The 60,948-nt window shown below is 34.4% G+C and overlaps 7 protein-coding genes across 15 annotated transcripts; 2 read left to right on the top strand and 5 right to left on the bottom strand.

Annotated features, from left to right (window-relative positions):
• Positions 1–514: 514 nt before the first annotated feature.
• On the top strand, positions 515–5,671 carry LOC125876777 (uncharacterized). 5 transcript variants are annotated; one of them, XM_049558021.1, is made up of 9 exons: positions 536–731; positions 2,940–3,004; positions 3,075–3,293; positions 3,374–3,511; positions 3,650–3,728; positions 4,256–4,324; positions 4,431–4,506; positions 4,860–4,916; positions 5,008–5,671. In XM_049558021.1, exons 3-9 carry the CDS (start codon positions 3,132–3,134, stop codon positions 5,336–5,338), a joined length of 912 nt encoding a protein of 303 aa, XP_049413978.1. In that variant the 5' UTR covers positions 536–731; positions 2,940–3,004; positions 3,075–3,131; the 3' UTR covers positions 5,339–5,671. The 5 variants fall into 5 exon arrangements, with proteins under 5 accessions (XP_049413977.1, XP_049413978.1, XP_049413980.1 ...); XM_049558024.1 differs by lacking the exon at positions 536–731 and adding an exon at positions 2,343–2,481; XM_049558020.1 differs by lacking the exon at positions 2,940–3,004 and having other exon boundaries at positions 515–731.
• Positions 5,672–6,379: 708 nt separating this feature from the next.
• On the bottom strand, positions 6,380–19,917 carry LOC125876594 (citrate synthase 3, peroxisomal-like). Its single transcript, XM_049557814.1, has 13 exons — positions 19,615–19,917; positions 18,882–19,062; positions 18,566–18,651; positions 17,871–17,975; positions 8,389–8,451; positions 8,125–8,234; positions 7,802–7,921; positions 7,657–7,732; positions 7,451–7,524; positions 7,235–7,355; positions 7,054–7,151; positions 6,852–6,975; positions 6,380–6,786 (listed from the first exon to the last, which is right to left on the bottom strand). Exons 1-13 carry the CDS (start codon positions 19,861–19,863, stop codon positions 6,655–6,657), a joined length of 1,539 nt encoding a protein of 512 aa, XP_049413771.1. The 5' UTR covers positions 19,864–19,917; the 3' UTR covers positions 6,380–6,654.
• Positions 19,918–20,191: 274 nt separating this feature from the next.
• LOC125876596 (ubiquinone biosynthesis O-methyltransferase, mitochondrial) lies at positions 20,192–26,772 on the bottom strand. The gene is made up of 9 exons (XM_049557815.1): positions 26,467–26,772; positions 25,985–26,074; positions 25,377–25,455; positions 25,068–25,145; positions 23,626–23,674; positions 22,420–22,469; positions 21,578–21,727; positions 20,650–20,730; positions 20,192–20,545 (listed from the first exon to the last, which is right to left on the bottom strand). Exons 1-9 carry the CDS (start codon positions 26,730–26,732, stop codon positions 20,420–20,422), a joined length of 969 nt encoding a protein of 322 aa, XP_049413772.1. The 5' UTR covers positions 26,733–26,772; the 3' UTR covers positions 20,192–20,419.
• A 1,106-nt stretch (positions 26,773–27,878) lies between these two features.
• LOC125877969 (serine/threonine-protein phosphatase 5) lies at positions 27,879–38,390 on the bottom strand. 2 transcript variants are annotated; one of them, XM_049559260.1, is made up of 13 exons: positions 38,147–38,390; positions 37,905–38,074; positions 37,758–37,829; positions 36,419–36,569; positions 35,227–35,439; positions 33,571–33,679; positions 33,371–33,488; positions 31,360–31,507; positions 30,413–30,661; positions 29,742–29,867; positions 29,509–29,609; positions 28,392–28,466; positions 27,879–28,273 (listed from the first exon to the last, which is right to left on the bottom strand). In XM_049559260.1, the coding sequence occupies exons 1-13, from the start codon at positions 38,223–38,225 to the stop codon at positions 28,214–28,216; spliced, it is 1,671 nt and encodes a 556-aa protein (XP_049415217.1). In that variant the 5' UTR covers positions 38,226–38,390; the 3' UTR covers positions 27,879–28,213. The 2 variants fall into 2 exon arrangements, with proteins under 2 accessions (XP_049415217.1, XP_049415218.1); XM_049559261.1 differs by lacking the exon at positions 35,227–35,439.
• Positions 38,391–43,617: 5,227 nt separating this feature from the next.
• Positions 43,618–50,578, top strand: LOC125877971 (integrin-linked protein kinase 1). Of its 2 annotated transcripts, none has more exons than XM_049559264.1 (12): positions 43,618–44,051; positions 44,935–45,009; positions 45,100–45,195; positions 45,868–45,953; positions 46,064–46,184; positions 46,558–46,637; positions 47,037–47,099; positions 47,224–47,342; positions 48,193–48,278; positions 48,768–48,889; positions 48,954–49,065; positions 50,358–50,578. In XM_049559264.1, the coding sequence occupies exons 1-12, from the start codon at positions 43,725–43,727 to the stop codon at positions 50,448–50,450; spliced, it is 1,380 nt and encodes a 459-aa protein (XP_049415221.1). In that variant the 5' UTR covers positions 43,618–43,724; the 3' UTR covers positions 50,451–50,578. The 2 variants fall into 2 exon arrangements, with proteins under 2 accessions (XP_049415221.1, XP_049415222.1); XM_049559265.1 differs by lacking the exon at positions 50,358–50,578 and adding an exon at positions 49,458–49,499.
• A 210-nt stretch (positions 50,579–50,788) lies between these two features.
• LOC125877972 (uncharacterized) lies at positions 50,789–51,862 on the bottom strand. Its single transcript, XM_049559266.1, has one exon. The coding sequence runs from the start codon at positions 51,757–51,759 to the stop codon at positions 50,986–50,988; it is 774 nt and encodes a 257-aa protein (XP_049415223.1). The 5' UTR covers positions 51,760–51,862; the 3' UTR covers positions 50,789–50,985.
• Positions 51,863–52,910: 1,048 nt separating this feature from the next.
• LOC125877970 (ATP-dependent DNA helicase PIF1-like) lies at positions 52,911–55,711 on the bottom strand. Of its 3 annotated transcripts, none has more exons than XR_007447663.1 (2): positions 53,480–55,686; positions 52,911–53,374 (listed from the first exon to the last, which is right to left on the bottom strand). XR_007447663.1 is itself a non-coding variant. In XM_049559262.1 (2 exons), exon 2 carries the CDS (start codon positions 55,182–55,184, stop codon positions 53,673–53,675), a length of 1,512 nt encoding a protein of 503 aa, XP_049415219.1. In that variant the 5' UTR covers positions 55,185–55,454; positions 55,648–55,711; the 3' UTR covers positions 52,912–53,672. The 3 variants fall into 3 exon arrangements, 1 of the variants encoding a protein (XP_049415219.1); XR_007447662.1 differs by having other exon boundaries at positions 52,912–53,355; XM_049559262.1 differs by having other exon boundaries at positions 52,912–55,454; positions 55,648–55,711.
• Positions 55,712–60,948: the final 5,237 nt, after the last annotated feature.

Below are 60,948 nucleotides of genomic sequence, written 5' to 3'. Positions count from 1 at the left end.
TATATAATAGGTATATGTATATGTCTATTATTTTAGGTTTGTCAATTGTATATTTGTATAAAGCTTTAATTTGTATATAAGTATATATTAGGAATATGTATACCAATGTTGATTCACAACGACATGGGTGTTAGAGTGTATATCTAATCCGATTTCGATTAAAAAGATCGCGACTTTTTCCTTTAGAAATGAACCGGGAAGCTATATTTCCAGAAATCTCTGCGAGAATCATAGCGGCAGTTCCGCATGCAATACCAAAGGGCTTGAAATCGGAGAAGAAACAATTTAGCTAGTAAAGGCTTGTATTGAGATCAGGTGAAGGAGAAAAACCTATTAATAGCAAACTGATCGAGAGATTTGCTCCTCAATGAAAATAAATGAAACTGTAGCTATTTTATTTATTTTAAATTAATAGTTTGTCATTATGTACCATTTTCCCTAAATCCAAATTCTAAGGCCCAATGTTTGCCTGCCGACAACGGCGCGTACAAGCACGCGCTGAAACGCTTCCAATACTATTTTTGGGATATAACAAACCTTTGTTTGCCGTCTTCCATCAATCGATCAATTTTTTTTTTGGTGTTTCCGATGAATCTTCCGATGCGTTGCAGTTCTTAAACTCAATCGGAATTCAAGTTCCTTTCTCCCTTCCCCTACAAATTCAATTTTTATTTTTCAGATATTCGATCATCAAAGTCCGTCAGGCGAATTCCAGCTCCGATCACATTCCGGTGAGGTTCAATTCTCCTTGTGCTTCTATTTACAGTTTAATTTCTCATGTGGTCCATAATTCCATGTATGTGAATTTCTTATGTTTAATTCCCGTTATTTTTCATTGCCAATGCCTACAGTATTGTTGAATTCAACGATCCAATGGATTTGATTGTTAATTGTAATTGAATTCATATTTCTCTTTCCGATTTTTGTTGACCTAATCGATGCTATGCATAATCCATGAATTATAAATTTGTGAAATTTTATTCACTACTTATATTTTCTTAAAGCTATACCATTGTACAGTTGGATTTTTTTTGAAGTGTTATTACATTGTTGATAGTTGTAGAAGTTTGGACTTGCGTGGAATTATGTATTAAGCAACTAGTTATCGGATACGGACACGTGTGTTGCACGTGTATTTCGAGAGATTTAGTAATTTTGCATAATTACATAAGATTATTGAAACATGCTATGTCACAACATAAGTAAAGCAAAGATTTCATGAATGTGGTAGTTTGTTTAACAATTTGAGAATCCAGCTCGAAATAAGCCAATATGAATTCTCGAGTAATAAAACAAAAATAATTCAATGTTGTCACTATTGCAACTCTAATGGTTATATACCACAAAAGGAAAAAAAAAATTGGAAGTGAAAATTGTGTTGAAAGTGATAAACATTCTAGACTATTGATCATGATTAGATAGATGCACGAGCATCAAAATTAAATGTAGTCTGACACTAAATCGAAGCATTGCTCATGATAGGAGAGTGATGAAAAGAAGAGGAAATTAATAGTTACATTTGGTTCAAACCTAATTAAGCTATTTCTAGCTCAGCCGCCTCCAACTCTCTCTATGGGTCAGACAACTTCCTTAAGTTAGCAGATATCATACTGCTCCCGCAAATGGTGATGTCTCGATTCCCATTGGTCGGTCTGCTTTCCGGAACAAATCCTTGTTCAAGTAAATCTTGAATCAGATTCCTGAAATTTACACAATTTATTTATAGAGTGAGTCCATTTTCTAACGGCCTCTTAATTCAATAGGAAAGTAGCTTCTTGTTATTTTTATTAGAAATTTATAAATCAATCTTCATTTGAAGTTAAAGAAAATAAAAGATCAAACCTTTCTTTAAGGCAATCCAAAACAAAAATAAAAATTATTTCTTACAACTCGCACTTATTCAGAACCCGATAGTTATACTTCTTCTACACAAATGACATTCCTTTCTCTTCCCTTTACTTATATTCTTCCTGATCTTTGCAAATGGCAAGACTAATTACCAAAATACACCTAAACTCATTATATAATTATGAATTAGATTGGTTTTATTTAAAACAAAAATCACAAGAAAATAACCCCTGCGTTTTTGGAATTTTTCTATAGGTGTAAGAGGAACAAATTATTTAGAGGATATGACATTTTTTTATAGTTATGGAGCAAGGCTTTTGAACATCCTTATATACTATCGGAAGAGCATACATCACTTCAATTAAAAATTTAGTATTATTTATTGTCTTGACCCTTAACCTTTATATTCATCTGTTGCTTGAAAAATTCAATTATATGCTTTAAATAAGTTATTAATGTGTTAATTAAATTGTTGCCATTTGGGATTTGCTCAGGAAAACCAAATGGGCAGTTTCCTTTTTAATTTAACATGGAGATTGTGGGCTTTAAATATAGTGAATGGATGGAATGAATGAAAGGAGAAAATCAAGAAAATAAAACTTAATCAAATGACTACTGGACTTCATCTAAAAGGTAAGGAAATTTAGAATGTCATAACTTGTAAAGAATTAAATGTTGTGTGGCATCCCAGCTTAGGATAAGAAGTCCCACATCGGCAAAACAAAGGAGAGATGTTGGGTATATAAGTAAGCATGCCTTACACCCTAGTGGCACGTTCTAAAGTCATGCGGCCCTAGGCCCAAAACGGACAATATCACAAGCAGGTTGGGCCGTTACATGTTGGACTTCAGATTCTAACTTTGTGTAATTAAAATATTTATTGTTTTATTAGATATTTAGTCTGATTTTGTTTTAGTGGAGGGAAGAAATGGTAATCCAACTTGAGCTTCCTACTTTGAGTATGATATATGGTATATGATACTCTGATATGCTATACACAAGCATCAATTATAAATGTTCAAAAATGATAAATGTGAAAACAAGAAATTCAACTGTATCTGTTCAAGGAGTAATTTCTCGAAATTCAACAGGAAACATACAGAAGGTTAGCTGATAAACAGCAGGAAGCTATTGTTTATCTGGTTTAGTATTGAATGTACTAAATGCTTCTAAATTTGGATTTACGTTCTGGATTTTCTTTCTTCTGCTGATTTTTTCATATGAAGGTGTGAGCTGGCCAGAATAGATTGAAACACGTACCGAGACATAAAAGGCGTTTTACAATGAGGTGTAAGGTTCCTTCGCTGGTAGATTTATGTGTTCAGACAGCAGTAGATAATGTGAGATACCTTGGGGATGTTGGTGAAACAGACACTCATCTACTAGAGCGCATTTTGCCTCACTGTTCTCTTGAACAGTTAACACATGTGGAGAATTCGACAGAAGTAAGAAACTGTATGATTAGGTTATCCTCTTGCAGTGTTACATATCAAGTCCATTTTTAATGCTCAAATTCTTCTTTCAGGGAAGAGATCTCAGTCAAGTGACTGATAGACTTTGGAAGAGGTTTTACCAGATTGAGTTTGGTGACAAGAGCATCAATCAGGTGGTCGAGAGAATGAAGAAAGTGAAAGTAACATTTAAATGGAAACAGTTATATGAGGTGATTTATCATATCATATTTTGTTTTTACTCCCTTGTTATGATTTATGATATATGTTTAGTAGTGGATCACATCTTCCTCTTATTGTTGTTACCAAATCATTCTACATTACCAAAGGGTATATCAATATACTTGCAGGCGAAGACAGAGGAAATGGAGGAAACTCAACAAAGGTCATTCGAGAGAATCAAGGAATTGTACCAAAATGAAAATGCCAGTATGTGCTTTACTTCTGTTTCTTTGTTCTTTAATTTGTATTCCCAGTAAGTGGTACCATCCTCTAGTTTTAGTTGAGGCCATAATAAGCTGTCATATATTCAGATGCTGATCTAGACTAATTAGGCTGTTTCCTTTAATAACAATGGGAAATTTTCCAATTACCTCTTAAAGGACTATGTGGGACTTGTAAACTCGTATTACAGAATTCAGTATCAGCTAGGGAGTTCCAAAAATCCTGCCCAGAAATTTTTATTTGGTCTTTTATGGTGATAGGTTGTATAATATGTTTTTTCATGAGCCGAGGGTCTATCGTAACCTCACTACCTTCCAATGTAAAGGTAAGGTCTGTTTACGCACTACCCTCTCCACACCCCACTGGTGGATTACACTGGGGTATGTTGTTGTGTCGTCATGATCATATATGACTTTATCTAGTTCTTGAAACTTGTTTAGTTTCTCTTTTTATGGAGATATGTTGTGAGTTACTATTACTATTGAGATTGAATCTTTGTTATCTGTGTGTAGAACGGCAAAGCCGACAAGTTCGAGTCTGCACAAAGGTTCCCCCTTCTAGCAATAAAAGAAGCTTTTATGGTAGGCTGCATGTTTTCTTTAGATACCTTTTCCTATCAAACTAAACATGTTATGTTAATTTAGAATGCGTGATATTTTTGTTCCTGATTAAAGAGGTAACTTGTAGGTAGTGGACTTGGTAGCAATTTTGGCAACACAAAGAGTCCGTTGATGAAGAAGGCAAAAATAGAGTTTGTCAACAGGTAAGTTTGGCCTCCATTAGAACAATTACATGGCTTCAACATTATTTTATTCATGCAAATGCTCTCTCTTCCCCACTCCATACTGAATGGTCTTTCCCAGTTTTTGTGCTTGTGTTCTTAAACCTGTCCTCCACTGCCACTACCTTCATGGGTTACATCGAATGTGGATTCTTGGTATATGCCGTTTGATTGGAAAATTGTGCTATAAGATATTTTAACAATTCTAGTTCTAACTAAAGAAAACAACTGCTGTTTGTGTATTATTTTTTGTGTTATTTGTGCTATTTCATTTGCCTCTTTGATATAGCCTCTATTTTCATATTGATCACTCTCTCTTCCGCTGTTTCTTTCAGTCGAGAAGTAAAGAATTTAGCTGCTATGAAGAATAAGTCTGTGCAAAGAAATCATAGGTAAAGACATACTTGCAGTTGTTTATACTTGACCATAATCCATTTTATTCTTCTCTAATCTTCTTCTCTTTTTCCCCCCATTTATTCCCAGCCAAGTTTCTTCTATTAAGAAACCAGGTGATTTAGTTTCTTCTCAAGAAAGAGGCAGAGGATATGAGCCTGACACAGCAGCTAGGCGTGATTCCTCCACATATCCTGACACCGCAGCTAGGCGTGGTTCCTCCACATATTCTGACACCGCAGCTAGGCGTGGTTCCTCCACATATCCTGACACCGCAACTAGACTTGGTTCCTCCACATATCCTGACACTGCAGCTAGGCGTGGTTCCTCCACATATCCTGACACCACAACTAGGCTTGGTTCCTCCCCAATGGCTTTGTCAGCAAGATCGAAATTTACAAGCCGGTGGGAGAGAAGTTAGGCTGGCATTTTATGTATCAAAGTTGGCTGTTGAAAGAAAATGCTGAGTAGTGTGTTTTCTGCTACATGAAACCGCAGTTCTGTAATTTTTATAAAACGCCTGAAAGCGCAACTCTGTAATTTTCATAAAACGCTTGGCGTGCTCCGTATATCATACTTAACATCATGCTAAATCCATGATTCTGCAAATAGTGCTCTTGGATTTGTTGTTAAGGTGGATATTCGGTATTCGGTTTTGTAAACAACCCTTTGGATGTTAAACTCTATTTAAGGATCGAGTCCTCTCGGGTCCTCTTAGTTGAAAAATATATTGGGCTATTGCATGATATTGTGATATTGTCTGCGTTAAGCTTTTACGGTTGTTTTTCAAAAGGCCTCATGCCGTTGGAGAATCCTTTTCAGCTTCTGATGTGGGAATTAGTTTGCACATCCAACAATCTGTTCCTCGAATTAAGTTTCACAATCCATCACCATTTATGGGCTACTTTGGAGATTAATTATGTGTAACTCGCATCATTCTCCTACTACTTGTGGGCTGTGGCGAACAAAGTCTGTTGTTTTGCCTGCGTCTTCCATCTACAGGTAAAGGTACTGTATCGACCCAATAAACAACGGGCAAAGGTAAAAACAGCCACACCGTTACGCCATAACTCCACCATCTTCCATCTTCATTCGATATCAATTGTTGGAACAAAATAACCCATATTATATTAGTATATGTATATGATATAATATAATTCATTTTTGGACATTATGAATACAATAAACAATAGATTATATGTATCCATTACAAATATTATTTATACAATAACAATACATTATTTATACAATAACAATACATTATATATAAATGCGGTTATTTTAGTTGAATTCTATTTTCTTATCGCTAGTCCAGTTACATTAGAAGCCCCAACTTAAAAATGGCGTCATATAGTCCATGTTGTGTATACCATATTGATACTAATCTTTTAAACCTTTATAAATGTTTTACACATTTAATATGCGTAGAATTGAATATACGGTACAAAAATAAATTCCAAATTTTCAGATATTCGAAGATTCATTGTACTAACTGATACCCAACCAATCCAAAATTCATATATTTTATACAATCCATAATTCAAAAATTCAAACCAAATATCAGAAAGTTCAAATTTCGATTTGAATTGCCGAAACTATGCCCATCCGAGATTTATTTAACCCTCCACCTTAAGCCGGCCCTCGGACCAACTAATACATTATTACATGCAAAAAGAGCTTGATGTTCTGTTTATCTACAAAATTATCCTGATGTAACGTCTGAAACTGTGAACAAGTCTAGTCACCTGAACCAGCTAACCTCCGCCTGGTGGCGTTGGAGACTGATACCTGACCGAACTTATCCGTCTCGGTTGAAGGTGATCGATCTTGGAGGGGCATATAGTGACGCAACCATACACCAGTATACACCTGAAAAGAGAGAATTAATATCATCTAAACAGAATAAAAGGCAAAAAGGGACCAAGTTAAGTTACCTGTGCTGGTCTCATTATCTTGGTGTCAGGATCGTCAAGGGACTCGCGCCAATGAGCTAAGTAACCAGCCATGCGAGGGATTGCGAATAAAACCGGAAAGAACTCTGTGGGAAATCCTATTGCCCTGTTACACAACTATGTATTACAGTAGTCTACATCATTCTAGACTAAGTTACGTAAAGATTCATGTAACTATGCATACCTGTAGATTAAACCAGAGTAGAAATCGACATTCGGGTACAACTTCCTTTCTACAAAATACTCATCTGAGAGTGCAGCTTTTTCTAGAGCAACAGCAACCTGAAGATAATATATAAGATATATGAAATTGTGGATTGAACATTTTAAAGAATGACATCCACACAGAGACGAGTAAAGCTCACCTCAATTAAAGGATCGCGGCCAACAATGGAAAATACTTCTTCTGCTAGCTTCTTAATCACTTTTGCTCTAGGATCATAATTTTTGTAGACACGGTGCCCGAAACCGGACATCTTACGCTTCCTAGAGTAAAGGAAAAGCAAAAAGAAGTAAAAATGGTTAAGTATGAATAGAAAATTTTCTTTATAAAGAAAGATGACTACCAGAAAATGATGCACCTGTTTTTCACGCCCTCAATGAACTCTGGAATATTGTCAATACTTGCAATCTCGCTGAGCATCCTGAGCACGGCCTATAAACCATTTTAAAACAGCATGGTATGGTGCTACAACCAGCAAGTGATTTGTGACAGGGAGAGTGTGCCCATTATATTTGAAAGCTCGTGTAAAGGAAATTTCATCGTTTTAGTACACCGAAGTTGTACCTCATTTGCACCTCCATGAAGGGGCCCATACAAAGCACCAACCGCTCCAGCTATAGCTGTGTACACATCAACACCGCTGCACAAACATTGGGGTATCAGTAGGCTAAAACTTCTAAGCTTTTTGATAGTGCTAGAAAATGCCTACCTTGATGCAAGATGACGCGCAGCTGCTGTTGAGCAATTCATTTCATGCTCCGCATGTAAAATGAAGAGAATGTCCACTACACGAGCAAGTCGAGGGTTGGGTTTGTAAGACCTATTACCTCTGCATGTTCATGGAGCAAATTGTTAACTTGCCATCCAGATCTTACATCAATAAACAAGAATGTCACAGACCACTACAGTCATACTGTCTCACTGGGTAAAGAAGGAACAATAATTGCTTTTATCCAATTTAGGCATAGCTTAAATTTTCTTTCCAGCTGGAGCTTGATATCAGAGAGAATAAAGTTGAGAAATAGAACTTACAATGAATCTAGCATGTACAAGAAGTTCTCTGCATATGAGAGGTTGTTGGATGGAAGAACAGGTGGCCTTCCAGCCATCCTCAAGTAGGCAGCTGCAGCAATTACAGGTGCCTGCAAAAATTCAGTTAATAGGAGGATGGATTAGTGCAATAATGTAGACAACAGCCAAGGTCATACACATCAAAAGGAACATGAGTTCATGATTTGACTATTCAGCAGTTTAAGCAACCAAGACAAAGTTGAGGGAAAAGCAAATAGAAATAACCTTTCCAAGGATGCGAACTATTTGTTTATCCCTCACTTGTTTTGAATTGTATATATCTTGGCCCTGCATCAACATAAACACACATGATCAGAGCCGCAGAGGAAGAGGGGCATGGAACAACACAATTGAAATCACAAGCAGCGCACTTTCTAGTGTTTCCTTACCCCACTACTCCGACTAGGGACTAGACTTCCCATCCTTCAAGAGAAAAGTATTTAGCCAGCAATCATTTTGTCCGTCATGCTAAAAGATATACAAGCTCTAAGACAAAAGATCCCTAATTTCTAAGATATCTACCAACAATGGCTTGACCTCCTTTATGTAGGAGTAGGAAGCGTAATAGTTAATACAGAGAAGCCTAAGAATAAAAAACATAATCTTACATGGCCCACCATTCTAAAAATAGTAAAACCTTATCCTGTCTAAAAATAGTAAATCCTTAACCCGACACAATTCTATCAAATAAAACTAATGACACACTTCATTCAAACAGAGCCCCACTAACATGTGAAGGAGCCTAACAAAACAAAAGACACATAAAACTAAATATGTTGTTGGGATGAGTAAACATGTGCAAGTAGGTGGATGAGCAGCTTGTAGCCAACTTACAAGCAGGTAAGTACGCTCCCTGTAAGCATTTTGCAAGCACGTGCAAAAGCTACTTATTGTTGTTGACACCCAATTTTGACCCTCCCCAATATAAATTGATCATCGAGCTTCCTAAATTCTAAACGATTTGAAATAATTGGCTTTATAAAATTCAAAAATAGTTTGCAAGTTATTTTAAATAGTTTTGTCACTTATTTTATAATTTTTAGATAATATATATGTTTTACATGATTATGTATATAATTATTATATTTTATGAATATTCAAAAATCGTCTCAAAAAGAGTTTGTTTTATATTCAATTAAATTAATTTGGTTTAAAGTACAAGTTATTTTTTTTTATTTAGTTTAATTATTCTTATTTTATATTATTTTGTTTTATTTAATTTTGTTGATTTGAAAAGCACATTTTATTTAAGTTACGTTATTTTAGTTATGGCCATAGTTTTAAAATAATTAGTTTTATAAAAGTAAAAATAATAATATAGTTTGCAAGATTTTTTGTAATAGTTTTGTCACTTTTCATAAATTTTAGATGATGTACGTGTTTTACATAATTATGTATATAATTAGTATATTTTATGATTATCCGAAAGTTGTCAAAAAAAAAATAATAATAATTATTATTATTATATTTTAGATATATATTAGGAATGATTATAGTTTTGATTTAATAAATTTTATGAAATTCAAAATACTTTCAAGTTATTTTTTTTAAAATAATTTTATCACTTTTTAATAATAAGTATGTATATATTTTTGCAATCACGCCATTTTATAAACATTTGAAAATGATCACAAAAGATTTTACATTTTTAGTTAAATATTTTATTAATTTGCTTTAAGTTATAGTTGTAATTTCGAGTTAACTAGTTTTGTAATTGAATTAATTAGTTTATAATTAATTTAATTATTTTTGTTTTCGTTAAGATTAAGAAGCTCATTAATTAATTTATATTAATTCGTCTTATTTAATTTTTAGCCGATTTCACTAATTAATTCAAATTGGCTATATTTCTTAATCCCAATTGGCTATAGTTGAAATTCAAATGGCCATTTTCTTTTTACAATTCTAGCCCATTTCTACCCCAACCTTAAACTTATTAAGACCAAGTTTTGGGCCCCTTTTCTACCTTTATCCAATTCGTCCAGCCCATTTTTCCCATATATGTAACATTCCCAGCCCAATCTTAACACAAAGAAACCCAATTCAATCAACATACTGCAGCAGCAACAATACATACAACCCAATACGTACAAAACAGACCCCTATATCCCTGTGCATCTTCTTCTTCACACGCAAACGTAGCAAACCCAGAAGTTGCGTCCAACAGTATACGCGACCCCACTGCCCCAATACCGTCTTCTTCACGTGAAAATCCCACCAAATCGGGGATATCTGGCAACCTTATCTCTGGAGAAGAATTTGAATTTCGAATTGAAATCCATTCAAAATTGCATCAAATTTTCCGCCTAATCGACCCTAGTTTTTCTCCTATAAATGCCGGTTTCTTCACGGTTGATGGAGGGGTTTTTTTTAAAAAAAAAAAATTGGATTTTGACATGTTTTGGAGTTCGTTTTACACTTACAAATTATTATTTAGCTCTCTAATTCTAAGTTCCGAGAAGTTCGCAACTCAGATTCTCTTGGCTCGCTGTTCATATTGAGATTTTGTGGTAGAAGAGTCGCTATTCTCAACTCGTTTGTCCTCAGTTCGCTGCCCCGAAAAGGTAATATCCATTTCCCTTTGCTAAGTTCTTTTTCATCTCGTGTTATTGTTGTTTTGAAATTTTCAATTTTTGTGAGCATGTTGCCGCTACTTATTTTCGGATTTCCTTGATGAGGATACAAAGTTATGGTTTTAACACTTGAATATGGCTAAGTGTTACTCTCCTTGCTAATGAAATATGTTGTGTTATTGATCTCCTTTAAGCTATTTTTTATATCAAATTGATCCTGTGCTTTCTTGATCTACTGTTGACGTCCGCTAATTGGTCGTTTGGGTTTGGAGTCGACGCTTTAATTGTTAAGGCATGAAATGTGTCTTATGTGTTTGATTTATGCCTAGAACTGTTTGATTAAGCTTGATTTTTCTTCTAGATTTTAGTGTTTAATAGCATGTTTCCATGACCTATGCACTTCTAGGTGATACTTGTTAAAATGTCCTTTTTGTTATTAGTTTGATCGTGTGTTTACTCTTTTGGTATTCCAAGTCAAGTAGTTAGTAGCTTTAAGTTCGAAGTTTGAGGAAAACTTTAGTTTGGTTGGAATTGTTTGTTACTGTTAAAATAGTTATCCACATGTGTTTAAGATCTCTTTATTAATTAATACGGCAAATCATATGCAGTGTAAAATGGTGTTTGTATGCTGACGGTTTAGCTTTTCTCTGTTTTCTTGATCTCTTTGCTGTTGCACTGTTTTGAATAATATGTTAGAGACCTTCCATGAGTTGTTGCCTACTTCTTAAGGTTCAAATTTCCTTGACTACCTATATCGCGTTTCTTAATCCAACGATACTATTTTCAACTAGTAAAAGGCGTCTGTTCATCTGCCCATATATTTTTTTTTATTTTCTGTTGTGCTCTTCTGTAATGTGTTTTCTTTAATAGAATTTGGGAGTCATTTGTGGGGTCTTAATTGTTTCTCTTTGACTTGTTGCATTGTCCTCTCTAGTTTATAAATATGTTAGTAATATATGTAGGTTTCCATGTTGATCCTCCTTAGTTAAATTTCCACCAAAGACTTTGTTCATTATAACCATTTGTAATTAAGTTATGATTACTTATGATCACTGTAATGCATATTGCTAGTTGCCATACCAATTCATTATTTAAATGGTCATTGTGTTCTCTAATGTCATCACTTTAAAACTTCATGCTGTCCATAGCACTTGAAAAAAAAAAAAAGAGTTAATTTCATAGAATTGGTCTTATGTATTTTGCTTCACCAAAATTGATTTGGTTGCTTTGAATTTTAATGTTTAGCGACTAAATGCCAAGGTTACTCATGCCTCTTTAAGCTTTGCGTGAGTTGATGTTATTCCTCCATTTTGAGTGGGAGTTTAAGTGATATCGATCTTTTCTCATGTCTATTGCTTGATTCATGGTCAAATGCTCAAGTCCTTTTGTTAGTATACGTGTTTATTATTGCCTTTGCTTAGTTTCATGTGGCATTTTTTTTAAGGTTTTAATGACACTGATTCCAATAGCTTGGTCCATTTCTGATTGTAATAGTTGTTCCTTTATCAACCATCTTCATCTAGATCATTAGGCACAAGCTCATTATTCATTTGAACATTCCTAGCCTACTTGCTTATCTATAATTATTATCTAGTATCCTATTTTATCATGTGGGGGTCGGTTTAATTTCAAGTGAAGGTTCTTCCAATATTGTATGTTTTCTCTTTGTCATCTTTGCATATATTGGCATAGTGGGCTAATCACACGTTTTTTTTTTATTTCAATTTTTGATGCTTTAGTTATATTATAGAATTTTAAAATATGCTTCAATCTCTAATTTCTATCTTGTTTTTTTTTATTCTCTTCTATACATGAATGCCTCTTCCTGAGTCTTGGAAGACTCCCTCTCTTTGCATTTCGCGGATTGGGCCCTACAGGCCCAACTCCATATTTTTATCGAGTCCAAAATAGCCGATGAACAGTTCAAAGGCAATACAAGGGGGCTGGAAATTGAAAACAAGTCTCAGAAAGCTGAAAAGGGCTGAGATACAGCCTGTATACAGTGATATATATCGTTATACACTTGTATACAGGTCCAAAAGTGTGAAAATACAGGTCGGAGGCGAAACACAGGTGTTTGGAAGCAAGCGATACATGAAAAGAACTGATATACGCGCTCATATACACTGATATACAGTCAGTGTATACCAAAAACGGGATTGAGTAAATCCCCAGAAATTACAGCGAATTTGGCCCCAAAAGGAGGCCCAAATTCAATTTCTAACTTATTTAATTGTGTGATTATTTATTTATCTGTTTTTATATTTTATATTTTTTATTGCGACTTAATTTAATTAAATTCCCCAAAAGATAAACCATATTCTTTACGTCGGTTTTCTTTAAAAATAATTCATTTTATCAACTCTTATGCTTATTCAAATGTTTTAGTCAAAACTTTCACTCATCTTTAATTAGATTAAAATAATGTCTTGGTTTGTCTACCGAGTTGGGTTCGAATTATTATTTCTAAAAATGACGCAATAAATTTTAATTAACCTAGTTTTGTTAAAATCCTAATTGACCAAGTTGTCACAATTAAGTTCTAATTTTTTTAAAAAAATAAAAAAATTGCTCTTTGTTTAACTATTTTCTCAAAGTTAATCTAATAATGTAAATTATTATTAAATACTTACTTAGTCATTTTCTCAAAAAATGTTAGTTAAAACTTTTATTTTACAATTAATTCGAAATGATTTTCATGCTTTAATATATTAAATTGGTTTAAGTTATTTTAAAATGAATTAAATAAATTCTAATTAGCCTAGTTTTATTAATTTTCTAATCACTTGAACCTTGATTCAAATATTTTCATTTTTAGGTCTCTTCCTCTAAAAAGATAGAATAAAATAGTTCCTTTTTAGTTATTTTTCAAACTTAATCGATTAGTGTAAATTATTATATATTTTTTATGTTATTATTTTTACTAAAAATAGTCAAATATATTTTAAGTCAAGTCGCAGGTCAACCGCATGTTAGCGGACACTTCGAATGCTTAAACCCTTCTCGAAGTGTAAATTGAACCCCGAACCCTCTTTGGTATTTTCAAATGATTTTTTCTGTTTAAATCTTTGAAAATTATAAGTTTTCTTAATTTCTTTAAAAAATTAAGTGGCGACTCTTTCTAAGTATTTCTCAAATTGTTTTATACTTAGAACATTTCAAAAAGTGATTTTTCTAGAAATAGTTAAATTACGACACAACAGAAATGGCGACTCCGCTGGGGAATTTAATTAGGTTCTAACCATAATGACTTGACTCTCTTTGACTGTTTGCTAATATTTGTTGAATTGTTTTACCTCAAATGTGCCTTATTTGCTTAAATTGTGATATCAACTGTCATTGCATGCATATCATTTATTCCGTCAAATGACATTTTTTTCTTTTCACTTAAAGGACGATTATGCGGGCCGCAGTCGTTCGTTAACCAAATTGTTCTCGGGACACCCTAACGAATGTAGTTGGCTACTGGATAGTCAACGGTCGTTAATTGTCTCAGCCCAAGTAGTCCGCTTGGGTCACCAATCCACTTTAAAAAAAAACTCACTCTTAGTCAAACTAGGATAGAGCAAAACCAAATCTCTGAAATTTAGTGCATTGACCTAAGATGACCCAACACCCAAGGCGTGTTGGGCCCATTAGAAAGACCACCTTGAGTCCAAAGGGTTCATGGCCCGAACGGACGTTCATACTTATGTGTTAAATTTGAAAGATGTATACGTTATTTGAAAAGTCATTGTCCCTTAGGGTTATGAGAAGTTCTTAATAGTTTTTTTTCAATCGGAGGAAGATTTTCACAAGCTGCTACCTAGAAGGGATGGACATTCGGAGGCGGTAAGAAGCTCAAGAGCGAAGGACTTTTTATGGAAGTTTAGTTTAGGAATGTACCCCTGCGCGGGACTGATTATTTTGTATCCCTTTTCCCCTATTATGTATCCCCATTCGGTTTATTCGCAAAACTTGTATAAATATAGGTTTTGGGACAATGAAATGTTTCAGATGACGTATATATCTTTCAAATCGTTAGGCCTACCCTTGGCACAAAAGGGTCACATATCTGTTTAGAATGCGCAATATTTGTTTATGTGTTATAACTGCTTGTGTGAATATGTTGCTTCATTTGAAGATATTCTTGCTCACTCTTCTTAAAAAAAAATAAAAAAATATTTAGAACCCCTAAGCACAAATATCAAGTCATTATCGAAAATACGTCCAAATACTCTTCAAGTCTTTAGTTTCCCAATAAATTCGAATTTCATTTTTTAAATCCAACTCTCTCATACCAGAAAAGATTCACCGTCTTAAATCAAAAGAGATTCAAGATTCGAACTACGTTGGGCCTGAATTCTCCTTAGGAGATACGTAGGCAGCCTTTCAAGGCCCGGCCCCTATCTTTTAAAAATTTTCTTTTCCCCTTCATTCTACAAAGAAACATTGAGTTCAGATCAACGAATGCCCAGAGATGCAGCAAGAAGACCTTAGCTCAACGCAATTTAACCTTTTTGAGTCACCAACCCCAACATAAAAACGAGCAAATTCCTGCTTGTTCAAAGTCAGTCCCCATTATTCGTGGGTTAACATGTTCTCAAACAAAGCAACTTTTATATGTTTATCTGCTTTCTATATGATATTTTGCATTATTAGTGCCGAATCAAAACTAACATGTTTGCCTTTGAGTTGTTTTTCTCAACAGGTAGTTAGAACTGGTCTGTGTCGATAAGCTGGCTGATCATCCCTATTTCACTAGATCTAAAGGTCCTACAGATTCCTTCCCCAATCAAAGTTCACAAAAGGGAAAGGTAGCAATGAGTGATAACAACGAAGAAATCAGCCTTACTGATGTCGTGGTGGCTCAACCCGCCCTTGCTGATCAGAATGAACTGATCCTGCAGCTGATGCAACAAATTGCTGAGATGAGGGTCGAGATGCAGAGGAAACACAATTTGCCTCCTCCAANTACAGAATGCCTACATGTAATATGCCCAACTACTTGCAAAACAAGTAGCCTACTCACCTGCTTGCAAAATGCTTAAAAAAAGCTTATCCACCTGCTTGCAAATTGCCTACAAGTTGCCCACCCACCTACTTGCACATGCTGTCACATGCCAACAACATATTTAGTTTTACGCATTTTTTTTTGTTAGGCTCCCACTCGTGTTATTTCACTGGGTATGTTGTTAGGCTCCTTCACATGTTAGTCGGACCCAACTTAAATGAAGTGTGCCATGTTTCGTTTTTATTACAATAGATAGAATTGTGTGCTCGGATAGAGATTTACTATTTTTAGACAAAATAAGATTTTACTACTTTTAGAATGATGGGTCATGTACAATAATATTTTTTATTCTTAGGTTTGTCCATATTAGGCTCTCTACTAAAGGAGGCCAAGCCATAGTTGGTTGATATCTTAATTAAGGATCTTTTATCTTAGAGCTTGTACATCTTTTAGCTTTAATAAAATGGTTGTTTGCTAAACACTTCGCTCTTATTCTTCTCTCAGAATCTTCTCTCTTGAATGAATGAAAAGTACGATCTCTTAGTCGGAGCAAGGAAACACTAGGCAGGTGTGCTTGATGTGATTTCAATGGCTTTCTAAGTTTATCAAACTTAGCTTGTTGCAACTACAATAGTTTTCCGATCTTCTTACTTAACAAAGCATGTAAATCTATTAGTAGAGTAGGACTTGTTCCTAATTTTGAGGGCGTATAGGCCAGAGGGTGCAGCCAGAGCCCATGTTTGTCGGGAAAAGTTGTGCTTGATCCAATTTACTGCTTAGACCGACTTTGGCAAACCATCCTTCGGGTTGCGAAGCCGGGTTTGTAGCAAACTGTCCAATAGAGCACGCTAACCCCAGTCGTAAGAAAGCTATTGTAATTCCAATGTTTGATGTCTACCTATCAATGGTCACCAGCAAGACGAAGTGCTAAACCAAATTATCTATAGACTACTTCAAGATAAGTCCAACTCGTGCAGCAAAATTAGAGCAAGTGTTGAACCAGAGTCTAACTTGTTCTCCATCACACCCTTATTTGAGTGATGTAACAGTATTTTAGCACTCATTCAATTTGTCGCCCTCCATTATAGTTGAGAATCATAACCTCTTACCGACAAATTCAGTATTGAAACAGGACTTCAACACCCTGTCCCCTCCACCCTTTGTTCTATGAAGATGAATCCCTAAGAAGGCCAGGGGAAGCAATTAAAGCTATAGATAAGAGCTGGACAGAAGTAAGAAACTATGTTCCAGTCTCTTACTTGTAAAGAAGCTCAGGTGTCGGCCAAACAAGAGGAAGGCCAAAAAAGATCACTAAAGAGTTCAGCTTGGTCATAAGGAAACGTTTTGTCTTTACCAAACAGTAAAACTGTCATTAAGAAAGAACAGTCAAGTGGGGCCAAGGAGGAGCAACTTAAACTGTCATATGGAATATGAGCATTGGTTACCAGATATGGCTTCATCTTCTTTTATCTAAACATTCAACAAAAAAATAATAAAAGTTATCCTAACAAATCAAAATGAGGGAAAAGAACATCCAATGCAACGAATATATGTAAAGCAAAAACAGATTTTGCTCAGGCAAATGTATTGCCTGCAGATTCACATATATGCAGAATGTGCTAGTGAAATACAGCATCACAATAAAGAGGAAAAGGAGGCACAAAAGCAGGGGACTTCAAAATTTTACTTACCCTAAGAGCTGGATTGGCATCAGGATGAAATACAGAGAGAGCACTCATAAGTCATAGCACTAACAAGAACATCCAAATTCAATGAATACATGTAAAGCAAAAAAAAAAAGATTTTGCTCAAGAAAATATATTGCCCCCGATATATGCAGAATGTGTCGGTTAATACAGCATCATCACAGCAAAGAAGGAGAGGAGGGTACAAAAGTTTGGAACTTCAAAATTTCACTTACCCTAAGAGCTGGATTGACATCAGAATGAAGTATAGAAAGAGCACTCATAGCACTAACAAGAACATCCAATGCAATGAATACATGTAAAGCAAAAAATAGATTTTGCTGAAGCAAATATGTTGCCTCCGGATATATGCAGAAGGTGCCGGAGTAATACAGCATCATCACAGCAGAGGGGGAAAGAAGGGTTCAAAAGTTGGGAATTCAAAATTTTGCTTACCCTAAGAGCTGGATTGGCATCAGGATGAAAGATAGAAAGAGTGCTCATAGCACTAACAAGAACACCCATCGGGTGAGAATCATGAGGCATTGACTGTATGATATCCTGCAACACAAGATTACACTATTATCTCAGCTACTCTACACTCAAAACCATTCACATTGAAATGATTATGAAATCGCAAGGAAATACATGAAATGTGGTCTGACCATCTGGAAAAGTATATCTCAGACGCATAATATATATGACGAAGCGTGATCTTAGGACAATTTGGTGGAACTGGGTTTTCCGTTCGACACTCTGGGCTCTCCTTTTATACAAGGGAAGGCACTGAATGCTAACATTGCAGTTCATATATAGCAAAATAATCAAGCTCTCTAGAGCTAAGTTCAGACAGACAAAAGTCTGAAGAAATCTATTTTAGCCACTTGATTCGCCTGGAACAACAATGCCTGAGACCAGCAAGCTACCCGATGGGACGAAAAAACAAACATGTCTAATACGTACACGCCCTTGGTTTTTCAGAAGCTTCATGCTTAAGGGGTGACACTTCTAAGGTAAGTATAGCAAGAAATGTACAACAAAGAGATTGTAACCCGTCTTCTAAGATAATGAACAGCGTTTGAGAGTGGAACTAAACCAATATCCTAGCACACAAATTAAAGCTTTCTTCGAAGATTAAGATATGATCATACCAAAACTCCTTGAGGGACTGCTGAATGATGTGAAACTGCAAACTCCCAGTCTGATAATTGGTTCTCAGATGGTAAATTACCATACACTGCATAATTCAAGTAACGCGATTGATAAAATATAAACCATCTTATGAAGAAAAACTGTGGAGTAACATAAACCAGCTTATGAAGCAGAAACTTGGAGCAACAAACTCTTCTAAAGATAATAACAAGAACAATCACTGAAATTTACAAAAAAAGGAGTTCAAGAAATCTGTTATGCATTAGAAGTGAGCCTTAAGAATCTGATTATGTAAATTTCATTATTAACACTTACTTAAAAGATAAGCCACTTCTAAGAAGGAACTTCGCTCAGCCAACTCCTCAATCGGGTAACCTCGATACCTGAGAACCCCTGCATCACCATCTATGTAACATATTGATGAACGAACGGGTGCAGTGTTGAGATAGCCCGGATCATAGAGCTTGATACCCTTATCATTGTATCCAGTAGTTATCTATATAACAAATTAACAATTATATCAGATGTAACACTCTTCCAATAAAACATAAGGATGATAGAGGAAACACATGATCCTCGTATAACAAGAAATTTTTTCACAGAATAACTGAACAACCCCACACATTGGTATTTGGTAGTGAAATTCCTCCTTTAAAACTGCAACCATACATATACATGTCGTATAATTCCTATAAAACCAAATAGAATAGCTGTCTATCAAAACTCCTTAAAGGAACTCGAATTTTTTCAAGGACTAGAGCGAACAACAGCTTGTTCAGATAGTTGTTATTTAGGTGCACTGTATCGTTCAGGAGTCTGAAGAATAAGCTCACGATATTATTTTTAAAAAAGTATTGTACTGGGCAGAGCTTACAATATTAAGATAACACGCAACCAGATGTTACAATTTGCAGATATAATCCTGTCAAAATAGTAGAGTACGGAATACAACTGATATATAAAAAAGTTGTGCAATGGGACTTTCAATCATATTTAAACCAACTACACAACGCAACAAACAGTAAAATTCGAAAAAATAGAAGCTTACTTTCTTAAAGTCGGTGGCTTTAACAGTGCCTTCCTTGGTAACCGGAACCTGATACTTCTTACCCGTCCTCTCATCGATGACTGTCAAGTTGCCTTTCAGATTAGGCGGCGGCGACACGGCAGCGGTTGGTGCGGATACAGAGGAAGTTTCCAGAACAGGGGAGGAGGAGGAGGAGTAATCGGTGGCGAGATGAGCTGTGATTACCGATAACCGACTTCGAGCAACAGCTGAAGAATTCCCGCACTCCATTATTGTTACTACTAAATAAATTCTTATCGGTTCGGTTCAGTTATTTGTATTCTCAAATGCATATTGTGTCTCGTTTATTTATGAACAAAATTTGTAAATCTTCTCATGAGGACGTTCATATTCTAAACACGTGTAGTGCTTGGTTTAGCTCCAACTAGCTATATATATCCATTACTTGGCGTTTTAATATTTTGGCAGAGCAATTCGGTGTAATTTGGCGCAAGTGCACAGATAGTCATTTTGAAAGTAGTGTCTGAAGTTACAAATTTTATTCAAAGATGGATAAGGATTGCACCATGCATGAATTCACATGTATTTATGTATGGTATCCACAAAAGGAGTATTAAAATACATAAAAAAAAATAGGTTCGAAATGGTACATTTTTAAGTTTAAAACTTCTGATGTGGATGTTCATCTTCTAAGCACGTGTAGTTAGAATATAAGAACATATGGGAATTGCATTCATCATCCAACAAAACTGAAAAAGGGATTACATACAATTACAGCATGGGTTAAGAGATAACAGCAGAATAAAATTGACAGCTTTATTGTAACTTAATCTAGAGTTTCATCCTTCTTGGCTGATTTTGTTCCGAAAGCGATGAAATTAACACTGATGTCATCAGACAAGGACCAGCGACCCGTCAAAGGGTTGTATACAAATCCAGCCATCTCTTGCACCTGTAAAATGCAGAAAGATTACCATTTCAAATGGGCACAAACAGATAGATATTGACTTGATTATGATATAGCTGAAAAACAGAGATGCATGTAAATCCACTTGCCGATATAGAAGCGCGCTGAAGAATGAGTACTAGTTCTTCTGGGGTTAGAAAGCTTGACCATTGATGTGTACCTTTTGGAAGCTGTAAAATCCAGTTATAACGTTAGAACATGTTTAGATAATCCCGGCAATTTGCACATTGTACAACCATTAGCTTCTTCTCGACTCTCCAAAAAGAAATCCAAGAAACAGAGAGACACAAACAGACATAGGAAGCATGGCTGACAAGTACACTATAATCAGCAGAAAATTGTCGTTTAACATGGCCACTGTCATGCACAGATAATGCTAGTAAATACTCTCTCCGTCCCATTTTATGTGACATTTTTCAGATTTCGAGATTCAAACAAGTCTAACTTTGACCGTAATTTTTTCATAGATCTTTTAAATATTTTGAATTATCAATTGTTGTGACTTATAGTACTTTTTACGTAGTTTACAAATATATAAATTTCATTTCAAAAAAATTGAAGATTTCATGCGCAAATTTCCGGTCAAACTTAAACTGTTTGACTCTCGAAAAACGAAAAGTGCCACATAAATTGTCCGACAGAGGGAGTATCAGCGAGATGAATCCTAGCCAATAGAGCAAAATCAGTCCCCAAATTTAATTGGAACATTTTGAAGCATAATCGACACAACATGCTTAACAGAATTGTTGCCATTTACACATGATAAATCAAGAACATTAAAATGCTCCACATAAATTGGAAATTCAATTTGAGGCAAGAGAATAATAATACATAGAACTATCTAGAAACACCTTCCATACACCTTCCTCTATATATTCACAGTGAACTAGCAAATCTCACATGCACAAATATCATCTAACATATCCATGGGAAGTTTTGCAAGAAAATCAATTCACAAGAGTTGATATCAACCAAAAATTACCAATAGAATTTAGAGGATCTACTAAATATATTTACCCAATGTAGGAGATACTCTGCTGCAACAATTGCCGTTGCATATGCTCTCATTGAACGATTAATCGTTGATATCACGGTAGCACCACCAGGAATGGTCAACGCTGATAATGATTTGCAGAATCCAGCTGGATCTGCTACATGCTCAATCACCTACAAAACAGGCAGAATTAGATACACATACTAGAAGAGATCAGATCGGAAGCTGGGTCTTCTAAAGAGGGGAGATTTGAATAGTTTGATATTGCCCCAGTTGTTACATTTTCACTTCACCAGTCAGAATTCTTTAGATACACATACTAGAAGAGATATGTCCCTGTGTAACAGACCCGTGAGAGCTCTAAAAGCCTCCAATTATTAGACTTTTTTAAAAGATGGTCAGGTAAGCTTGCGCGGACCTCGACTATTCTAACGGGTACCTGCTACCTTTTACAAGGGGACCTTGATTATTTCAACAAGTACCTGCTACCTTTCACCAACACATGAACATCAGGTAACTCTGCCCACAAAGGCTTCAGCAAATAGAAAGAGATCACCTAACATTATTGTCTTCGTTAGGATTTGACTCCTACTCTCCAAGGTTTTCACCCACTCCATTGACCTCTAGGCCACACCCTTGGGTGCCAGTTATTAGACTTGAGCAAGTGCAATAAAGCTATAAAAGCATAGAACTGCTTAAAGGACCAAGCCTTTTACACAATGTACTATGTTAACTTCAAATAAATAGTGAAAGTTTGCAAAGCAAAAGGTACAAATGATGGAAGTACAATTTACTAAAACAGTTAGATTGTACTGCAGATAATAAATCATAGAACAAAGTTAGCCTATTACTTATTAAGTCATACCTCTAGCGCAATCACAGCATCGAATTGTCTCTGTTCTTCAACCAGGCTTTCTGTCGACATAACATCCAATAGGGTCATTCTTTGAAGAATAATCTTGAGATTCAACTAAAAATGGGATTTTAAATAAAACAAGCTAAGTCTTTTTTCTTCAATATCAGCAGATGTGTCAATAGCTAAAATTGTTATACACCATAGCTGAAAAGTACATAGCAACATAACAAGCATCAAATCATTAATAATTCTGTGTCCTTGTGACATAGACTAATCTCCATAAAACTACAACACTTGAGCTTGATTCATGATTTCATTTAACATTTTAAGTAGCTGGTCTGTAACTTAATTAGGCACAAGTTGTCTTGGAAAAGTCAAGGCTTTTTTCTACTATAAAATGAGATGGATATGCTTTTTTTACTGGAAAGCAGACATAACTACAAAGAAAAGAGCCTTAAAAATTTAAAGCACAGACACAGAGGCAATTAAGTTCACCACAAAAAAAATCAAAGCACACATCTTTTCTTTCACCAGGAATCTCACACACTGATATTTTTGCAAGTCCAAATACAGTGCCAATCATTGAACACATGATAATTCAGCCAAGTTTTCACGGCAAGAAAATAACCAACCACGCAGTTGAGTGAAAACGGAGAACTTAGGGGTTATAACAACTACAAAGCTGAATTATCATGAAGCTGCAAATAATTAGTATGCAATCACGACCAATTACCCACCTTCCATACTCTCTATTAAGGAGGAGGAGGTTAACCAGTGATGATAATTGACTATGAACTACCCTAGGAGTCTCTGTTATGGTTCATGCAGCTAAACGGCACTAATTTCACACTATTGCAGCATAAATTGGAACTACAACAAAAAAATTGCAAATGGAGATTGCAATAACATACAACAATTTGGTCATCCTTTACTTCAACTATTTAGGAAAGAAAGTGAGGCTTTGCTAAGATGCCAAAATTCATTTCCAATTGATAAGTTGAGCATGATTAAACCAGTGCTTGATCATTAACATGATTCATAACAAAAACCAATGTTATGCAGACTCGTTTTCCTATTCTTTACTAAAGAAGGCACCAACATGATAAAAAAGAATAGATAATGTCCGTTCATTGTATATCGTGATAATAGATTAACATGCACATAGAAGTCATTAATATTTGGACTTAATTATCATCAAACAAGTATGGCATGTACCAGCTGTTGTGCACCGATATTCAATTGAAGAAGTCTGTGGATCCAAATCCTGAAAGAAATATCAGCATTCATAAGCATCCACTATATAGCATGTATACGGGTTTTACTGTCACAATTCAAAAACTATATGTTTAAGATAGCACTATAGCTTAACAAACAGCAAACCTATTGCTGAGATATGTGCTAATCTTACCACTGTAAATAATGGAAGTAAATTAGTTCTAAGAAATTGCTTCAACTATTTCATCAACAACATTATTTTAGAGAATATGTTTTAATTTTTAGTTTCTAGAACTTCGGTTGTTGCATATAGACCCGCAGTAGTCATTGAAAATTTTGACACGGGCTCAAGAGTTTTGCTTTGGCCATTGGAAGGACAAGCACATATTATATATATGAGGATATGCGACAATATCTTTTTGAATAAAAAAAATACGCAAGTCAATCATATTGGTTTAATACATATATCAAGAGTTAATATCCTACACATATTATATTGAATACCAAGACGACATGGCCACATGGACTAAAATTTGGTATTTTTGCACCTTAAATGCAATCTTTTGAACATGATCTAACTTTTACATCCTTTTGGTATTAGCATATCAACCTTGGGAACGCCTTGGTGCAAATTTTGTCGGTGAAGCTCCAGAACATCACAGCATACATGAGTGCAGGGAAACAAGAATTTAAAGGAATAATCTGGCTTGTTCCCAGTTTATGCAAAAAGGAAAACACCTACAGTGGAAGAGGCAAAAAGAGCTGTGCCGTTTTCTTTAAAATATAATAGGATCTATACATAACGTCTAGTTCTAACTTTAATAAATAGGTAACTTGCCAACCCATGGACCTTCTAATGTGTAGTAATGTACTTTATCTGCTGGTGAAACTTACAACAGGATTTCTATCCTGGAAGCACAAGACACTGGTCCTAATTAACCCCAATCTATTGATTCATCTTCACCCAATAATGCCTAAGCTTTAACCATTTCTTTAATTTTCAGATTGCCTAGAAGGATCAAAAGAAAGATCTTGTTTCTTCAACAGTTTTTTTTATCTCTAGTGGGCCTCTAAGTAGGATTTGAAACCAAGATGAATAAACATCGTATGAAATTTTTCTTGCACTTGTTGTCAGTATTGAGTACCTCTAATTTGGCAAAGAACATTCAAGTGATCAGCTCAAAACCCTTCTAAATTTTAAACTTATCTTCCATCCCAAGCATTGTGACCTTCAAATGAACTATAATTTGACGGAGCGAAATAGTAATTGTCCCTCAAGGTAAGGAAACAATAAACTCAGAATCAATATAAGACTTGTAAATTTTGATGCCAATACTCATGATATCTCAGGTATGGGAAGAACCTTAAACTGTACATTAATCAGACAAGCAAAAAAACGGCAGTTTAATGGTGCATCATGGAAACATTTAAGTAAAACATACCGCATGAAGGCGAGCAATCTTGATATTTTTGTCTACAGCATCAACTCCCGTGACCGTAGCTCCCATTCGAGCCAAAGGCTGAATTAAGAGTAAAAATGAGTTGTGTGTGTATATTTTGCAGCATGCTTAATATAAACATTCACTTCATTGAGTGACAGAGCCATTGTCTAAGTCTCAACTAAGCTAACAATAGTACTTATAAAAATACTAGGCTAATAATGGTAATCACAGGAGAAAAATAATCTGCATATGCAAAGGACAAAGGTAAAAGTGAACTCCGATAGAGTATTAAGCTTGATGAATGTATACCTCAGATAAAATTCCGCCTCCACAACCAACATCAACAAACTTCAGTCCTTCAAAAGGTCTAGTGCAATTTGGATCCTTTCTGATACAATGAAAAAGTTTTAGCCTCCAAAGATACAACAAGAGTGAAAAAAAAAGGTGGAGCTATTAGGGCAATTTGGATCCTTTCTCAGCTATACTCTCCTTTTGCTTATCCATTACCTTCTCTATCCAATAGTGCTATTTCTAAGCTCCTATTAGTATTGCATTTCCTTTCCCCTTTTTTCCCCATACGGTACTACTAATTCCTTTCCTTACAACCCCTTCTAATCTCAGACCAGCAAAGGCCATAAGAATATCCATTGAAATCATGAAATCCCTCCATTCACATAAGAGCAAAGATAATTATAGTTTGCGAAAAGAAGAATATGAACAACAAATCTAGCTAAATCCTTCTCTAACACAAGCTACATATTCCCTCCAACTTCAACATTATTATACACGGATCAAGTATTGGTCCTAAAAATATAGAACACCAACAAATACTAATGGAAATATGAGAAAACTCTTTGTATGCAATCTAATCTTTTCAGACATTATATCCTCAGTATTCTTGAACTGGTGAGAACTACCTGAAATGCCGACAAAGAGTAGACCTAATAAAAGCAAGTCTTGTAGGGTTCATTAGATGTAATGGCTTAAAGGGTCCTTCTGAATCCCACCTGATTTAACACAGGCGCACAATTAAATTCAGTATATCAAAGTAGAAAGCAAATCGAATGAAAAAGATTCAAAATTCCAATTCCAAACTCCCCATCTGTCATTATTTATGGGACATTTTTCCTTACAGACTCAATATGACTAATTTCAAAGCTAAATTGGATTCGGTCACTCAATGTTTTAAACTTAACTTTAGATATTCAAAAATTACACTAGTTCATCTCATGTCAATACAATGGAAAAAATACATTTATATATATATATATTGGTAGCTACGCCTCAATTTCAAACTAGTTCAGGTCGATTATATGAATCCTCAATATTCATTTCAACTCCATTTGAGCCCATTCATTCCAATACAAAAAAAATTGCGGAATCTTTGAAATTTAAATACCAGGTTTCGGCAATGGCGGAGAATTTAGCAAGTTCGAATTCATTGAGAGAACTTGAAGTAGTAGTAGAAGTATTAGGGGATGGAGGTGGTGGAGGAGGATTTATCGGAGTTGCCTGAGAAGCTTCGGAATAAGATCGCCATGTTACATGATTTTGTGAGGTGGAGAAAATGGAAATCGGGTCTCTGAGTTTATCAAAACGGACGTCACTGAGTTCAGAGACTCTTGAGAGAGATCTCAGTCGGTTCAGAACGAGCTTCGAAGCCATGCCTGAAGAACTCTTAAGAAAATGGTGAAACGTGGAAGCTTGAAGAGACAACAGTTTTGTGCTTTAACTGCTTATGAAAGTTATGTGTGGCACTGTTAGATGGGCACGTCATAGAATTGGGCCTGGGTTGGGTCATTGGCCCAAGCGGATGTTTTAAGTAGGAAAAATTACTTAAATATACACAATTTATTGTACACACTCTCAAAAATTCTCTATCATTTGAAAAAGTTACAAAAATCTCTACTCTCTCATATTCTCGGATATATTACTTTACATGGATCTATCGGTTGAATACATTATTTTACGTGATGTATCAGGACGTATGTAATGTATCGGGATGTTGAGTGATATACATGAAATCGAGAGGCGATGTATAGGGGCATTGAGGGATGTATTCAAAATCGGAACGCGATGTATTGAGACGTTTTGGATGTATCCAGATTCCACCAAATTTAAGAGATTTTTGTAATTTAGAAAAGAGTAGCAATAAGATAGGAATTTCTGTAAAATTCTCCAAGTACTCCATAGTTGAGTTCGAATGTAATGTTGTGTGTTAAATTTGCAAGAAATTTCACCATTTCTCTCAATTTCTTATGTAGTATTTTGATTTGGTGTATTAAAAATAATACACATGGCATGATTTCTAAAAGAAACTATTTGTTTACAAAATTAATCTCTTGCATTGCTTATACCATGACTTTCCATGTATTAGTCACACTTTATTTAGTGTCATAGTATGTATAATTAATGCATAAAAATTATTGGTATTAATAATGCAGAAGTTTTTAATGTATGCATTAGCATATGATTAAAGACAGTTGTATCTCAAAACATTTTTCAATGTAAGCATAACTAATACATCATATTTGACACTATTCTTATACACCCGTCAATCGACCCATTAAGTTTCACGTTTTTGGAACACTTGCTTCACCAAAGATTAAATGGCACAAACTTTACAAATTGATAGGATTTGCATCCACTCATTACAAACGAAAGCAAATTAGTAGGAATTACCAGTAATCTGGCCACAGGCACAGAGACAAATGACAATCCAATTGTAAAATAGACAACGTAACAGTATCACTTAGCTGATGGTGGAAAAAAAATATATAGACTATTTTAACTAAGAAAATAGAAAAAAGAAAAAAACCAAAATTCGACGTATCAAAGCTTCCCAATTTGGAAATTATCTAAGAGAAATGAGAAGTGTGACAATCTTACAAAGAGGAACACAAACAATACAGAGGACAATCCACCACACGACATTGTTATTGTAGACAAGTGTTTACACCTTAATCAAAACAAAGGAGGTGAGGATCCTCACAAGCTGCGGGCAAGTCAGGAAGTTGTCCAATTAATGACACTGCAGCTAATTGGCTGTGTAAGTACTAGCTCTTCTGCCTCCTGATGTGTATGCTCTTGGTCAGTGTGACAAAAGGTCGAATAGATTGTAATACTGAACGTTAGGTTTCAGAGTTTTAAGAAAACATCCGAAGGAAGTTGTTGGCATATGCCATTGGCTTGACATCAGGATGTGGCTGCATACAAGGCAAAGCAATGAAGATGAAACGAGTTAATCCACCGCGTTAAAGGAGATGAGACTAAAAGTGTTGATATGAAGGAAGAAAAGGACATTTCAAGATAAAAGCCACTAACCACTGCTGAAAATGTCACAATATTTGGCTTCATATCGGGAGCCTCAAACCGTATAAAAGCACCCTTGTTACCCATCTGCAACATGCAAAGTGCATTTGAGGATATTGAATAAATCATTTCTATTCACATCAAAGAAACTTCATATAGGATATGACACTACGTGTATTAGTTACACAAAGAAATTATTACAAGATCCTTCTCTACTATAGGAATACAAATGTATAGATAACGCAGTTCCAGTAACTAAAAATTGACCTGTCAGATTTAATAACCACGTAAATTGTCACAGAAAAGTAGCAGATATTATGAATATATCTGTACATATTGCAATCAGTTTATGTACTAAAAATATATTAGACGCTAAGCATAAAACATGCAATGGAACTGGACACCATGCCATCAATGCAAATATGTCCCCAATGCCATCTAACGAAGTTGTTGACAAAGCCAACATCTAATAGATTCCAAATCTACATTGAAGCAAAACGTCATCATTTCCCATCATTTTAAAATCCTAAATGAAGCGATGAATTACTAGCTGTTTCAAATGCTAAGGCACTATCTCTTTGGACTTTCTTCAGGCATAACTTCAATGCTAAACTTGACCGACAAACAGTGTTATTAAAAGCAGAAAAGCTCTCAGATCCGTTGGGACTTTAAGTGCAAATTAAGTATGAACTTTAATGAATAAAGGCACAAAGGGAGAAAAAATAAATATATATATATATTGTCCAAGACTAGTAGTTATAGCATGAACGACAAATATATGAACAAAAAAATTGTGAAATTGTTTAGTTCTCCCCTTTAGAAGAGGCTCATTGGCAAGGAAAAGTATGTCTTAGAACCTTGATGACGACACTGAGGCGAGGCGAATCGCTCAACACGTATTGAGCCTCGCTTCGGCGCACCTTTAACAACACTGCCAACAAATCACAGATATACAAGATATACACACACCAGAAACTCCGCAGTGATTTTGATGAAGTGTAACATTTCAACCTAAAGGAAACTTTTGAGGTGAGGGTGTTTTTTTAACTTACAAATTGTGATTTTAATTGGACAAAGTAGCATGAGCTCAAATAAACACTTGAGAGGGGAATACAAAGAGACAAATTACCTGGTCACAGTAATTTGGAGCGGAAAACACTGTTATGAGTTTGCCATCATGTTCAATCTCATAACCTTCATCCTTCACTTCATGAGATCGGACCACTAAATCTGCAAGCATCCACACATGTTAACATCAAATATATGTGCTAAAATCCATCAAGTGAACAGAAATAGACAGTGAAATATCAATTCTCTACATGGTCAAACAACAGAATAGGGGAGAAAGGAAAAGATTAGTACCTAGATTATTTTCCTGCAAGAATCTTTTAGTTACGTCTCCCCCGAAAGAAAGACCAACACCTCGTTTACTAGGTCCTCTACCAGGCTGAGGTTGTGGATCACTCCACAACAATTCACACATTAACCCTGAAAAAGATCAAACGAAGCCCCAATTATAACCTAAGGTCCTAAACAACTTGGTCATGTTTACTATGTATGACCAAGGTTAAAAAAATAAGCAACATATGTTTAACAAATCAGCAAACTGATGATAACTTATCAAAGAAGTCAATAAATTAATACTAACTAAAACAGACGAAGCAGAACTGCCGAAAGCTCCATTTTAATTGGCCCACAAAAGCATCGATAAAGACCAGAATAGTTGCCTTTATTTCAAAATAATAGTCGTGTCTAGACTCAAAAGTATTTATTAGCATGTACCAAGAAAGTGGCTTGCAGCTTGCAGGAACAATGTGTCAAATGATGATAACTACCAAGCAAATGAGAATGGGTAGTTTTGATACACAAACTTAGTAGCATGAATAGTTTTTCCGAGCTTTTTTTGAAAAGTTTGTCAGATGATTAATGGAGCATTAAGGAGATTAGAGCAGAGTAATTAGTAAATGTGCTAAACAATAGCATACTGAAAGAACATTATACATGTATACTTCTCTACTTGCATCGGAACTTACCCTCCTCCGGGGGCTCACAAAACCGATCAATTGCTCTAATATCAGAGAGCTTCACGCCATCAACACTAAAAAGACCTCCATGCACTACAAAGACTTTCTCGTTTATGACATGGGCCAAAGGTAAGCAACAGAACACTTCTGCAAAGAGTTCCACAAATATTTCACTTAACTTGGATCTGACCTCGCCCTCAAACCCATATATTTTGTTCATGCTTTTGCTTTCATGATTTCCTCTCGCAAGGTGTATAGCTGAAAAATTGAAGTAGTTAGCAAGATACAATTGACCCATCTGAACAACATTTACACACCGACTGAATGATTAGAATAAAAAAAAAACATGTTACTTCTTAGGTCGTGCTAGTATAGAAATGGTGACAAAAATCAAATCTTTGAAATCAAAATCTTAGCTTTGATTAGAGCTTGATGTATTGCAATATCAGAACCTCAAATAAAAGCATTAACATAGCACTTAGATCTAAATGGGACCCAAAAGGGACATTCACTGTTAGGTCTAATTGATGTACAAATAAAAAAGAATAGAAATAGACAATGAGTAAAAGGAAAAAAGAAAAATGACTCAAACAGCTTACATCTAAAAGGGACACTCATTTTCTTGTTAGGTCTAATTGATGTACAAATAAAAAAGAGATAGAAAAGAAAATAAGTAAAGGAAAATGAAAAAATGACTCAAACAGCTCACATATAAAGGGACCCAAAATGAACATTCACTTACTTGTTAGGTATAATTGATGTACGAATAAAAAAAAGAGATAGAAATAGAAAAAGAGTAAAGGCAAATGAAAAATGACTCAAACAGATCACTAAGGTAAAAAATAGGGGACTGGAAAACTTGCATCCAGAAAACCTTCAAGTTCCACCCACTCAATACTAGATAGGAGTAATAATCTGCTTACAACATTGAAGATGAATAAGAGCAGGCGATCTACCTGATGGACACATGCACTTGAAGGCGAATAATGTCAATATGACCTCTAGAGAGAAAGACCCTCTATCAACAAAATCACCATTGAACAGATACGGATTGTCTTCTGATGGAAGCCCATTGAGCTCGAAAATATTTAGGAGGTCATAAAACTGTAGCAACATTAGAAAATGACGAAAGTTCAGCCAGTAGAGACTTTTTGCTGGCAACAAGAAGTCATTCAGCCAAGCACAGAAATAGAACACCCAGCAAATTGTATTATCACTAATTCACTATATATTAACAGCAGGAAAGAATAAAGGACTAAATGATATATCTTGCAGCACATATCTAAAGACAAACAAGTGTTCTTTAGGACCTGTTCCTTAATTGAATCAGAAGAACCAACTACTTTACCTCATCTTACCGTTTATTATTTTTCTGGTCAATTGTATTCCAATTAGCTTGACAATGACAGAAGCAAGCCAAAATTTCATTCACAAGACCAACTTGGGTGCCTGTAAAAGGGGTTTCCCAAGCCTCTGCTCAAGTTGATCATATTAACAACCGCTGGCAACTCCGATAAAGGAAGTAAGGGATAGCAAGAGACGGAAGTTCAGGGCGAATCATGAGGAAAAGATACACTTTGGGTAGAGGTTTTTGGTATAAAGATTGGGGAAGAGCCTAAAACAACCGGAGGTTGGATTAGTCTGGAAGTGGGTCAATCCACATGGTTGTCAACAGTTCAAGGTAGAGGGGTTTCTTAAATTCCTCTCAAAAGGGGGCGCGAGCCGTCAGACCAAGCAAAGATGGTGTTTCAAAAGGATGGAGTAACTCACTGGTCGCACTCAGGGTTGGTGTTGGATATAACCTGGATTAGACTGGTTGGATTGCCAGTTCAGTTCTGAGCCAGAGCTTCCGGGGATTTTTGGAGACAGGCCAGTGTTAATCAAAGTTGAAGAAAACACACTATCGAAGCTGGATAGGAGGTTCATGATACTGAGTGGAACTTAATACAGGCTCCTTCACAGCTTCTACCACAATAAAGTTCAAGAGCTTTCATTTTATACCATTCCTTTTGAGTGGAAAGAGAAGTGCATTCCAAATATGAAGGTCCTAGTCTGGTTAAAGGGAAGGTGAAGATGCTTCCTCAAGTGGGGAGAAAAAGCTGAGGGTGGGCCAATTGAGTGTGTCATCAGGGAAATCCAAACTCAGATTTCAGTGAGGAAGGGGACTGGGATGTTTCACAAGTGGGACGAGAAGTACGAGCGAAAGGGCCTGCGGTTCAGATATGTATGATAGGCCTTACAAACTACTCCATCCGTTTCACAAAGAGTGACCTAGTTTGACTTGGCACGAAGTTTTAGAAAATAAAAAAGACTTTTGAATCTTGTGGTCCTAAGTTAAAGTTATGTCAAAGGTACTAAATTGCCCTTCAATCTTGTGGCTTTAAACATGCCACATGGAAAGCTGAAATTAAAATGTTACCAAAAAAGGAAAGAGGTCATTCTTTTTTAAAGAGACTAAAAAGGAAAGAAGGTCATTCTTTTTGAAACAGATGGAGTAAATGGCATATCAGTAGTATTTCAGCTCAAAAGGAACTCTATTCTTTAATTAGGGAGGGCGCAAAAAGGAGAAATATGACAAAGGGAAAATGCCCATGATCTTTAAAAAGGTTCAAGCGCCTTCAAATTGCTTACAGGTTGGAGCCATCTGAGAGATACGCACATCCCTTTTTTCTGACAAAAGGAATCCACCCTTATGTTTCTCCAAATAGATCGGTGAACCAAGCAGCAAATTTTGAAAGAACAAGAATTTTATGTTTTAGCTATTCTTGCATGTAGGAGCACCACTAGCAAGCACCAGAAAGTTCTAGGCCTTCTATAAATGCATGTGCCTTGGTCAATACCATATACTGACAAAATCTTGTGCTACAGGGGTAAAATGAAACTGGAAGGGAACAAAAAGGACAAGCAAATGATAAAGGTAACAGCTACAAGCTATAAAAAGGCATCCGTCATCAGGATATTCATTACCTGACCATGTACATCACCACATACAGTGAAGTGCTTCCCTGCGGGAACAACAATGTCAACAAGGGAGGGCAATGCTCGCAACATTTCTCTTGTTTGCAGTACTATTTGGTAGGCATACCTGTCAAAAAATAGCAAATATTGAAAGATGAAGAGTGTTTCAAAAATAAAGAGAAGATGACGACCATGAAAATGAAACATACCTCTTGTGTAAATTCTTCTGGTTTTTGAAGTCATCCAACATCTTCTTCACAAAATCTAATGTTACGACATCTCCCTCTATTCTTGCACCAGCATATTGAGGCTCTACCTCTACAATTTAAAGAACCAAACTGGCATGTAAATTCAGGTGAAACAAAGGCAGCAGATATCTCATTGACTGGATTAGATGAAGTAGAGATAGTATTAATAAAGCTTAAATCACTGACAAATGCAAGTTCCCCAGCACAGACTCGACACCAAGAGGTGGTCTTACAATGTAGAGACACAAATTGTGGGGTAAAAAAAAGTGTCACGCAACCTCTAAGATTTCTCAATATCATATGTAAAACAGAACTGACACATAAAAGCAAGGAAGACTCAGAATAACGAAGCATCAAAACATGCACACAGCCACATGCCCAATCCTCCTAAAAGAATCTTTACATTTACAGGTAAGAAAGGCAAAATAGGACCAGCAAACTGGCAATTACTATGCACATAAAGCTAACACGGCAAGGGATAGTTTGAAATTGGAATTTATAGCAATTACAATGTAATAGATTTTGGTAAGTGTATAATTACAGAATAAGCTCCTAATTAAATCCCTAATTAATGCCAATCATATAACATAGACGGATTAAGGAAATTTAACCTTTGCATAAACTCCAGTATTAGATTAGACAATGTTTGGTTGCTACTTTTGTTTTTCTCATAAATAATATTTGCATTAGTTATGCAAGAATCTATAAATTATTTTATACAGGATATTATGTGGTATAAGAATGTGGGTATTAGTAACCCACGGACTAAAAACATTAAAATGACATCATAATAATAAATAAACTCTCTTTTTGTTTTAAGAAGTAATAACATATTTCATGATATACATTTTACACAAATTGGCAAAATATCAAACTAAACATTCAGCAAGAAATAATTCTTGCATTACTAATCTCTCTGTTACTTAATCCCTACATTACTAACCCCTGAATTATTCGTCTCAAACCAAACAACCCCAAAAAGCACAAGGCAACGGATAAATGTCTTCAGCAAGGGACAGCTAAGAACTCTAAGCCTGAAGTTCAAAAGGAGACCCACATAGCAAAACGTTGCTATTTTACTTACCACAGAGACTCTTCCCCATAAAATACAATAACAGATGTGCCCAAGAATTTAAATGTATCACGGAAATAATGGGGCAAGAATCTGTAAGTCGCTCTGAATAAAGATACAGTACTAACTTATTAGAAACTTTAATGGCTAGAGAGTAAAGGGTGATGTCGTACTCCAGGCAATACACTTAAACCAGTGATCGATAGAAGAGATCTATTTTCAGAACAGTTCACACCATACTCATATGGTCCTGAGAGAAGGCTAAAAGAAGCAAATAACTACTAACACAGAAAATAGAGGGAGGAAAATGGTTTTAGTTGGAACACCATGCTTCTGGTAATTTCATACATAGAAAATATCAATTGAACAGGAACAATTTTCAATCAAGTGCAACGCAATGGAATGTAAATAAAATATGAGCATTTGGTCCAGTTTGCAACTAGTCCTTATTCAACTATTCTGATTATGATGGATGTCCTTTTTGGGAACTACCACTAACTTGGGTTATTTACTAGTTCAACTTTTTTTCTTATAAAGGCTCAAACCTAATTCAAGTGTTCGACTCTTGGTAAAGAAACCATCACTGCAACGTCCCCACAGAAATGTTATCAAGACCATCAATAAGACTGCCGAAGCTGCTGCTGCCACCATTGTGGCTGACTTAGTCCCCATATATACCACCAGAACTCCCATTAGTGCTGCTGCCGCTGATACAGCAGTTGTTTTGGTGGAAACATATGATGAGCCAGGGCCTGACCCTATAAGGATGAAATAGGTAAATTTTACTATTAATTACTTTTATAAGAATGAAAATTATATGGACTAACATAAATGGTTGAAAGTTGACTAAGCTTAGAGATTCTTATTTTGTATTGTTATTTGAAATGAAGGTTTATTGTTGAATAATCTAAAGGACAAGCCCATGCTCAATTCAGGGGGTCATTTGACTAAAAATCTACTGTAGTAGTTGCCAAAATTTGAGTTAGAGGGTTCAGCGTTTCCTGAGAGGGACAAGAAGTGTGAGTAATGGCTAAATTTGAACTAAGTAAAGGGAAGTACTTCGTGAGCAACATCTTGTAATGTTTTTATTCTCTTGCACATAGTACACAAACAACATATCATCTTCGCAACCAAACGATAATGTAGAAAAGATCAAAGGGATTTATTCTTTATCTTGTTATGGTTACTTCAGAGCATTTGAAAGAGGTTGGGAAGAGAAAAGAAAAGTTCCCCATGGACAAGTCAACATTTCCTACCATCTATCCTAGGCAAAATTGATTTCTCCGCACAATCTCAAACTTTTCAACAAAAACTATCTAACCAGTACCCTAGCAGACCGAGAAGTGAGAACTAAACTACTGATGCATCAGACTTCACAAGAGAGGTGCAAACCCCTACTAATAAGTAAATCTCATGGCAGTACATTCAACATTTCAAGGATATTGAGCAATTCTCATCCCTCAATTAATGAAGCAAACATGTATGGCAACAAGCAGCAGTAAATTAAGAAAGGAGAGGGAATGAAGCATTTTTCCATTATGGTAACCATGTCCAGCACCTTGTGAAATGCTATGGCCTATGACATGTAATGCAATAACTTTATCCAGCAACCATAGCCACAGATGAAACAAGAAAACGTCGTGCAAAGCCATGCTTTGCAAAGAAATTTACTGTGACACTGAGGTATCTTCTGTGAGCATAATGTAAGTAAGAAATATCAGCTTGGAGCTATCTTACCTACGGAACGATAATCAATAGAGTCAGCTACTGAACGTCTCTGAGATTCTGGGACAGAAATAGCTTCTTCAAATTTCAGCTTCATGACAGCTTTCTCACATTCCTTCAATTTTTTGGTAGCATCTGGGTCGTTTGGACATAACTTCTTGACCTGATTGAGACAATAAAGGAACACATCCCAAAAATTAGCAGATTGGTAAACCATTCCGGCTTCTAGTGTACTCTGATTAGAGAAGATAGGTCACATCTACTGCAGAAAACTATAAAGCAGACTTCAAAAGATACATGCAAACAGCATATTCGGAGCCTATAATGCAGAGGAGACACCGAAGAAAACCAGTTGGGAAACAAGACCGTATAGTTAAGTTCTCCAAATATTTGTCAACTTTAATGGCCCATACAGAAAGAAAAAAAATTTCAAGAATCACTATTGAGACAAAATAATAAATTGATGCCCAGTAAAAAAGATTACTTGATATCTCTCTTCCATTGTTGAACCACTAAATTGTTTATGAGTGTGTGTACTGGCTTAGATATCAAGTATCATTTGGACACGTTTTCAAGTGCATCATAGAGAAGAATCTTCCTATGTGGTGGCTGAGCTAAAGATCCAAAATTCAGTGTTGTGATACACTGTGAATTAACCCAATGATCAGTTCACATGCAATGAAACAAATTGTATATTCAGCTTTATGTTATTTGCACCCTGAGAAAAATTTAAATATCAACTTTAGTATTCACCTTCGCCATATTATATTATTTGCACTATGATTTTTTTAATTATCATATGTTTGTCTTAATATTCTTCCCAAAATTTTGCCTTATAATTCCGACTTGCTGATCCAATAGCTAGAGAAGCAGAAGCAACATTTCTCAATACTTCTCCATTTTGCAACCAACTTCCTTCTTGTTTATAAATAAGTAGCATCTCATAACTATGCAACAAAAGGACACGCCAAACCTGCACCAACTTACTGTTAATGACTTTAAAACTTATTGCAATTTGGGATAAAATCTGACTTTTTTTTCCTGCTGTGTTGGTTTCAACCAACATGTCATTGCACTTGATTTTGATGTCAAATCTTGTTAGTATCTCCAGATAACTTACCTAGTGCATCTGGAATTTGCTAGAATATAGAATTGACAAGGAACCTTAAAGGTCAAAAATAACATAGTACACATACAATGTCACTGGTTCATCATTTTCTCTAATAAATGTGTTTGCTAGTTACATAAGCAATATTTTTTCCTCAACATATTCTTTTGTACCTTACCTAAAGCTTATAAGAAAAAAATTGCAGCTGATATGAGTGAAGAAGCTATGAAAAACAATACCAACCTGTTGAAAATCCTTGAGTGCGTCTTTGAACTTCCCCATTGCCAAATATGCAGCTCCTCGCCTATAATAACCCTGCAACCTCAGCAATTAATCACACATCAAGAGAAACAAAGAAAGCACAATTATTTTCACAATTCAATTACTTACCTTTGAATATCTAGGGTCAATTTCAATAGCTCTAGTTCCATCATGAATTGCGCTGCCATATTCCTCCAATTTGGCGTGAGCAAAGGCACGGTTAGCATAGTACACCGCATTCTCACCGTTCAACTCAATTGCTTGTGTGTATAGATCAATAGCTTGCGAATACTTATGCCCTGAAAACACATTGAAATCGGAAATAGATGAATCTACATAATACGAGATCAAGTTTGTGTATATTTAATTACCTTTGAATGCTTCATTTGCGAGTTGCTTGAGTTCTTCAGCTCGGGAGGTGTTTGAGTTCTCAGTTTCCATACCGGGCATAACAATGGCGACTGGAGGCTGGCTGGGTAGGTGTTGCGTGCGGAATCACAATACTAGAATTTTCATGAACACTCTTTTTATGGCGCTTTGGGGGTTTGTCAAAGAAGACTGAGACTTTGCTAAAGTGCTTTCAAGCCCTAGATAGTTCCGGCTCTCCTTACAGTCCTAACATGGTAATTTTCTACAGGCTAGTTAACCACAAGTTATTCTGAAGTTAATTATTTCGAATTAAGTTATGTTATTATATTTATGAGATAAATAATTTACGATTTCTAATACCTCTAGCTAAATATGGAATAATTTATTTTATCATTGAAATTATTATATTTTATATCTTACATCAAACGACTCTTAAATAATCTATTACTTATCGATTCATCTCAATATTTTACCTTTTTTTGGATTAGAGTTTTAAAAATATTAAAAAATTATTTTTATTTTTTACTCTGAAATATGATTAGAAATTTAAAAATAATTTTAATTTATATTTATGATCAAACATAATTTTAGTTTTTAAATATTAATTCTTACTTTGAAAATGCAACAAAAAATAAATTTTGGGATATTCATATCCAAGCTCTTAGAATAATAAGATTGCAAGTTTTAAAATAAATAACTAAGAAACGCTTTTACTTCAAATTTTATAATTTCTTGAGACATTAAAATAATAACATTACGGAATATTAAACAAGTAACTAGAGTTATAAAGATGTTTTGAGATGCAACAATCCAATGGCAAATAATTGTTAGTGATGAAGTAAAGATTTTACGTGGATGGCAAATAATTATTAGTATCAAGAATATTACTTAAAAGATATCTCTATATATAGTTTTTTTATTATAAAAAGTAAAAATTATAATTTAAAACTAAAGAATTTTACTTTCTACCATAAGTAAAAGATAATGTGACAAAAGTATATACATAATTTAAATTCAAATATAATGTGGGTAGTATAATGATTATACCATGTTAATCAATCAATAATATATATATCAATCTTCCTGTAATATAATTTTTATAATCTTGAAAATAAATTGTAAAAGTTGATCCACGATTTTCTTCCGAATCAGGAGTCTTTTCTCAAAAAGAGATGTGTCTTGCACTCTGTCCGAACGAAGGGCTTCCTCGATTTTTAATTTCATTTGGAATTGGGCCTTAATAACCGCCTCGGAAATAGCCTTGGGCAAGGGACACCCGATAGTATTTATTGTAAGGTGCCCCGCAAGGTTCCGTTGCCTCTCTTTATGCTCCTGTAACGGATGATAAGGCTCTGCAATAGAAGGGACTGTGGGTTCACCAGGGTTGGGAGAGTCCGGGGTCGGTTAGTTGAGACCTGCTTCGGAATTAGCAGGAACTACTTCCAACAATATAAAAATGTTTTATATTGATTATGAATATAATTTTAATTTCAAATACATCATAAAAGAATTCTTGATAAAGGGATACTAGGTAGTGATGATTTTTAGAAAAATAAATAAAAAATATCCGTAAGACAGTGATAATCTGCTTGACTACCACCAACAAAAAGTATTAAAAATATTCACAAGCACTTATTATTGTACTATAAGTTTACGGTTTGACGTGTTAGAAATGATACTCTAATAAAATTTAAGATTTTTAATCAATATGAAATAGTCAATTAATTTTTTGTATTATTATTTTCTAAATACCTTTTTAGTTCTCTTCTATCATATTGGACAATATCATTTTTACTCTCAATTTCTCCACAATTTGATTGTTTGATTATTTTTTTCAACAAATAATTCATACATTTTTTTTTTATGATATGTAATCGATTTTATAGATCACTTTTTTATGTTAGTTGTCTCTATAAAGATATTTTAGATACAAAATGTCGTAGATTAAAAATAGTAATAACATACAGATATCTAAATAATTTAAACACTATTACACTAAACTGCTAAATCATGAATGATTTAGAAGAAGTTTTTGGTATTAACTCTAGATAAAGATATAAGATTTAAATTTTATGAGAAAATGATCTCTCATATTTGAAGGTAGATTTAAATATATTATTAACTAATTTTATTTCATTAAATTTGCATCAAAGTAATAAAAACGACAAAAATTACATCTCTGGATATGAGTTCATATTAAAATCTTTTATATTACTATTACTATGATTTTAGTTCAATCTAACAACTCAATAGTTATCAAAGATTAAAAAAAGACTATAAATTTTCAAATGTATAAAAGTCTAGAATCGCTCATGAGTATATCTTAAGCTTTTGTTCTACTATAATTTATAATTTTTAAAGTTTGAAATTTAAAACTTGAAAAATTGAGTTTTTGAATTTTAAAATTGTATTTGGACATATATTTATTTTTTTAAAAAAAAAGTTTTATGAGGAAAAATCCCCAAAATTGGCTAGAAAAAATTGAAAATATTCAAAAATTAAATTTTAAAATTTTGATCAATTGTCACAAATATATTGAAAATAAATTTCAATTTCTATGATCAAACTATCATTGTGTTTGGATGGTTCACATACATTGTATTGTTAGTTTAAATATAATATTTATTTTTATTGTATTGTATCGTTTAGATCAATCGTTGGGCAATAACGAAAAGTTTCATCGCGTCGTTATCTTATTATTCTCTTTTCATTTTGTCTATACTTAATTATTAAATTATTGATACAACACAATATAATACAATATTATGGAGAAATTTTTGTTGATAGTGGTTTAGAACCCACAACACTAGTGTGGACAACATTTCACAACTCCTTTCTTACCACTGAGTCATCAATCAAATTTGTTAAGGGGTTCACAAGTTAATAAACATATATATTTATTTAATTTTTCATACAAATACAGGGTCTACACCCTACGGAAAAGCTATTGGTTTCGTACGAATCAACGAACCCCCGCGTAGCTCCGCCTCTACCAACCATACATTCTTCATCGAAAAAATAAGGGTAAATTACATAAATTCCACTACTTTAGATCTTAAATACTAGAAATCCTGATAGATTTCAATATTACTTTCTATACCATTTTCGGCTATCAAATACATGTATCAAAGCCGCTAGATACATGTATGTATCAGACTTAAATGGACGAGATACATGATTTTATTGATTTGAATTACAACATATACATGTATCTATCAGACTTAAAAGGATAAGGTACGTGATTTAACTGATTTGAATTAAATGTTATAACTTAATTCCTTAATTAAAGGAGTAAATGATGGGAAATTAACAAACAAAACGGATTAAATTGGTATCAAGTGTTACCAATTTTAATATTAAAAAAAATCTAAATCATAAAAATTAGTAATTCTAAAATTACAAACTCCATCTTCTTCATCAATTAGATACATAATGTATCATGTATCTAGTTATATGATCTAATATTATTTCATGTATCTTTTAAATGTATAATTTGATGTATCAAGTATCAATTTCAAAAGTTATATCCAAAAATAAGTATCTCAAATAAATACGAAAATAGTTAGATACATTGTAATAACATAACAAATATGTATGATAATACTAAGTTACACGATAGAAGACCATATACATATGACAAGATTCGAATACATGACAGAACAAATTGTGCCAAGTACATGCGTAAAATTCCAATAATGCGTAAATCTCCGATATATTCATTAGATACATACATACTTAACAAGATATACTGATAAAACTAAATACATATAATTGTATCTCAATAATGTATCAAATACATCAATAATGTGTCAAATACATGCATAAAATCACTTATTGAAACTATCCGATTACGTTCGTGGCTGGTCAAGGCATCTCACCACGGCGGTGTTTGCTTCACCTTTTTTATTCATCGGTGTTGCTCACTGCGCCTAAATCCAACGGGAGAAGTGACATGAAGTTTCTCGGTTGATCTATAGTATATAAGGTATGCAATCGGTACCATTGTCAATGTCAAATTTGATAAATCTGTTGGGCTTGAAATTGTTGCTTACAACGATACCCATTATTTGTCCGCACAAGAGGTGTCTCCCTTGCGAGAAAAAATGGTGGATTCGTGGGGGGATTGGTTTGAGAGTGAGAAAATCAAACGCTGAGAATTTGATGTGTGCGTTGACAAGCTATAGAACATCCATTTTAATAGAGTGTTTATTCTCAGTAAATTTCGATTGATCNTTTGATAAATCTATTGGGCTTGAAATTGTTGCTTACAACGATACCCATTATCTGTGCGCACAAGAGGTGTCTCCCTTGCGAGAAAAAATGGTGGATTCGTGGAGGGATTGGTTTGAGAGTGAGAAAATCAAACGCTGAGAATTTGATGTGTGCGTTGACAAGCTATAGAACATCCATTTTAATAGAGTGTTTATTCTCAGTAAATTTCGATTGATCAAGGGAAGAGGAAGAGTTGGAGTTTGAGTTTTACCTTAACTCATAAAAGATATTTGTTTTTAATCAAAACACTAATTTTGGAGTTTAAATGTAAATATAATTAATCAATCCTAGTTTTAAGGGATATGAATATTGATTGTATCTTCAATTCAATAATATATGATAAAAAAATATTAAAAGTGGTAATATATGTAAATGTTTAAAAATAAAGTTAAAATTAGTATATATGGTAGTGATGTATGTCTAATAAGGTAGTTTTGACCAAAAATTAAACTATGTATATAAAAAAAGGAAAATTATGCAGAATAACAAACAATTGGCCTATATTAGATACCATAGCTACATTTTAAGAAAATTGTAATTCGCGACTACAATTTTCTCAATTCTTGTTATTCGCTTGGTTTGTATAGTTCGTATGATTTGTATAATTCACCTGATTTGTATAAATCTAGAAATTTGTATATGCTTACCCTAGTTATTTGTATATGATTTATGAAAAATTCATAATAAATTACATGTTTGTATATTGGTAAGTGAAATATACAAACATAGTTGTGAAAAATTACTAAATATATAAATACAAAATTTGTATATACTTACTCTATTTGTATATTCGCAAACGAAATATATAAACATACAGAAATATACAAATACAAACATACAGAAAACCACAACCTTCATAGCAAACAGAACTATAGCAATAGAGCACAATTATCAAAATATAACTATAATGTCTTATTATGTTTGCTATTTCTAAATTTTTCTCTATAAAAAATTATGCAAAAATCTAGGTCAATTTTTTTTTATTATATATAAATATATCTTAATTAAACACCTTTAATAAAAGATTGTTTTTGTCATTGTTTTCAAAAGACAATGTAGAAGCTTATATTTAAATTGAATAATGTAGGGCCTTGCTCAACTTTAGCACTTTAAATAAAGCATTTTGTCTTATTCTTATACGTTTTCCTTTATGCTTCTCAACGAAAAAAATTATTCTAACTCATAGTATCCACCTTTGCTTCTCACTCGTTCTTATTATTGATTCGTTTCAGATAGATTGTTCGAGAACCTTCTCGACTTCTTCGATTACTCGAACCATAATTGCCTAAACAGTTGAAGTTTTTCACTATGGAGTCAAAGTCGCAGTCAAGGTTTCCGCTGGGCAGACAATCATCTTTGGCGCCGGAGAAAGACGGCGTTTCCGACGACTCAGTTACCGCCGCCCATGGAGTCGATGAAGGTATTGATTCCGGTTTGAGGTTAATGTACATGACTAATGACGGTGATTTGGAAGGTATGGAGGAACTTTTGGACTCCGGTACCCGTGTGAACTACAAGGATATCGATGGACGGACTGCGTTGCATATTGCCGCTTGCCAGGGTTACGCTGATGTTGTTGATTTTCTGCTTAAAAATGGCGCTCATGTGGATGCCATGGATCGCTGGGGCAGTACGGTATACTTCATTATTACTCTGTATTTAGATATCACTAACTTGTACATACGTTTAAAAGCTGGTCAAGCCAACAGCTCAAAAGCAGTTTTTGGCTAATGTTATTTGGGAATACTTCCATGCCCTTTCATCAATCCTGATTCGATAAGTGATTTATCAGCATTTTCTTTCCAGTCTAGTATTCAACTTTTCAAACCGTCTTAGTCATTTGGAAATTCCTATCAGGAATTACAGGTTTTTTTTTTTTTTTATAACCGAGAAATCCGTCTATGACCGCCCTTTGGACCAATCACCAGGAATTACAGCTTTTTGCTTATATTTAACCCAGGTAATGCCTATTTTTGCATATCTAGGGTGTGTTGGAGCGAGGGAAAATGTGGGATTGGGTGCAATGGCATTGTCTACCTTGTTAAATATTCGTTTGGATAGATTGTGCTCGTTTTGTGAGCTTTTAAGAAGTGCTTCTAAGCAAAATAAGCCAATGCGAAGGTTAATATGGCTTACATGTTATCTTAATAACAGTAACAGGAAAGTATTAATTGATGAAAAATTAGTTTGATACATCACATCAGAGTTTAATTTATTTTTTTTTAGCTTATTTTATTTGAACTCTTGAAAGCTGTATAGGAAAGCGATGTTCTAATAACTTGGTTTCCAAATGAGAAGAGTGTTTTACAAATTTAGACAAAGGAGTACGTCTGTTTCTGGAGAAGATTTATGAATTCTTAATAGTGTTTAATCATTAGTATAGTGATGCTTTGTGAACTGAGTTAGACTCCAAGTTGTACACTGATGTCTACAGAGTGGAACATATGTGTGGCTATCTTGAGGTCTATTTTTGGCTACTCACAGTAGTGTAGTGAAGTGACAAAGTATGATTAAATAGCCTCTTGCAGATGCAATATATTACAAGAATAATGATGTGGTCAAGCTTTTGGAAGTACATGGAGCAAAACCTGCGGTATGTGTCGATAACTAGATTGTCAGATCTAAGTGCACTATGGTAATATGGCATAACCATTTACTTTATCTGTTTTACTTTTTACTTTAGGTGGCTCCCATGCATGTAGAAAATGCTCGTGAAATTCCAGAGTATGAAATTGATCCAAGAGAACTTGATTTTAGTAATAGTGTCAACATAACAAAGGTAACAACTTTTTGTCTTTGACTTGATAGTTATGCTTATTTGATCATTGCTCACTTTACCCTTTTGTTATTTGTGTTGTGTTATTGCATTAGATGTCTGCTGATTTTTCAGAATGGGATGCTTACCTTTGGTAACAAGTATACTGGCATGTTTTTCAAGTTTATTGCCAAGCTCTGTTTCACCTTTAGTTATCTTAGTTGATCAACCTGCCACAAATATACATCATATTGTTGTTTAGGTTTCATTATTTAATCCATTCCAAATGTTATTCATCCATCGCAACATATATGACCTAATTTCGACTAGCAGGGGCATTTAGATGAGAAGGTTTAAAATGATAGTTTGGAAATTTGAAGACGTGGGATAGCTAGAAGCAAGATGTTAATTCAACATTAAGATAACATAAAGTGAAAATTAAAATATATTACCTGAAATTTTTGAAGAGGGAAAGTATTTGTGAGGTAGGCTACAGGTAAGTAGATCAAGAATTTGGGGTTGAATGAAGTATCTGATGTATTATTGTATTTGTTTCTGGCAACTATTTGCTTTAATCCTATCTGTTATTTCTAACTTCTTGTCTGTTGCTCTGTATCTGGAATAAAAGTAGATTAACTTTCAACACTGCAATATATTTTCATATCATATCTTTAATATCATATTAAATGGTTGTAGGGTACGTATTGTGTTGCTCTGTGGCGTGGAACTGAGGTTGCTGTTAAGAAACTTGGTGAAGAATTGTTCACCGACGAAGATAAAGTGTGGGTTGGTCATAGACTATCTATGATGTTGGAATTAGAGCATTCTGCATTTGACAGTTCATAAAAAAATTACTAAAGACTCTTTTCTTTGTCTTTTAACTGTTTTTCAGCAAGGCATTTGGGGATGAGCTTGCCTTACTACAGAAGATACGCCACCCAAATGTAGTCCAGTTTCTTGGTGCTGTGACACAGAGTAGCCCAATGATGATCATCACAGAGTATCTGCCTAAGGTACTTTTGATTTAAAAGAACAACTCACCACTTCCTGGAGTTATCTCCAGAATCTTGCTATGATATCACAAAATCAAGAACTTATTGTACTTAAAGTACTTTGAAATTATCACAAAGTCAAAATCAAGAACGACCATGCATCAAAATAGTATAATTGATGGTTAAGTATCAACGAAGTACTAAACACAAGGATGTTAACGACTTAACAAATCATGCATATTATTTCATCATTAAAGCCATGGTTCTGTTTTGTTTGTTGATCAAAGGAAATATTCCCCATTATTTATGTCAACTAAATTCATTAAAGTCGTTGAGAAAGCCTTTTAAGTCCCAGCCGATCTAAAGTATACTGTTGATTCTGTTCTGTATGCAGGGAGATCTTCGTGCATTCGTGAAACGGAAAGGTGCATTAAAGCCAATAATGGCTGTGAAGTTTGCACTGGATATTGCAAGGTCAGTTTACTGGCTGATGTCCTGAATTTCCACTTGAAAATCTTATTAGTATTACATGCATGCTGTTCACCAGGTGCTTGAATTTGCCTAAGGTGTCTGTTGATAAATGGCCATTAATACAGGAACACCAACAACAGTCTCTTCAGTTCTAAGTATAATTTAGAATTGTTACATTCATTTTGTATCTCTTCATACTTTATTGATCTCAACACAGTATAGTGCTGGCCTTTGGGGCTCCATGATGATTATAAATCTTCATTAGAAAGCGAAGTAGTGGCACAGCTTCACGATCAGTTGCAGAAGAAGCTGTGTACATAAATATGTTGAGAAATCTGAATTTGTCTTTCTTACAGTTGTGTCTATGTGTCTTATATAGTCATATTTGTATACATTTTGCAGAGGAATAAACTACTTGCATGAGCATAAACCTGAAGCAATAATTCATCGAGACCTGGAGCCTGAGTATGTTATTATAGTCTTCCTGACTGTTTCCCAGTGGCCAGTCACGTGCTTTGTTTGTTCTTTAGTGGCTGAAGTAAGCCTGACAAATGTATGGAAAACTTTTAATTTCTGAGTGAAATGACAGAAACATATTACGGGATGATTCTGGACTTCTGAAAGTTGCAGATTTTGGACTTAGTAAGCTGATGAAATTTACCAGAACTGTCAAGGAAGATAGACCATTGGCACGCCAAGAGGATTCATGTGAGTATATCCCAGCATTTTAGGCTGTTGAAGAAATATATTCACACTAATGATTTGTTACTGTTACTTTGTTGTCATTTTTTTGTTACTCTTATATTTTGTTCCTTTTTTCTTTATGCAAAGTGTGTACGAACAATGGCTTTAGGCTCAAAAATCTCATGGTTCTACTTTTCCTTTTAATTTTGATGAAACACATTTTCACCTCCAGTTTCCTCTCTAAGATTCAGCATATGGTCCTTGAATCTTTTTTTTTTTTTTGAAACTGAAAATATTTATATGGTCCTTGTATTTTTTTTTTTGATAACCGAGAAATCCGTGTGTGACCCACCCTTTGGACCAATCACAGCCTTCTAAACTCAGTGGATAATGAGCCTGCCCCTCTACCCTTCTCCACTTAAATACGGGGCTTCGCTTTGCATGGTGTGGGGCTTGAACCTGCGACCTAAGCCACAAATCCTCCACCTTTTGCCACTTGAGCTAGGCCTTGGGGGCCTTGTATCTTTTGCCAGCAAATACTAAACAGTTCACGGTTAGACACTTAAATGGCTGTGCTAGTGAATGAAACTCTAGGATTTGGAATAGAAGGAGTATCTTGATTTTTTTTGTTCATCAAAAGAATTACTCTTGAACATTTGGCAATAGAATTTGAAGAAGGGTATTAATTAGTTATTTTAGAAAAAAATATGCATAAGCTGGTTGCCTCAAAATTTAGTTAATAACACTCCTATTTAATCATTGTAGAACTATGGGTCTTTATATGCATGTTTTTAACAAGGCAATTGGTGTGATATAAAATTCTAATGTTTTAGTTTATGAGAATAACAAGTTGAATTGACCTCTTGGTTTACAGGGAGATATGTTGCTCCAGAAGTTCTTAAGCATGAGGAGTATGATACCAAGGTGGATGTTTTCTCATTTGCTTTGATATTGCAAGAGGTAAGCTCTTCTAATTCTTAATACTTTCCTCTCATGCATAAACTACTGAATAAGGCTCTCCAGTTGTGCCCTGTCTGGAAGAAAAACTGCTAGTTTGTTCGTGGGCAGCTGGCTATCACTTCTTGCTTCATAGTTATTTTCAGTTTTTTTACTTCATGTAACTGAAATTTGATGTGTAATGTGTGCTAATGGGCATGATATCAGACTGATAGCCACCAACAGGTTGGTATTGTATGCGTTCTAGCTCTCATCTCATGGAGGAAAAAGGCAACAGGGTCCTCCATATTTTGCAGTCAATGATAGTTGGGCCTAAAAAGATTGTATTGCCATCTACTGTCTCCTATTCTTATTTCTTGCAAATTATGCTTATTCTACTTTATTAATTCACTCGGACCATCTTGACTGTTCCAGCATGTTTGTAATTTCCTTAATATTTAAGAGGGCCGTTGGGTTAGACATGTATACGCCTTAATGCTTTCCGTTCCACAGATGATTGAAGGCTGTCCACCATTTTCCATGAAGCAGGAAATTGAGGTGGCCAAAGCATATGTTGCAAATGAACGCCCTCCCTTTAGTGCTTCACAAAAGTTGTATGCTCATGGATTGAGAGAGTAAGTAAGTCCATGTGTTTCTTTCAATTTCCTTCAATTGTATTTAAAGTGATTATTTCAACAGGTTAATTGAGGATTGCTGGGAGGAGCAACCATCAAAAAGACCGACTTTTCAGCGAATAATTATCAGGTTGGAAGAAATCAGCCGCATTCTTTTGCATAGAAGACGTTGGAAGGTACGAACCTCTCTCACCCAATCCCCTTCAGTTCGGTATTTCCAAAGTTCGGTCATGTATAGTAAATCAAGCTTCGGTACGGTAAATTCTGGTTCAGTAATTTGGTAATTACGTATTGAAGGTGGAGTTGGCATGGCCGTATAAATCTCGGAAAACAGTAAGTCCAAATTCACCCCAAAATTAAGATTGAGATTCTTTTGCAATCCAAAAGCATGAAAAGTTTTAAAGACTAGATCTGAAACTCGATTACTAGGATGTAGGTAACTAGCTTTGACAATTGCTCCTAAATTGTTTGCCTGGAGCATGAGAAATTACTCTTGAGTTGTTTTCCTGAAGCACGGAATTCATTCATTAATATAATGACTTTACCCACTCCTCTTATATACTTTTAGACGAAGTGTAGCATTAAAAAGTAGAAGGGAGGTACTGGTTAAAACATGTACCTTATTGTCAGTACTGGTGAATTGATGCTCTTGCTCAAAGGCTGATGAAGTTAGATACTTAGCTATTAGGTAGTACCGGTTACCGAACTACCACACCGAGTACAAAAATTCTGAAATTTACTCCTGAATATCGTACCGGTTACTGAATACAGGATTCCTGGTTCAGCCTGGTAATTTGGCTTCCGGTGATTTATTCCACTGTTAGCGGGGGTTATGTTTCTGTTTAATCAATGACCTCTTATAGCTGCACCAAAAAAGCAAAGAAAAGAAAAATAAAAGAAAAAGAAGCTTGGAGGAAAAAATACCCGCATATGTCTTTGGTTTTTATTAATTTATAGTTACATTATGGGAGGAACTTTGGGAGCAAAAGGTGAGGAAAATTCCTGTTACCATTCCTTCCGTAGTCTCTCTAGGAAATTGATTATCAATACTTGCCCTTATCTGTTCATTCTCACTGTCATGTTTATTATTGGAACAAATGAGAAATGTTGTTACTGTTTGTACTGTCTTAAATTATATATGAACAAAAGGATAGTCTCGTGCGCTAAGCTCTCGTTACTTATGGGTCCAGGGAAGGGCTGGACCATATTGAGTATATGTACATAATCTTACTACTTTGCATTTCATTAAGAGGTTGTTTTCATAGCTTGAAAAAATGACTTCGTGGTCGCAGTACACCACTTATCATCACTCCAAACTCCCCTTCTATTAAATTATCTTTGAATATACAAAAATATATTTTGACTTCAATCAATGCCCAATGTAGTCAACTTGGGTTTCTTCACAAGTTTTTGTACATAGTGTCAGCTTCATGACCACTTTCTCAGCCTCTGATTGTGTTACTTGCAGGCATGCGCACTTAATTTTTTTCAGAAACTGAAGGCCATCTTGAAGTTTGATCATTCGAATTCAAAGAGTCGCTCATCTCGCCCAACCGTCTGATGAGATGTGCTTGCGTTGCAGCTACATTTTTGATCGATTAATTCTTATTGTGCATGCTTCCAACTTTTATTTCAACATCTTTTTTCTTTCTTTTGGGCGACTATGGTTTGGAGAGAATGTGACGGTATGGCTTCCATTGCTGTTGTACTGGAAGTTTGATGAATGACACTATTCACTTCTAATTTTGGTTGTTTCAGCTATTGTAAACTGTACAAATTTTAGCAAACACTTTTTTTCTCTATAATAAAAAATTTCTTATCTTTACAGAGTAGTTAATTATGATGGAACTTAGTTTTTATTTGGTTATATATATATGCGGCAATTGCATCAAAACACAATTAGAAATGCCAACAAAGAGAATAGTCTAGTCCAATCTGTTTTCTTTTTTGGATGACAAGGAAACCAACAGCCTTTTACAAAAACCCATCTTTACATAGTTGTGATACTTAATTAGGATTCAAGTGACAATCTAAAAACATGAACATTGCATCTTATAAAGTTTACTAGTAAAGCAGCATAAAAGGAATTCTCACAGTTATTTGAAAGTGTCATCATCACTTAGTTCATCTTCAATGCTAGAAACATCCATTCTAGCAGATGCTTGCTTTGCCCACTTAACAATCTTCTCAGCTTCTCTATTAATCTTCTCTTGCTCCTCCATAGCTTTCTTCATCAACTTCTCTTGATTTTTCGACGAAAATATACTCATGTCCGATAAAAACTCATTATCCTTCCCCCATTTCAGTCCCATACTCACATTCCTATTCTCTTTCCCCTTTTTATTAAACCCCTTCTTAGGTGAACACCAAAAACACCCAGTTTTCGCTGGTGGAGACAAACAATCTGATGGAGATGATATTGGCCCAGATGAAGATTTGTTCCCTCTTTTCCCATTTGTGGTTATCGAGAAAACATCATTTTCAATCGAACTAACCGTTGATTTCGTCTGGTTTTCAACAAACCCATCTTCCAAATTCACCTTAGAACCTTTCGCCTCAACTGGGCTTCCTTCAATTTTCTCATTTTCATCATCAATTTTCTTCGTTTTAAGGGTGTTTGGGAACTCCGAGGAACCGAAACTCTTCGAATTTCTTGCGACAGCAGAGGGTTTTGGAGTTGCCGGAGCAGCAGGAAGGGATTTGAGTTTGCGAAAACGAGTTTCGAGCTGAGTGGGGAGTACAGAGTCGGTAAAACCAGAACAATTAATGGCAGCAACTTGTTCAAGAACAGATTGATCCATTGCTTGTGAGAGAAGATCTTCTACAGCTTTTTCATTGTCACTATCAGAAAGAAAAGAGAAATCCGCCATGAAGAAAGTCTCTGAAACACCAAAAACAGAGAATATAAGTAGATTTTTTGGAGTGTAATTCTCCAAAATTATGCGGTTGAGGTAATTTGGGAGAAGTCTTTTGGGAGTTACATCAATGGAGCTTTCCTCTCAGGCTCTCACTGCTAAAACGGCTAACTCATGTTTTTGGAACGTTGTATTTCAAGTCAAAAAGTGTGGGAGGTGGGACCCATCATATTATTTTATTTTAGTATTTATAGCATTTCATTTTATTGAGCTACTAGTTAGATATAATTTTTCTTAAAATACCTTACACAAATAATATTTTGAGAGTTGATTAATTTTTTAATATATTATTTTAATATTTTAAGTTGTTAATTATTGTGATTTATATAGAGATATTTCTTCCCATAAATAATAGATTCTACAATTGCATAGCTTTATGACTTTCATTTTTGAGAAAAGATTTGTGTCGACAATTTTAATTTTCATACTTAAATAGCTATTGAATGTCCTTAATAATCTTGATTAACTATGGTCTTTAATACTTTTTTCCAACGTCTCATTTTCTTTATTGAGATTCCATTAATCCATTTCGATAATGAGGGTTGAAGAAAGAGGTTGATATTCTCATGGCCATTGTTGGTGTAAGAAATCATATATATTCCTTTTGTGTGAATAGAGAGAGAGGGAGAAATTCTTCCATCTATATTGTTGGTTTTCTTTTGTGAATCTTTGTTAGTTTCTAGTTTTATACTAGAAGAGCTTGTTGGATCCTGGGATCGAATGAAATATCTTAGGCAGTGTCTTTCGACACACCTCAAGCTTTGGTGATTTTCATACGAGTATTTGTGGTGAAGGTATTTTTCATAAGATTTCCAACATGTGGCACATATGAAGTTTTGAGAGTTGATCAATTTTTTAAAGCAAAGAAGAGTTCATCACGATGTGTTGAAGGTTATCTTGAAGTTTGATAAATTGATGAACTTTGTTTTTATTTGGTTATGAGGCAATTGCATGTCCACTTGTCTTTAATTGCAATTCTTAAATCAAAACACAATTAGAAATGTCAACATGGAAAATAGACCAGTCCAGTGACAAGGTAACCAACAGCCGCACAAATGTAAATCATGTTCCTATGCAATAGCTCGTAAACAATCTCATATACTCCAAGTAGTGAGGCTAAATCCTGTTCCTATGCAATAGCTCGTAAACAATCACAAATACTCCAAGTTCTATCGTTATCATACAAATGTTTTATGTTCATAGGCTATACACTTGACGTAGCAAGATCCATATCAAACAACTGCATTTCAGCTACTGGTACCTGGCTCACCAAGCCCCAATGAACGAGCTTGGCGATAAAACATGTTAAACCACTAATTCATCTGAAATATCCAGTTGGTTATACAAAAGTCTCAATCGAGAGTACAGTAGGTTGTCATGGATCAAGATCCCTTCCTATAGCTGAATGAAAGCTCCATTGATACTAATAAGATATACAGAAATATGTTGATACACATAGGAGGACGCACCTCTGTAGGTCTTGTAAAGAAGGAGTATATCCATTCCTCTACAATAAACTGTCTTTACATAACTGAGATACTTCGCGTGTTCCTGGGATTCAAGTGACAATCTAGAAATACGGACATTGCACCTCATAAAGTTTATGTAATGGTCAGAAGATCCTCAGATTTTCTGTAAATTTAAGGTGCTGGTGCTTGGCAAACAAATCTGTTACCTGGAGGAAATGAAGAACTCAATGCCCTGGTTTGAATGACCAAAGATTGTATCTTTGTTACGTCTTCCGGGATTGCTCTGAATGGATCTGTTTCTACTTTAAAAGTCCCATATATGTCTTCCCACACACATATCTAGCTTAAGATCATCAAAGGAACTTCCCTGAATTATACTACCATTACTCGAGGTTTACATCAGAGACTTCCAAATTTGATATCATCAGTTACACTGTCTCCCTTTTGTTCATCTTTCTCAGCAGACAATCTTTCATAGAACTGCAAAACCTTGGGGTTTGCCTTGATCTTTGACGGATTGAAATTGACTAGATTAAGGCCATCCAAGCTTTTAACACGCGAAAGAGCAACATATACCATCCCAAAGCCAAAAACACGGTAGAGGTCTGTATGGAGGTTGTTCAAAGTCATCCCTTGACACTTGTGAATGCTTAGAGCCCAAGCCAATATGAGTGGAATTTGCTTTCGCATTGCAACAGCTTCATCTCCCTCCATTACATACCATCTTTCTACACCAATCATCAGTTCTTGGCCAGAATCAAATCTAACAACAGGTAGCAGGTTACCATTTCCGCAAATATCAGAAATCTCACGGTCATATAATTTATGAGTATCTTGAACAACAGCAAAATCTAAGATTGTACCAGTAGCACCATTCACAAGTCCACTAACAACATCAATGTTCTTCGTCAAGAGAACCCGAGATCCCACACACAATTTGAGCAGCTCAGGTGCAATTCCATTCTTAAGCTGCTTCTTCCAAGGATCTTTACCACTATCAAGAGCTTGATAATGAAACAGTACCTCATCTAAACAGTCTAGTCGTTCAGCGTTCACTCTACTCACATCCTCAATCCGTGGGTAGAGCTGAACAGCTGAAGAATCTGGCTCCACCTTTGAGCAACATTGATCCAATAACTTCAAATCCTCGGAATCATACTTCCCTTTCCTAATCCCCTGCAGCAGTTTTATAAGCTGTGCATCTGACTGCCTAAAGATAGTTTTAAGTTCTATTTGTTCGTCAAAACTAGCATTCCAACAATCAGCTTCAAAAGCAAATTCCTTCTGTTGTCCCTTCTTATTAATAACTGGTGGAAGTTGAAAAAAATCTCCACTCACAACTAATTGTATCCCACCCCAAATCTTCTCCTCACAGCCAAGTTCTTCACTTCTAATGCTCCTTGCAATGAACTCAAGATTGTCTAAAACCTCACCACTAACCATACTAATCTCATCGATAACCAAAGCCCTAACTTTATTCCATCTTCGATACGCTCTCTTATCCAACGAAACCCTAGATAGCAAATCCACAGAACTAGCATCACCAAGTCCAATTCCAGCAAAAGAATTAAGGGTTTGCCCATTGAGGGAACAAGCAGCAACCCCAGTTGAAGCTGTAACAAAAACCCGAGATTTCCCATGAATCTTCCTAAGTTTAGTGATGATATGCTGAAGTAAATAGGTTTTTCCAGTCCCTGCTGACCCAGTAATGAAAACAGAATTCCCATTTGAAATTGCTTCCAAGATTTGATTTTGCTGCTCAGTTAACTTCACTTTAGGCTTTTTAGTACTTATGAGTTCACTTCTACAACTTTTTACCTTACTCTTTGCACTAACTTGACACCCCCATGTAGCTTTGGAGCTCAAGAACCTATAGGCTGTTTTAGCTGTGTACAACAATGACAACTTCATATTACTAAATTCAACAAAACCAATTCTTAAGCCTCGACAACAGCCTCTCTGGCTCGGAAAATAGTGGTAAGGTCTGTGTACACTCTACCTTCCCCAAACCCCGTTTGTTGTTGTGAGAAAACCAATTCTTAAGCCTCGAAAACAGCCTCTGTGACTCAGAGAATAGTGATAAGGTCCGTTTACACTCTATCCTCCCCAGACCCCGTTTTTTGTTGTGAGAAAACCAATTCTTGGCTAATCAAATTTCAACACACAAAATAGTTTTTTTGACTGAAAAAATGGACAAAAAAATTCAAACTTTATTCATCAAGAAGAGGTTTAAGTTAGGAAAAATGGTATTTTTCTGCTGTGAGTATCAACAAAGTCTCTAAATAACTGTATTTATTGAATCTTTATCAGACATTATAGTAAATTTAAGAAGAAAAAATAAATTCAAATATTGAATGTTTACGGATTTGCTTACAAAATTAGAGGGAGGTTTCTTCTTTGCTTCATTTCCAATTGAAACTGAAGAGAAGTTAAGATTTGTGCAGAGAATGAACTATTATATGCCATGGGCCAGTCTAGTTTGGGCTTTGTAATTTGAGTCAATTGGGCTTCATTGGTTTAATGGCCCTAAATTAAGCTCACAGTGGATAAGTGGACTCCAGTATAATTTGGGCTTTGAGCTCTAATTACCAATCAGAGCGATTGTTTGACTAATTATCTAATTTATTTTAAAGAACTTGTGATACATTTATCGATTCACTATGTATCACATGAACAAATATAGAGCGAATTAATACATTGATATAATATGAATAGATACAGCTCCAAGCAAACAAATAAACTCCAAATTTTTGTTATATATTGTAATTTTTAATTTTTTTTGCTATTTCAAGTAAATACAAGACATATATTTGCTCTATTAGGTTAAAATAAATTTGTTTATTGAAAAAAATAATATCATTCATAAACTACATGACTAATTAAGTTTGTTAGGAGAAGAAATTCATGTCCTTTTGTCTTTTCTTGGATTAGCAAACCTTTTGTATGTTCGTGGCCTTTGTTTGTTAGAAAATCTGCACATTTGTTTGTCTTAGTCTAGATATGTGTGAGAGTGATGTTTGTTCACTTCCAACAAATATCGACGATCTTCAATAATGACTCTAAAAGGATGTGCATTATATTGTTTGTCCTTCTCTTTGACAAGTGTTGCAACAAGTAGTATGTCTCCACTTGAAGTTCTTTGTACCCCTTTGTTTGTTAATTTGAGATCTCATAAGATGCTTCATAATTTTGTAATGAGACTTGAAGTAAAATATTGATTTTCTTGATCATCTTTAAAGATTCCTCCGAAAGTATACAATTCGAATTTTCATATAATTATAGGTTTATAGCAACTCAAATAATACATAATGTGTGCTTGTACATGGATTGTTAGTACTTAATTATAGAAAATAATCATTATTATCACTAACTATGGGTAAGTTTTTTCCCTTCCATTTCACTTTTTCCATATCTGGGACTCCCAAGAAAGTTACAAAAAAGAAAAAATGGTCCACATTTATATAATTTATATAGGGAAAAAAGGTTGTTTAGGTCAAACAGTATTAGTAGTAGTCTATTAGTACTTCTTTTTTTGTTGTCGCGGGGAAACTTTCAATCTGTGTCTGATATCTGTATTGAAGTATTAACAAGTTTTTTTTTTATACTCAATACTTGAATTCGAAACATTCAATCAAAGATATAAATATCTCAATTATCCTACCATAATCCACATTGATTGGAATAGTTTATTACTAGTAGATCACAATTACCACCTCACAAATTTGGTTAAGAAATACTGTATACACGTGACGTCTAATTTAAAAAATTCCACTTACATGATCTTTGTCCTTAAAAAAAAAAACACAGCCACCACTGACAATTCCACACATCCTAAAAGTTCTAATTAGTACTACTAATTTTTTTAAAACCCAAAGCACTTATCCCTAGTTGGTGTAATGTGCAATTAACTAATAAGGGCTTACATTATTTTAGATGTTTGACTAATAGAAAATTAGAAATTCATTTCTTCAATATCGCAAAAGTAGAAAATATTTCCCAAAAAGTGGTAACCTCTTTTCTGATATATATATAACTAATAATGATCACAAAAAGATTCCTAATTATCGTTTGGTACTATAAATAAAAGATAATAATTTCGAAATAAAATGTAAAATTATTTTATTATCTATTTAGTGTAGGATATTATAAGCTAGTTTTTAGAATTATTTATTTTACTAATTGTACTATACTACTAGAAAATAAAAAATTAGTGACGAACAAAATTTTAGCAAAAATCTCATATTAATTATCGTGTTTACCTATGAATTAGCGATGAATTGTAAGAAAATTCAATTAGCTAGCTAGGAGATCATTAGCGATGAATTGTACGAAAATTCAATTAGCTAGCTAGGAGATCATTAGCGACATATTAACAATAAATTTTGTAACTAATTTTATTTTTTCTTATAGCACTATAATGATGAGATAATTAAGTTATTTCATTTATATGATAGAATAACTTTATCTATCTTATCTTCATATCAAACAACTCCTAAATATCATAACTGTGTAATGATATACCTTTTCAATGCAAATAATCTGTTCACCCTCGAATTATTTAAAAGAATATCTATACTCCTAAAATATTATTATATTTAAACTCTAAATAATTTTTAACATTTCTTGAGTTAGAAAAAAAGTATTTCTAGATTTTAAAGCTCTGGTAAACGCATTGAGATTTTTTTACTCACAAAATCAGCTATTTGCCTCACACGTGGTTGCATGTCCATAGGTTACGAACTACCTTTCTTGATATTCACAAAAGTAGCATAATTTTTATGTTTTATATATATATATTTATTAAATTTGAATTACACAGGGTCTATTTTAGGGTTCAATGCTTCTAACAAGAAACTTTTTTCATTTTCTAAGTATACGAACTCAAAATCTCTAATTAAAAATAAATAAATTTTAATTATTCCATCATAATTCAGGTTACATTGATCCATTTATTTATGTGACATGACCAAATTAAATGCTATGCATGTACTTCTTCAGTACTTATGATGAACAAGGGAAAAAGTTCACTAAAGTTGTAATACTACGGAGTATATATTTATCAAGTTATCGTCCGGAATTAGTTGCAATATTATAAATTTTACAGATTTAATTTTTATTTAATTATTAATTCTTTTTTTAGTAATATTAATTATAAAAAGACATGACACAAATTAAAGTACTCCTGCAGAGAATTGTTTTATACCAGTACAAATTTAATCTTCTACTTGCTCTTTCATATAATTTCCCTTTTTCTACCTGTCTGTCCCCGGCCACGCTAAAGAAATAGCTTTTTTTTTGGTTTAAAAAATATATATACTGTATGTTGTACTATTATTAGCTAGGGCACAAGGTTTAATTTTCCTTTGACCAGTTTTTCTAAGCCTGAAAAATTTAAAGGACATAAATTACTCAAAACACTGTTTTAATTTCTTTTGGAGCAACAAACATATAGAGTAAATTAAAGAGTAACTTTCATATACACACACTAGTATAAGTATTAGGAGTAATTAATTACTCACCGCATTCATAATTTCAATAAATATAATGAGGTGTTGGAGAGTTGTATTAGAATCCGACTATTCTGAATTCATGTTGCGTAGGATCTCATTTGGGGAAAATAATATTTTTTATTAAGGAGGAGCCGCCCTCTGCTGCACCACATTCGTTAATAGTATGAGGACGGAGGGAAGAGGTTCCTCTCCAGTTATCTCCAGTGCAATTTCATATAGTTGACACGTGTCCATTTAATTTTTAATGGACCAGATTAATTTTCTTGACCAAATATCATTAACCACGGTTATTAGTAATTCTCTCTCCTCTCATTCCTTTCTCAATCAGCAAAGAAACACTTCTTCCCCCTCCAAAACTCTCCAAAAAACAGAGCAATCAAACAATTGAAAATTAAAATTACAACAATATTTTAATGTTAACATTTACATATGAACAAGTAGGGAGAGTCTCAAAAGAGAAAGACTGAAATGAAGTGATTAGCCCCAATTAAAGATTACAATTATAAATACCACAAGAAAAAAAGACCCAAAAAATAAATGGAGAATTTCACCAGACAAAAAAAGTATATGAAAAAATATTTCCTACCCATTTTTCGTGCCCTTTCCAGATTCTTTAGTTGGCTTTTGCAGAAACTTCAAATTGAAAAAATTGATGTTACGAAGAAGATGACAGAGTTTTGTGAATCACCATTGTGATCGAACCAAGCTTCAAAGAAGTAGTCTCATGGGTTGGATTTTTTAAATTTAATAACCCAAGTTCATTCTTTGAATTTTGTCTTCTTTTATCACGGTGTGAAAATAATGGAAAGAAAAAGCGATTTGTTGTTAACAAAGCAAATTCTTTGCTGATTGAGAAACAAATTGTTGCAGAATTAAGTGAGAAAGAAAGAGATGAGAGAGGAGAGAGAAAGAGAAATAATAATAACCATGGTTAATGATATTTGACCATGATTTAAAAGCTGTTTTATTTAAATAAATATAGACCATCAAGTTTTAAAATTGATAGGTATCATTAAATTAAATATGCAGTGAATCAACTGAAGAGATTAGTGTACTGGAGAGGAGCCTCTTCCTGTTAATAGTAGTATATAAATTAAACTAAGTATACAATATAATTACGTGGCACTTCCAAAGCCAGAGCTTGGATATAAGTGAGGATTCTGGCATTTTCCGACTGTGATTTTTTAGTTAGTATCTCGAAGTTTGAAATTTTTGTGTTAGAAAAAAATAGTTAAATGACTTCTATAGAAATAAAATACTTTAATAGTTACATAATCATAAGTGAAATTTAGGCTCATCTTATTGTATGTTACAGGACTACAAGCTATACCTTTTGTTTTAAGAATAGTATGAAATTATCGAATTATAATATCTTAATGCATATTATCGAGAAGCCTTCAAGGGCTTCATGACCTGATGATCAATAAAATGAGAGGCAAATTAATTCAATTATGATATTTCAGTCATTTAGGTTCAAATCTCAGCGAAGGAAAAATAGTATTACTATATGATTTATTTGAGTTTTGATGGGTAAAAACACGTAGCTAATATAAAAAAATAATTATACTACGTATAAATTGATCTAAACACCACATCATCAAATTAAAAAGAAATTTCAAAAATTTCACAGTTGTTTCTGTACATTCACTGATGGGCAGTTTGGGGACAGAGTAAAAGTTTTTCTGTAGATCAGATATTTACTTTGGTATATATATGTACAGCGATGGAGCCTTGAGAAACTAAGTTCCACGTGTTGTATCTTTCACTGTACCCTATATAGTTACGTTGGGTCATATAGTAATAATAATTCATTGAGTTTAAGTTTTATGCATAGTCGATGATCAGTGACAATAATTTCTTATACTATCATTAGTGGTGAAATCAAACTATTAACTATTAATAACAATAACTCTAATGAAGTTTTATTAAGTGGGATTTAGGAGGATATATAGAGTGTACGCAAATTTTACTATTATCTTATAGAGGTAGAGAGATTGTTTCCGAAAAATCTTCAATTAAAGTGCATCAATCCAAGTACAAGAAGAAGAAAACAACGAAGTGATTATAGTAGTATATAAGAAAGCAATGTAAAATCTACAAGAAAGAAGAAGTTAAAAAAATTCAATATTTACTATATCTATATAAAAGATAAATTTTAATCGAAA

The sequence above is a fragment of the Solanum stenotomum genome, chromosome 9 (genome assembly GCF_019186545.1).
Source record: "Solanum stenotomum isolate F172 chromosome 9, ASM1918654v1, whole genome shotgun sequence".
NCBI lineage: Eukaryota > Viridiplantae > Streptophyta > Magnoliopsida > Solanales > Solanaceae > Solanum > Solanum stenotomum.
This window is presented reverse-complemented; position numbering and strand designations above follow the sequence as displayed.

Bases quoted from the DNA above. Each gene is read 5' to 3' on its own strand.
- LOC125877970 (XM_049559262.1), bottom strand. From the start codon at position 55,184: ATGAAGTTGTCATTGTTGTACACAGCTAAAACAGCCTATAGGTTCTTG.
- LOC125877972 (XM_049559266.1), bottom strand. From the start codon at position 51,759: ATGGCGGATTTCTCTTTTCTTTCTGATAGTGACAATGAAAAAGCTGTA.
- LOC125877969 (XM_049559260.1), bottom strand. From the start codon at position 38,225: ATGCCCGGTATGGAAACTGAGAACTCAAACACCTCCCGAGCTGAAGAA. The intron at 31,508-33,370 runs GTAATGAATATC...ATGTTGCTACAG, and splicing joins GTGGTGATGTACATGGTCAG to TTTTATGACCTCCTAAATAT. The intron at 29,610-29,741 runs GTACTAATCTTT...GGATGCTTGCAG, and splicing joins CTTGCAGGAAAATAATCTAG to ATTTAGTGGTCCGATCTCAT.
- LOC125876777 (XM_049558020.1), top strand. From the start codon at position 3,132: ATGAGGTGTAAGGTTCCTTCGCTGGTAGATTTATGTGTTCAGACAGCA. The intron at 4,507-4,859 runs GTAAGTTTGGCC...TGTTTCTTTCAG, and splicing joins AAAATAGAGTTTGTCAACAG to TCGAGAAGTAAAGAATTTAG. The intron at 4,917-5,007 runs GTAAAGACATAC...ATTTATTCCCAG, and splicing joins TCTGTGCAAAGAAATCATAG to CCAAGTTTCTTCTATTAAGA.
- LOC125877971 (XM_049559264.1), top strand. From the start codon at position 43,725: ATGGAGTCAAAGTCGCAGTCAAGGTTTCCGCTGGGCAGACAATCATCT. The intron at 45,010-45,099 runs GTATGTGTCGAT...TTTTTACTTTAG, and splicing joins TACATGGAGCAAAACCTGCG to GTGGCTCCCATGCATGTAGA. The intron at 46,185-46,557 runs GTACTTTTGATT...TTCTGTATGCAG, and splicing joins TCACAGAGTATCTGCCTAAG to GGAGATCTTCGTGCATTCGT.
- LOC125876596 (XM_049557815.1), bottom strand. From the start codon at position 26,732: ATGGCTTCGAAGCTCGTTCTGAACCGACTGAGATCTCTCTCAAGAGTC. The intron at 26,075-26,466 runs GTATTTAAATTT...GTGTTAAATCAG, and splicing joins TCCGCCATTGCCGAAACCTG to GTGGGATTCAGAAGGACCCT. The intron at 20,731-21,577 runs GTAAATATATTT...TGGATTTTACAG, and splicing joins CAGAGTATCTCCTACATTGG to CTTCCAAAAGGTACACATCA.
- LOC125876594 (XM_049557814.1), bottom strand. From the start codon at position 19,863: ATGGAGTGCGGGAATTCTTCAGCTGTTGCTCGAAGTCGGTTATCGGTA. The intron at 8,452-17,870 runs GTAAGCAAAATT...ATGTTGATGCAG, and splicing joins ATGCCAATCCAGCTCTTAGG to GGCCAAGATATATACAATTC. The intron at 6,787-6,851 runs GTAACTTAACTT...CTCTCTTTTCAG, and splicing joins AGATAATGAGACCAGCACAG to GTGTATACTGGTGTATGGTT.